At 38.7% G+C, this 60,948-nt stretch overlaps 3 protein-coding genes across 3 annotated transcripts; 1 reads left to right on the top strand and 2 right to left on the bottom strand.

Moving 5' to 3' along the window:
• Positions 1 to 15,735: 15,735 nt before the first annotated feature.
• Positions 15,736 to 34,399, bottom strand: iftap (intraflagellar transport associated protein). Its single transcript, XM_056451905.1, has 7 exons — positions 34,297 to 34,399; positions 31,104 to 31,258; positions 30,841 to 31,016; positions 25,210 to 25,284; positions 23,756 to 23,810; positions 20,024 to 20,163; positions 15,736 to 16,627 (listed from the first exon to the last, which is right to left on the bottom strand). The coding sequence occupies exons 2-7, from the start codon at positions 31,234 to 31,236 to the stop codon at positions 16,517 to 16,519; spliced, it is 690 nt and encodes a 229-aa protein (XP_056307880.1). The 5' UTR covers positions 31,237 to 31,258; positions 34,297 to 34,399; the 3' UTR covers positions 15,736 to 16,516.
• An 8,333-nt stretch (positions 34,400 to 42,732) lies between these two features.
• rag2 (recombination activating gene 2) lies at positions 42,733 to 44,478 on the top strand. Its single transcript, XM_056452013.1, is given in 2 exon segments — positions 42,733 to 43,218; positions 43,220 to 44,478. Coding segments are annotated over 2 exon segments (1,593 nt in total). The 3' UTR covers positions 44,327 to 44,478.
• Positions 44,479 to 45,750: 1,272 nt separating this feature from the next.
• Positions 45,751 to 50,923, bottom strand: rag1 (recombination activating 1). Its single transcript, XM_056451968.1, has 3 exons — positions 50,605 to 50,923; positions 49,399 to 50,516; positions 45,751 to 48,556 (listed from the first exon to the last, which is right to left on the bottom strand). Exons 1-3 carry the CDS (start codon positions 50,910 to 50,912, stop codon positions 46,809 to 46,811), a joined length of 3,174 nt encoding a protein of 1,057 aa, XP_056307943.1. The 5' UTR covers positions 50,913 to 50,923; the 3' UTR covers positions 45,751 to 46,808.
• Positions 50,924 to 60,948: the final 10,025 nt, after the last annotated feature.

The raw sequence follows: 60,948 nt of genomic DNA on the forward strand, positions 1-60,948 counted from the left end.
ATTTTTAAAATATAATTAATAAATCACAATAATCTTCACAACTTGGTCCAAAATGGGTATAAAAAAACAATTAAAAACTTTATATTTTCTTCAGGATAGAGATGTGAGACGGTCCGCGTAAATGCCACAGAGATTCTATCTTTTAAGGGTTTCTTTTTGGGTGTGCTCTTGCATGGTTCTTTAAAGATTACATTGTTTGTTTTTAAAGCCAAAATCTAAGGTTTTCAAACTGTACAGTCATCCCTGAACCACAGGATTGTGGGGGAAATGGTGAAAAAAAAAGAAATAAATAAAATAAAATAAATAAATAAAAAAAGAGCAAACACAAAGAAAAGAGTTTCACAAGTTCACCACATTTTTGGTTTACGCTTTCAGCCAAGTGCATCCAGAATTTTTGGTTTCGACCTAGAGTATTTTTTAAATGCATCCCTAAAACAAAGTCTTTTTTTAAATATAATTAATAAATCACAATAATCTTCACAACTTGGTCCAAAATGGGTAAATAAAACCAATGAAAAACAACTTCATATTTTCTTCAGGCATGAGATGCGAGACTGTCCGCGTAAATGCCACAGAGATTCTATCTTTTAAAGGATTTATTTTTTTGATGTGCTCTTGATGGTTTCTTAAGATTACATTGTCTGTTTTTAAAACCAAAATCAAAGGTTTTCAAACTTTACAGTCATCCCTGAACCATGGGATTGTGGGGGAAATGATGAAAAAAGCGAGAACACAAAGAAAGGAGTTTTGCAAGTTTGCCGCATTTACGGTTTATGCTTTCAGCCAAGTGCACGCAGAACTTTTGGTTTCAACCTAGAATATTTTTTTAAGTGCATCCCTAAAACAAAGTCTATTGTTTTTAGATAATTAACAATCACAATAATCTTCACAATTTTGTCCAAAATGGGTCAATAAAAACCAATATAAAAACAACTTTATATTTTCCTCAGGATAGAGATGTGAGACTGTCTGCGTAAATGCCACAGAGATTCTATCTTTTAAAGGATTTTTTTTTATGTGCTCTTGATGGTTTTTTAGGATTAAATTGTCTGTTTTTAAAACCAAAATTAAAGGTTTTTCAAACTTTACAGTCATCCCTGAACCACAGGATTGTATGGAAAATTGTGAAAAAAGCGAGAACACATAGAAAAGAGTTTCGCAAGTTCGCCACATACTGCGTGACGCATTCCCTAGGCTCAAACAGACTGATCCGGCACCAAATCCCAGCTCACGAAGATGCTGAGCACTCCTCTCTCCAACTGTGGAGGGCAGCCGCATGAAGGTGGCCAGGCCAACGTCGCCTATATCTGGGCCTTGGCAAGGTGACTGCCAACCCTGAGGGGGATGAGTGAGAATTTACATAAACTGCTTTGGAGATCATCAGCCCTTCCCCTCCTCTCTCTCTCTCTCTCTCTCTCTCTCTCGATCTCCCCTGCGGCATGATGCTTTATTATCAAAGGCTTTTATTGCGCCGTGATTTCGCCTGTTGTAAATCAATGCAACCTGAGCGCCGGACACAGACGCAGAGAGACTCGCACGGCGGAATACAATCGAATAACACACAGACAGTGTTAACTCCTGTTTTCCTCCACTGTAAAACCTGATGAAAGGAAGCTGGCATAAATCTCAGCACTGCCGTTTCCATTAATCCGAGCTCTCCCACAGGAATCCATCAAGGGCTTTGGCACCAACAGCCATTACTGCAATAATGCAGTGAGGAGAAGATGGAAAAAAAATAGGAATACTCAGAGGCCGCGCTGTTAATTTAGTCATTGTTCTTCCAAGACCCTCAATATCGGCGTTCAGAAGTGCACTCAACCTTGAGCCTGGCGAGTTTTGTCTTTCCCCGACGTTTCCTGGCAGATTATTTATTCATGGTGGCATATTGGCGTGAAAGTCACGACAGTACACAATCCTTGCATGCTGATACTTTTCTTACTTTTTAAAATACTCAAGTCATATTGAAGGCACATTGGTACTACAGTGTTGCATGCTTTGATGCATGAATGAGGCATTTCAATGTCCTCAATCCAACAGAATTTGGGGATTTTAGCAGCAAATTAATTGGTAACCCTTTAGAATGATGGTTTATTAGTTGACGCCAGTTAATATATTTCTATTTAATATTATATATACTAAGTTCAACATTTACTATTGCATTATTAAAATCCAAAGTCATGCTCGTTACATTAGTTAATGCACTGTAAGTTAACGTTAACGTTATTTACCTTAAATAACGTTAACTAACATTAACAAAGACGTATTTAATGTATTACTAATTGTTTGTTCATTATAGTAAACACATTAACATTAAATAATCGACCATTACTTTGAAGGTCCCGTGAACTTAAAATCAGTTTTAAGGATATCTATTCGCTAATGTGCTCAAAACTCGCGTTTGGAAAATATCAAACCAATATAAACATCCAAAACCTTGCAGTTTGTAAATTTTTTTTCACATCTTCTGACCAATCAAATACCCTCTTGCACCTGACATGCCCCGCCCTTTCAAGACGCTTCACATTTATTTTTCATTTGATGCTTGATCTCAACCACTTTCACTGGCTTATCTGTGATAAAAACGAAACGCTATTGGTTGTTATTTTTTAAAAGAGGATGGGCTAATCTATGTCCCACCCTCTCTTAATTTTTCAGTTGAATTTACGTCAAAAATTAAATAAAAAACTGCACATCAAAGCAGGACCTTTAAAGTGTTACCAATTAATGAACTGACCAAGAAATGTAGGCATGCACCAAATGTTCGGCCACTGAAAATTATCGAACAAAAAGGACATTTTCAGCTTTCGACTGAAAATATGAGCCAAAAATGCTTTGCTGGGCAGTGTTCAGCATGCTGGTTTCACTCTCCCTACAGCTGTAGTCACTACGCAGTCTAAAGTGACTTTCACACTGGATGCGAAAAGCACTGCGCTATTGAAGCTCATTCATTTCGGTGGATTGCAATGTCAAGTAGCTTGCAAGGAAAATTCAGAATTGCTCATATACCACTCATAAGTGGATATTCAGCTCATGTAACCATATACATATCTATGCATAAACTACACATGCCCAGCGGAAAAGTAAAGTTCACTCAAATAACACGCAGACTGGACATTTGTAAGTTTTATACTTGCTTTCAATAGCACTACTGTGCTGCCATGGTTACACTACTGGTTAAATGACACTTCTTGACTTGTTCAATGTCAAAATTTGACTGTGAATAAAATTTGTTGAGGTTGTTTTTAATCAGTGTAATTTAAGTAATAGGGTTTATACTGTTTAATAAAACAATAAATAATCATTACAAAGCATTTTCAGTTTACGCTTTTAGGCAACTACCTCCAGAATTTTCAGTTTCAGCTCAGAATATTCATTTCAGTGCTTCCCTAAAACAAAGTTTATTATTTTTTAGATAATACAATCCCAATAATCTTCACAACTTTCATGCATTGATGAGGCCTATGAATACAATAAAAATACTAATGTTATGATATAAACAAACTACAAGGTCATGATGACTTATCAGCCACAATATCAGCTTTACTTTGAAATAGGGTGTCATGATAATGGGTGTCAGGTGACGAGAACTGTTCTATCTTGTTTTATCTTGATTAGTGGATGACAACCGTCACCGTGTCTGGGAAACTTCTCAAGAAGCTAAGCATGTTTATATATTTTTTCAGCCCTCATGACAGTTCTGTCACATCTGTGATGACACCCAGTCAGTACAAAACATGCCACTTCGGTAGCCATTGTTTGTTTGCTTATGCTCTAGTTTCCAGAAGTCAGTCATAAGTTTTGCCTACTCAATGACATCATGCACACCATTAGGTAGTTTTGGCCAGAAACCAACATGTGGTCCAGGACACAACAGGAATTTAGGTCAAAATTGCATAATCTTATACACTGACACGACAGACAAAAATAATACATCTGATAGTAGATCGTGAAATTTTTTCATTTTTTTCAAGTTTTTGTTAATTGATAAAGCACAAATATATTGGCTGCTATATCGTATCATTCAATAAATGCTTATTTCAAGAGTTCACACTTAGCTAATGCTTGATACTAATTTCAGATTTGGTATGCTGTCCCGGGAGAGAACCCTGAGCTTGGAGATACTTGAGCCCTGGGCTCCCGCCTAGTCATATAGCACAGAAGGGGGTCAGAGATCAGATAGGTGTCGAGAGCTCCCCCTGGTAAAGGAGGAAAAGAGAGAGATAGGGTGGATGGGGGATTCTTCAAAAACGAAGATATGGGATATAAGACAAAATGGGCTATTTCAATCAATGATTGTTAAAGTAAGACCAGCCGTGTTCAATCATAGCCTGTGATCCTCTTGAAATTAGTTTATAAACTTCACTTAATGTTTTTGTTATCAGCCCTGTAATTGTCATTCACAAATGACTTATCATTCCCTTATAGCAAATTAACAAACAAAAGTGTGTGGTTAAGAATATTCTGGCTGAAGCCTTCAAACTTATGTCAACAGAGAAGGGCCACCACACCAAATGGAGAAGCAAATGGTCAGACTTTGATTGAAGATTGCCAAAACTTTTTTCAGTGGATTAACTAACACAGATTAATTGTTTACCTAAAGAATAAAAATGTGTGCCAGCAAAATAAACATACTTGCTTCACAACAGACTTTAATAAAGTGAGTAAACCTGTTGCCTTTAAAGCAAGTAATTGATCTTGAAAAATCACTTTTAAAGCAATGGGTTTACTCATTTTTTTTTTTAAGTTGAGTAACTAATTGCTTATTTTATAGTGTTGTTAAGTTGTAGTCCTTCTATCCCAGCCCATTAATTACTCAAACTATAGCTAACATCTTGCAATTTCAGAATTCTCAGAGCTAGCAGCATGAAATTGTCATTTGCAGCATACATGATGGGACCATGCTATGTTTAAAGCCGAAAATACCAGACAAGAACATCCTTTTGAACATTCAATATGAACTAAACTATCCCTTTAAGTTAGTAGCTCTGATCCTTTTAGTCTGTAACTCCCCAACACTGGCATACACATGTACAGACAACCAGCACCCTTTGCTATGCAAGTAATTAGCATCTAAATGCGATTTCATCCAGCACATGGATGCAAATGGCGTCCGTTCCATAGCCAGCAGGCTCTACCTCCTTCAGCTCAGTGGAAGAATAAGGCATAAAATGGAGGGGAATTGAACTTTTGGTGGCCGCATCTGTCTGAATTAATGTTCCAGCAGTGCTACCGGGCTGCCCACTTGCCAACCGCGGTATAGGAGTGAATTTTCAGACGAATAAGCTCCTGCCAGCAGATTTTCCTGAGGTGTACTCCGTATGTTCGGCAACAGTACGATTCATCAAGGGCAACGAACGCTATAGTCATGGCCCCGGAGGAAGCATTTATACTTTATATGGATTTGTTGGGCGGCAAAAATTTTAAAGCCCTCTGTAGTGACCTGATTAGCCCTGGATGGTTGATTTTCAACAGCTTGGCAAAACTAAGACCAGAAACGCTGCATTTTACTGTAGTTTCCTGTGTTTACCATTGAGGCTGTTTTACATCTGGACATTGTCAATCATGTGCATTTTGAATTGACATACACTCAAAAAAAGATGTTTGTTGTTTATTCAACTACTTATATTATGTAAACTTAAACAACCCAATTCTTGAGATTTTTTTTTTTTTTGGAACAACTTAATAATTTTATCTTCAATCTACTTAAATTTGTAAAAAACTAGTAAGGTAACTTAATTTCTTCATGTTGTCCCAATGCAAATCAACTGTGTGGAACCCAACATTTTTTAAAGCGTTTGCCTATCTGCAGCATACCATTCACAAGTAATTAAATGGAGTTTAGGATTTTGTGGTCAAAGAACAACACAAAAACGTTTAATTTTGCTTTAGTATAAAAATAAATACTCCCACCCTACTAATCACATTTTAATTTATTTTCCCTGCAGAAAAAAAACGGCTTAATCCAGCCTAATCGGGTTGGCTGGTTTTAGCCGTTTGACCAGCCATGGTTTTAAAGGGGTTTTGGCCATTTCTAAGCTGGTTTTAGACATTTTCAACCTGGTATTAGCTGCTCAGGCTGGAAAATGACCATCTTGAGCATCCTGGTTTAAGATGGATAGGCTCCATGTAGCAAAGAATTCTGTCCCAGATACTGGCCCATTCATCTGGCACTGGCATACAGCATGTGGGCCAAACATGGCCCTAGTTTGACAGAGGTGGCACCATCTTTAAGGTGGCACACAATACTTGGGTCAGATGTAAAAAGTAGCATTTGGCTCAGATGTTAATAATTGATAAGTGGGCCATGTAAGTTTGGTCTATCTTGACCCACAATTAAAATGCATTTTTATTATTTTCAAATAAAGAAAAAAATTCAACCAATCAGGTCGCTTCAAGAAAAAGCAAGCCCATAGCACGCCTAAACCGCAATCATTTATTGGTTTATCAACTTCATTGCAGTCGTGACACCAACATATCTGGCCCAATTCAGGCTCAGTTCTGGGTTAATAACTTGGCTGTACTTTGCTCAGATATGGTCCAAGTTTGGCCCGTGTCTGGAAGCCAGACTTGGTCCAGTCATGTACCGTCACTGCGTCGTGTGGGCCAAGCAAAAGCTGATTGAGTGGGCCAGAGATATTTTGCTATGTGGGGCAGGTCAAGTATGGTTTTAGCTGGTCATCTCCCAGCTTGACCAGCTAATACTAGGCTGGAAATGTCTGAAACCAGCCTGGAAATGACCCAAACCCTTCTAAAACCAGGCTAGTTGACCCTTTTTTTTTCAACCAGGGATTTTATATAAAAACCATTTTTTCACCAATCTTTGCTAGTCTTACTAACTGTCACAGAAATCCAGCATGTTTTTGCTAGCTTAAGCAGCAGTTATTGTTAGCTAGCAAAATCAGTAGGAGTTTTTTGCCTTTTTGTGTGTCTTAAAAAGGTCAAGGAGTACATTAAGTACAAGTATTTTCACAAAAAAGAATTTTTGCTAGAAATAGCAGCAGGGGTTGCTAGCAGCTAGCTAGTGTAATAATAGGGTTTGTTGCCATTTAAAAAAAAAAGAGGTCAATGGCACCAATTTGGTGTCAAGAAGTCAAAGCAGCCAAATGTCATATTTACATCAAGCATATTGCTAGTTAGCATATAGTTAAGGCTTTAGCTGGAATTTGTTAACTTGTTAGCTTCTATAGCCCCAAGCAGTATTAATAAGTTAGGGCAAGATTTTTACTATTATTATTTTTGCTAGTAAGCATCTACCTGAAGCATCAGCAGCCATTGTTAGCTAGTTAACCAGAGCAGTTTGACCTCCTGAAACCCGGTCAAGGGGCCAAAGTTGCTGAATGTCAGATCACAAATTTCCAGGTAGAAGTGTCTTATTGCTAGCTAGCATGTAGCTAAAGCAGTATTTTGCATTGTTAGACAAAAGTAGCAGTTGGAATTTATTTCATCTTTCTTTTCGAAGCGCATTGAAAACAAGATATCAAAGCTGCCAAATATCATATTTACATCAAGCCTTTTACTGCTAGTTAGCAAATAGCTAAGGCTTTACCTGGGATTGTTAACTTTATAGCCCCAAGCAGTATTAAAGATGTTGCTTCTCATGTGTACTGAAAAAGTGAGGGGTTAAAGGTAGTAAATATCAGATTTTTTTAGGTATTTATCGTAAATACTTTAGGGCAAGAATGTTTTTTTTTTTTGTTTTGTTTTTTTTGCAAGTTAGCATATAGCTGAAGCTATAAAAGGTGTTGCTTACTAGTTCGAATCTAACAAAAGCCATTGTGGGGACAGTTGACTCCCCAAAGGTAAGATTAAGGGGTCAAAGTTAGTACATATCCAGGTCAGTATTTATTGTAATAAATTAGGGCAAAATTCTTGTTATTATTTGACAGTTTGACCTCTTGAAACCCCGGTCAAGGGGCCAAAGTTGCTGAATGTCAGATCATATATTTCCAGGTAAAAGAGTCTTACTGCTAGCTAGCATGTAGCTAAAGCAGTACTTGGCATCGTTAGACAAAACTTTTCGGAGCGCATTGAAAACAAGATGTCAAGGAGTCAAAGCTGCCAAATGTCAAATTTAGCGTCAAGCATTTTATTGCTAGTTAGCATATAGCTAAGGCATTAGCTGGGATTGTTAACTTGTTAGTCCTAACCGGTACTAAATATGTTGCCTCTTGTGTACTGAAAAAGTGAGGGGCAAAGGTAGTAAACGTCAGATTTATTTAGGTCAGTATTTAAGTACTTTAGGGAAAGAACATTTTTTTGCAAGTTAGCGTATAGCTGAAGCTGATGTTTACTAGTTCGAATCTAACAAAATCCATTGTAGGGATTGTTGTCTCTGTGTATTGAAAATGTAATATTAAGGTGTCAAAGATAGCTCAGTATTTATTCTATTTTACACATAATACCAGGTAAAAATCTCTTATTGCTAGCAAGGATATAGCTAAAGCAGTACTTGGCATTGTTAGGCAAAAGTAGCAGTTGATTTATTCCCTCTTCCTTCCGGTGTGTTTCGAAAACTCAAGGTCAAGAGTCAAATCTGCCAAATGTCAGACATTCAGCATATAGCTAAAACATTAGCTCAGATTGTTAAATTTTTAGCTTCTAACCCAAGCAGTGCTGAAGTTTAATGCCTCTCATGTGTATTGAAAAAGTGAATGGTAAAAGTTAGACAGAATTATTTAGGTCAGGATTTATTTGAAATTATTTTAGGTAAAATATTTGTTTGGATACCTTTTTTTTAGGGGGGGGGGGGGTGTTTTGGCTATAGCATCTAGCTGAAGCTGCAATGTGCATTACTATGAAATCCATAGTGGGGTTTGTTACCTCTGTGTGTTGAAAAGGTGAGATTAAGGGGTCAATGTTGCTAACTATCAAGTATTTTTGGGTCAAGTGTTTTATTCTAGTTAGCATCTACCTCAAGCATCAGCAGCCATTGTTAGCTAGTTATCCAGAGCAGTAAAGCCAATAGCTTGACCTCTCATGTGTATTGAAATCTAAAGAAAACTCCACTAAAAATTATAGTGGATTAGTTTCTTTTTCCATTAAATTGAATTTGAAATGGCATAATTCTAATTCACTGGTCATTTGTGCATATGTACTCAATGTTGGATGCTCTCTTAATGTAGATTTATGTAAATACGCAATGTGTGTTTGTGGTAGTGGCTCAGCGCTGCAGATGATGCTCTGGAAGACATACAAGACCGGCTCAAGACCAACCAGCAACACAACAGTGACACCCTCAGGAGGAAAATGCTGAAAAACAGCCCACGTCTCACTCAGAAACACACACACCGCTGCCAAGAACACTCAAGAGGAAGCTGAACGACAGCTTTAATCAGGAGGAGAACACAGGCGCGCAGGAATAAAAGTTAAAAGAAAGAAAACGCAGAGCGCAGAAAGGCTCGCTTCAGCCGATGTGCTCCAGCAATTTACAGATGATTGACATGTTCAATTAAGGCAGCAGTTACTGGACGCCATTTGCGATACTGACCGGACAAGCCAGTAAATTAGCATATGCTCAATGATTCGGGGAAAATCAATCACCGAGGGGTCACACTTGGTTCTTCTCAACTATGGTAAAAAAAATTGCTTTAAAGACAATGTGGAAATAAAATGGGTCTGTTTACTGTCGTAAGACATATCCCTCATTCTGATCTTGCTCAAAATATATATATATATATAATAATAATAATAATCCTCATAACATTAATTTTATTCTGAACTATTTTTTCCTCTGGTAGAGATTAGCCAATAATATTTATTTATGTATATATTTTTTTATAATAATAATAATAATAATAATAATAATAATAATAATAATAATAATAATAATAATAATTAATTTGCTCCAAATTAGTAGGCCAAAATAAAGCTTAATACCCATAAGGATATTTTTTACAGACTGCCTTTAAAAAAAGCCTATGACACATACATCAAAGCAAAAAAGAAAACTATTAAATAAATATTACATAATTAGTAAATTAGTAAAATTACTTAAATTACTTAAATCAACTTAACTTATAATACATTATAATACTTTTTTTAATATTCAAATTTTTCTCATTCACAAAGATAGATCGATACATAGATACACAGATAGACAGATAGACAGATAGATAGATAGACTTACAGATGGATGGACGGATGGATGGACGGATGGATGGATGGAGGAAAATACGGACGGATGGATGGAGGGAAGGATGGACAGACGGACATAAGGATTGATGGATGGATGGATGGATACAAGTTGGGTACACACCTTGAAATGTGGTTAGAAAGAGAAATAAAAGGATGGATGAATAAAACAACAGATATACATTAATAGATTTGTAAATTGGATAGACTGAAAGATGGATTCATAGATGAATAGATGATGAAATAGACAGATAGAGAGACAGACAGATATATTAACATCACTAGTTCATTAAATATGCACTTTTAGAACAAAACGAATGAACACAAGATATATATATATATATATTTTTTTTTTATATATATATATATATATATATATATATATATATATATATATATATATATATATATATATATATATATATATATATATATATATATATATATAAATATATATATATATATATATATATATATATATATTATGTTAAACATACTGTTATATATTATTTTATATATTAATTTTTGTATTATCTGCAAAAGATACCAGCAATACTATCAAATTTGTACAAAATTATAAAAATTTTCCTGTATACAATATCTCTTCCTAATCTAAAACTATATTACCAAAATATTTGAGGATAGATTATGTTGCCAGGGTGTTCATAATGGTTGCTAGTGTATTCATAAATAAGCTACCGCATTTTTCCTCAAATGTTTTGGACCTAAGACAGATCCCTGTGGTACACTGCGGACAGACAGACAAATGGATGGATAGATAGAACGGTCGGTCGGTCGGTCGGTCGGTCGGTCGGTCGGTCGGTCGGTCGGTCGGTCGGTCGGTCGGTCGATAGATAGATAGATAGATAGATAGATAGATAGATAGATAGATAGATAGATAGATAGATAGATAGATAGATAGATAGATAGATAGATAGATAGATCGTTTTATAATCTTCAAATATTATTATCCAAATGATGTATCATTTCATTAAATATGCACTTTTAGCACAAAATATATGAACAAAGCATAAAAGTTTTTCAAAATTGTTGATATATATTTTTTTCAAAGTCAAAGGGTTTTAGAGATATAATTTTTGAAAATCTCTTTATCTCTTCATTACAGCCAGAAGAAGGTTTCACAATTTCTTTGTAGAGTATAATGTTGTATGTAATCAGGCAAATTATATATGAACATTTCTCTCAGCAAAAACCTTCAGAACACAAAAATGAATAAAGTTTGGTGTCTAAGAGCTGCTGGAGTGAAAATGTACGCCTTTAAAATATATGTATTGTATTTGTTGACACAAATTGATGAAGTACAATAAAATATATGCTTGGGTATATTGGATAAGTGTTTTCTTGACATTAGACTGAAAGAACCCCTTTAGGAAAATCTCAATTGACAGGTGCATGAAAAAAAACTGTGTTTCTGCCTGCAGTGTCTCCTCTTCTCGAGCACTAGTTGAACTCTTTCACCTGTTAGAGACTGTTGATGCCCCACAAACCCCTGCTCCTGGTTCTCACACAGCTGTGGCATGTTGCGGAGGAGGGAACGGGGTTGCCCTCTTTATCTGGCCAGCGATCACTCAGCTTTCTCTAACTGAAAGAGTTGAGGTTGTGTCAGTGGGAAGCCCACCTGGCAAACAGGAGCATCCACCTGCTAGGCCAATCCAACCCTGCCTGAAAAACACACATGCATACGCACTGACACACACACAAACGTGCTTAAGAGACGTGTTTTTGGACAACTGAAATTAATGTTGAGCAGATGCAGAGCTGCAGGCTGGTTTGAGTCCAAATAATGTGGCATCGTCGTTGAGCTCCGCTTGTTTTCTGTGCTCGCCTATTGCTTAGCAACAAGGAGAACAAGTCACAGAAACTGCGTTAAGCTGATTTTGCAAATCAAAGAATGTGGAATAAGACAAAATGCGCAATCAAAACATTTATTCGATTAGATATTGCATATATTAAGATCTGATAAACTGAGTTTATACACTGTAATGGAAAGATTGATTTAGAACTGTGTGTGTGCGTGTATACACACACATATGCATATTATATAATACATTACATATATATGTGTATATGTGTATGTAAATAGTTATATATATATATATATATATATATATATATATATATATATATATATATATATATATATATATATATATATATATATATATATATATATACTTCATATGTGTATATATATATATATAAAACTTCAGCTGAGCAAATCATTATAAAACAGTTAAGTGACTGTCTAAGTCGATCTCTCTCTTTTGTATGTTGTAGTGCTGTATTTGTACCATAGTAGTCTGGTATCGTTTGCTTTGCTTTGGCTCTCTCCGGGTTAATTATTGTGATATCCCAATTGCAAAAGAAATATCTCTGTAGACTGATGGCATTTCATGCCGTTCAGCCTTATAATCTTAAAATGTGAGCAAAATCACCAGTTTTGTCATCACTTTAGACATTATGCTAGAGATTCATTCAAATACTAGCTGTAAAGTGACATTGGTGAGGTAGCAATGGTTTCTGCTGTTCTGATCATCAGCTTGCAGATGTAAATGAATGGCGAAAAAAGTAGTTCCTCATACAAATGGATTTTTTGACTCTCAGTGTTTGATTTTTGTCGATATATACACAATTATGCTGTCAAACTGTTGTATAAATGCAATATCACACTCGTAGCAGTGCGATATGGCTGTTTATCATCACCAGTTGGACACTAAGGCACTAACACACACCTCCCACCAGTGTCAATATACAATCACACTGCTACTCGTGTGATATTGCTCATATATTTACAGTACTCAAACTATTTGGTTTCATAAGTTAAACGGTCTGCCGCAATCGGTTTCCTCAAATAGTTTAAATTATCTTGACTTATCTTTAAGGAATCTTTAACTTTAGTGTAAATAATATAAATAATTATCATTATAATTGCTGTTTTTGCATTTCTGTGTGGGCTAGGTTTGGGGTGTGGGTTGATGTTTCAAAAACTACAATTAATGAGTAATTTAATTAATAAAATAAATAATTATCATTAACTTCCGACTGCAGCTGAATCCCTTCTAGCAACAACCCCCAAGATAACCCCCAAGCTAGCTTGCTAAAAAATTAACCCTAAACCTAATTATTTCCGTAACCCAAAGTATGCAAACACATGGATGGCGTCAGCTGTATATTTGGACAATCATGTTAACTTTTAAAATCAGTTAAGCTCTTCGCAGTGAGCCGAGAAGGTCTCCTGTGGCTCGATTCAAGCCCTCTGTCCACCAATTACTTACTGTGACAGAAGAAGACATTAAAAATGCATGAGCGCGGAGACGGAGGACACTTTAAATATGCACACTTTAGCTCTGTGTTAAAGCCCAGCGAACTGCCTTGCTGTCGGTGAACTACATAAACAGCTGCTTTTAAAGAGACATCACAGAAGCTCATAAATGCACGATCTAAACGCTCTACAGGGCCAGCAACTCACAAACAGTGCTTTGGATAAATGACACCATTGCCTTCTGTAGAGTTTGTTGTTAGCGTGCTGCCAAAGTAATGCTAATTAGACACAGCCAATGAGTATAAAGGTACAAATGTCATGGTAAAATAGTTGCATTGTATCTTTTAGTTAAACCCATTGGATATCTGCATGGCAAAAACAGAGTAAGAATACAAATATATTAAATACAATAAAAAAACATTCAAACAGGCAAACAAACAAGTTGTATTGCATCAAGCTTTCTACATTTATATATAATAACAATTATAAAACCTAATTCTGGCCAAAAATTTACAAAACAAATAGGCTTATATTAAAAAATACATATGTGTACCTAAAAAGTCCACAGTGGTAGCTCAAAGGTACATATTAGAACCCAAATTTACCTTTGAGGCACCATTATGTAGCCTACAAATATGGTGACATACAGTATGCCCGGTGAAAGCTCATGTAACTTTTTTTTTTTGAGAGTTTATAGGAGACGTTAAGATTAAAATTGAAAAATCTGTAATAATATATTTCACTCACTGTAAAATGACACTAGCAATATCCAATTTAATAATCAACCTTTCTAACCAACAAAAAAAAATAAAAAAAACACCCTAAGAATTGAAAAACCACCTCAAAATTTAGTAAAAATAGATACACTCACCGGCCAATTTATTAGGTACACCTTACTTGTACCAGGTTGGACCCCATTTTGCCTTCAGAACTGCCTAATCCTTCATGGCATAGATTGAACAAAGTACAGGAAATATTCCTCAGAGATTTGGATCTATATTGACATGATAGCACCACACAGTTGCTGCAGATTTGCTAGCTGCACATCCATGAAGCGAATCTCCCATTCCACCACATCCCAAAGGTGCTCTATTGGATTGAGTTCTGGTGACTGAGGAGGCCATTTGAGTACAGTGAACTCATTGTCGTGTTTAAGAAACCAGTCTGAGATGATTCGCGCTTAATGTGGCATTGACACAATGTTTAATTGGTACAAATGGCCCAAAGTGTGCCAAGAAAATATCCCCCACACCATTACACCACCATCACCAGCCTGAACTGTTGATACAAGGCAGGATGGATACATGCTTTTATGTTGTTGACGCCAAATTCTGACCCCACCATCTGAATGTCCCAGCGGAAATTGAGACTCAAGCTTGGTGAACCTGCGAAATCGCATCACTTGACTGCGTGAGACCAATCGAGGATCAAAACACGACCTCTCTGGACAGAAATTGAAAACATGGAGCAATCGCTAGCTTTTTTTAATGTCTAATTATCTTGTTTAATCCCGCCCCGTACGACAGAATTCCGCATACACAAACTCTAGTGTGACCGCAGCTTAAATGCACTGAGTTGCTGCCATGTGATTGGCTGATTAGAAATTTGCATTAACGAGCAGTTGGTGTCCAAAGTCATCAGAAAGTAGTTTAAATTGATGAGTGTATGTTTGTGTGTGTGTGTGTGTGTGTGTTTAAAACCAAAATGTTCAAATTGTACACATAAAAACCAACATTACATTTATTTATTATTATTATTAAATATTATTGCTATTATGACTTAAAATAATAATAAAAATTGTAAAAATATTTTGTTAAAATTAATTATTTTATAAAAAATTTATATATATATGAATCATAAATGACTGCATTTTTTTCTTACATTCTGATATAAAAGTACTATTAAGATGATGATATTTATTATTGTTATTATTGTTGCTGTTGTCATTGTAATTATTAAGCATGTTTTGTAAACATCCAACTATTTAGTTTATTTTTCCATCATGTCAGATCTCAGCACTTCTTAATGTAGGACACACCAACGCTGCCTTTAAATGGGCTTAATGTTGAGAGGCGACACTATGTCTGCAAAAGAGCAGTTTTACCTTCATGTCTCTGTGCAGGTAAACTAACAGTAAACTGTTCTATTTTTGTTGCTTTAGAAGCTCCGGGTCACAGGTTACAAATAAAAAAAATGTTAAAACTAAGAAAAGCTAGAAATAAAGGTGGTGAAAAATCGAGGGAACATGCTGGGAAGTTTCTTTTTACGGTCCACGAGTACATTCTTGGAAATGTCAAAATAAACGATCAGGTCAAGAAAAAGAAAGATTCTTTTCGAAGAGCAGTGCATTTTGGGCTTTTATTCAGGGTATGAGGCTTGTACGGAGAACAAAAAGAGTCCCTGAGCATTTTGATCTGGTGGATAAAATGCAGTAAGACACAATGAGCAATTAATTACTTTTTTCCCCAAGTACATTTAGTAACCTAGCTGAGCTGCGAAATCAAAAATGAAAAGGTTTGAACTGAGCGATTTGTAAAATAATAATCATAATGACATTTGATTGAGACCAAATATGAATCAGTGGATGTGTGAAAATGCTTTGAAAGCCAATATAAAAATAGATTATTTTTACTATGAAGGATTCATTAAATCAATTGTTTTCTTTGCTCACAAGTAAATAATAAACAGTGATGGGAACAACGGCACTATAAATAAACAACGTTACTAATGGCGATACTGTTTTCAGTAACAAGTAATCAAATGAATTACAACGCCATTACCGCCAGAGGTGGGTAGTACCGAATTACATTTACTTTGTTACATTTACTTGAGTTAAATTGTTGGGTAATGTGCACTTTTTGAGTATATTTAAAGATGTGTACTTTTAATTAAGTAAATGTTTTGAGAAAAATTCATGTTTTTCAAAAATTTAATTACACTAATACAATTTCGTTTTAAAACGCATATGCTTTGCCACGATTGTGCCTTCCGTCCACACTACCCCGGAGTTTTCGAGTGCTGAAAACGAAGCGTTTTTGGATTGTATTAAGGCTGTAAAACCAGCTGTTAGAAGCTTGTGCCACACTGACATTCATTCACAGGTCAAGACGGTCTGCTGTTCTGTTCCTGGATCACGTATTTGTGAGAAAGCACAACATTATCGTAATCGAAGTCCTCATCCAAGCGGAAAGGAACAACCTCGTCATTTTCATCCTAAAACGACAAAAAAAAAGACAAAATTTTACAGGTTATTTTAGGCGCTTTTGTAGATATTACATTAGTAATGTAGCTGTTTGTAAGTCTAAATTGTCTGGAAAGTTTTAAAGATAAGCAACATTATTGTCTCCCAAAAAGAAAGAAGCAATTTCAGCCTAAAGTGAATCATCAGTGAATCCAATTTTATTTCCTGCTCAAATTTCCTGTGCAGGTTTGTAACAAATGTCCATAATGCCAGGCTACGGTCTTCACCAACTATGTTTCTATTTGCTGATTTGTACGCATTGTCGCATATTTTTATCTATTTATTTTTATGGAATGTCGCATAAAAAAGGTGCTTAATGGAAATACCAAGATGCATCTAATTGTACCTGACAATAATCTTGTGTCCTATCCAAGTTTTAGGAACAACAAATAATAACTTGACTTCAAGTTGATCATTTGCTATCAGAATTTGCTTATATGAAAGGCAAAGGTCTCTAAATTATGCTTATTTTATCAAAATAAAATATGATCAGGCCTTGATTATTTAACTAGGACAGTAAGTATTATTTATTAGGATTGACTTTGCTTAGACAAGTCTTGTCACTTAACAGAAATAATGTACAGTGTAGAATATAAAGTTATGGTGCAGTGGAAAAAGAATTAATACAGTGTATGACTCCCATGAGCTTGGAGGACTGGATCCAAACATCTCTGCAATGACTCAAATCACTTATTAATAAAGTCATCTGATATGGCCTAGAAAGCGTTCTTGCAGGATTCCCAGAGTTCATCAAGATTCTTTAGATTCATCTTCAATGCCTCCTCCATCTCACCCCAGACATGCTCAATATTGTTCATGTCTGGTGACTGGGCTGGCCAATCCTGGAGCACCTTGACCTTCTTTACTTTCAGGAACTTTGATGTGGAGGCTGAATAATGAGAAGCAGCGCTATCCTGCTGAAGAATTTGCCCTCTCCTGTGGTTTGTAATGTAATGGGTAGCACAAATGTCTTGAAACCACAGGCTCTTGATGTTGCCATCCACTGCAGATCTCTCGCATACTGAATGTAAACCCAAACCATGATATTTCCTTCACGAAACTTGACTGATTTCAGTGAGAATCTTTGGTCCATGCAGGTTCCAATAGGTCTTCTGCAGTATTTGTGATGACTGGGATGCAGTTCAACAGATGATTCATCTGACAAATCTACCTTCTACCTTACTAAACACACATGAGTCTTCAGTGCATCCGTCTTCAGCGCTACACTTTTTCCACAATTTTTAATGTTACAGTCTTATTCCAAAATGGATTAAATTTATTAATTTCCTCAACATTCTACACACAATCCCCCATAATGACAATGTGGAAAAAATTTTTTTGAAATTGTTGCAAATTTACTACAAATAAAAATCCTGAAAAATCACATGTACAGAAGTATTCACAGCCTCTGCTTAAAACTTTGTTGATGCACTTTTGCAGCAATTACAGCCTCAAGCCTTTTTGAATATGCTGCCACAAGCTTGGCACACCTGTCTTTGGGAATTTTTGCCCATTCCTCTTTGCAGTACCTCTCAAGCTTTATCAGGTTGGATGGGAAGCGACGATGTACAGCCATTTTCAGATCTATCCAGAGAGGTTCAATAGGATTTCGGTCTGGGCTCTGGCTGGGCCACTCAAGGACATTCACCGAGTTGTTGCGAGGCTACTCCATTGATATTTTGGTGGTGCGCTTTGGTTCATTTTCCTGCTGGAAGATAAACCGTCGCCCCAGTCTGATGTCAAGAGCACTCTGAAGTAGGTTTTCATTCAGGATGTCTCTGTACATTGCTGCATTCATCTTTCCCTGTATCCTGACTAGTCTTCCAGTTCCTGCTGCTGAAAAACATCCCCACTGCATGATGCTGCCACCACCACGCTTCACTGTAGGAATGGTTTTAGCCTGATGATGAGCGGTGACTGGTTTTCTCCAAGTGTAACGCCTGGCATTTACTCCAAAGAGTTCAATTTTAGTCTCATCAGATCAGAGAATTTTTGTTTCTTATGGTCTGAGAGTCCTCCAGAAGCCTTTTGGCAAATTCCAGGTGGGGAGTGGCTTCCGTCTGGCCACTCTACCATACAGGCCTGATTGGTGGATTGCTGCACAGATGGTTGTCCTTCTGAAAGGTTCTCCTCTCTCCACAGAAGAACGCTGGAGCTCAGACAGAGTGACCATTGGGTTATTGATCAACATCCTGACTAAGGCCCTTCTCCCCCGATCACTCAGCTTAGATGGCCGGCCAGCTCTAGCAAGAGTCCTGGTGGTTCCAAACATCTTCCACTTACGGATGATGGAGGCCACTGTGCTCATTGGAACTTTCAGAGCAGCAGAAATTTTTCTATAGCCTTCCCCAGACAATCCTGTCTCTGAGGTCTACAGACAATTCCTTTGTCTTCATGCTTGGTTTGTGCTTTGAAATGCACTGTCAACCCTTGGACCTTATATAGACAGGTGTATGCCTTTTCAAATCATGTCCAATCAACTGAATTTACCACAGGTGAACTTTAATTAAGCTGCTGAAACATCTCAAGAATGATCAGTGGAAACAGAATGTACCTGAGCTCAATTTAGAGCTTCACGACAAACGCTGTGAATACTTATATACATGTGATTTTTCAGGTTTTTTTTATCTTTAATAAATTTGCAACAATTTCAAGAAATCTTTTTCACATTGTCATTATGGGGTATTGTGTGTAGAATGTTGAGGAAATAAATGAATTTAATCCATTTTGGAATAAGGCTGTAACATCAAACAATGTGGGAAAAAAGTGAAGCGCTATACAAACTTTCTGGATGCACTGTATATTAATGCAATAAAGATTATAAGTGCCACTTTATTTTAAGTGACCTTAATTACATTTAAATTAATTATTTAGTACAATGTAAATTATGTACATCCATGATTTTATATTGTACTCATTTTGAAGAATTGTACAAATATTTTGAAGAAAGCCGGAAAACTGTAACTATTGACTTCCATAGAGTTCAGTATTTCTTAAGCTAATGGTTACAGGTTTTCATCTTTCTTCAAAATATCTCATTATTTATATCTTATTATTATTTACATTTTAGGTGAACTATCCCTTTAACTTCATAGCAAGCTTCTAATGAAGTGCATACCAAGTGTATTTTGGGATTTCAAAGTGTTTTTGACCTCCAAAATAAAATCAGGAACTTTTAATCTAGCATAATAAGAGCACTGTGTGAAATGCATCTCAGTCCCTGAGTTACATCTTAGTCCCCGAGTCAGTTGCCCAAGCTTGACTGCTCTGAGAGAGAGAGAGAGAGAGAGAGAGAGAGAGAGAGAGAGAGAGAGAGAGAGAGAGAGAGAGAGAGAGAGAGAGAGAGAGAGAGCATCTTGTGTGTGTACCTGATTCTCTGTGGCACTGGGAGTGTGTGTCCTGTGGTCTGTGAAAGTAGAGGAGATCTCCAGCAGTGTGTGGTGACAGAGTGATGGAGAGGAGACAGCTATCAGCTCTTCTTCAATCTCACCTGGTAGTGCACATGTACCTGACAACACACAACAACACGCGCATGAATAATCAGCATCTCTTTTTTTTACGCAAAGCTGTCTGTCAGCATTCATTTACAAACATCTCCTTCTTTTACAGAGAAATGTCTTTATTTACTCTGTTTTGTACAAAAATACATTGTTTCTTACAATGTAAATACAACATTCAGGTTGGGTAGCTCTCTATGTGTGTGTGAAAAAGACATCAGGCCTGGCAGGAGCTCGACTGATGCTGATCTTAATTAAACAGCTAATTACCAACGCAGTGAAAGCCATAGTTTCAGCAGCTGGGTGAAGACCAGGCATCTGAGGGTGCATCTGCATTTCTACACTGGTTTGTGTGTATAAAGAAAGCCCACTCACGGCTCTCAGAACAAGGTGGTCTCAAAAACAAGGTCATTAAGTGGCTCACTAAGGAAACACAGGAAGAAGCTTCACAGCGCTAATGAATCTGAAGGCTGATGCTGTTCTACCATGCCGTGAACCTGCTTGACTGCATTTCATTAAATCCATAGATATTATGTAGCTCTTTTTGAGCCTTGGTCCACTTTGAGCAGAATCACCTTCTTATCAACCTGACGACACTGAACCCTGAGGTAAAGCCTATTATTATTCCTAGCATCTCTCAGAGTGCGCTGTGGGGCGTTCATGTGAAGGTTATAGTAGTTAATTTCGTAAAAAACTCAAAGCATGATTACATGGACACCAATACTCAGATTTTAATACGAATAAGACAATACTCTGATTAAGAGTCTACCATGTAAACAGCAATTTTGTTAACCTTAATTAGACTACAGTCATAATCATACTAAACAGAATTGCAATTAAGATGCAGAGTAAAATATGATAATGCCTTGATCTTTAATTATTTAATTAGGACAGTAAGCAGTGGGAGATTTAGGCATTGGCAATATGGGCGGTTGCCCAGGGTGGCATCTTGCTGGGGGTGGCAAAGAGAGACAGAAAAAACAAAAACGTGCCCTGGTAAAAAGCATATGTGCCTCAGTATGCTTTGAGATACAATTTATTTTATGCAAGTGTGTTAATCCCAAGAGTGGTAGGCTAATCCAAGAATAAAAGACATTAGGGGGCATTCATATTTGGCGTCTGTTGTAAGCGCAAGTTTGTTTTTCTCTATGTACAACAAAAGCAACGCTGTTGCAAGCGAACTGACGCATGCGTACAGAGAACCATTCCCGCATGCCTCACACACGCTGCTCCTGATCCAACTGTGAATCCCAGTTGTTACATGCATGCCGATAAAACACGCGCCGCTCATGTTCATACTTTATGACACGAGGTGTCGGCAGGCAGCGAGTTTTGCTAGTTGACAAAACTGAAATTTATATAGTATAATGATGATCTTATTTTGACTAAGCATGGCTATTAAGCAGGAAGCAGGGATAAAGAGTCAGGGAAGTAAGACTACATTAATTCTCGGCCTTGAGTCGAGTCTCAGATGAACAGATAATTCTATAAAACATTTTTTGTATTTTATAGAATTGTCAAAATTGATATTCATGCAAGAGATTTCTCAAGTGATCTTAGCACATCACTCCAGTTGTGTCTTTCTTTACATTGTTTTCCAGTTACATTTAGGATTGATTTCTGTTATTTATTTGGAATAATAATTGTACAACAACAACAACAACAATAATAATTTTATTTATAATAAATATTAATATTTTAAATACTTCCAGTTCTGGTTTTGTCCATATTTTACCCAAAGTTGGGGTAAAACAACAAACTTTTTTTAGAATGTACATGTTTAATGGTCAATTAATTTATATTAACTAGATGTACTTACATGGGGGAGCATTTATGGGGTGGTTCACCCAGGGTGCTATTCAAGCTAGATCCGCCACTGACAGTAAGGTCTGACTTTGCTTAGACAAAAGTCTTGTCACTTAACACAAATAATGTACAGTATAGAATACAAAGTCATGGTGCAGTAGAAAAAAGATTAATATTGTGTCTGACTGCCATGAGCTTGGAGGACTGCATCCATACATCTCTGCAATGACTCAAATAACTTATTAATAAAGTCATCTGGAATGGCAAAGAAAGTGTTCTTGCAGGACTCCCAGAGTTCATCAAGATTTTTGGATTCATCTTCAATGCCTCCATCTTACCCCAGACTTACTCAATAATGTTCATGTCTGGTGACTGGGCTGGCCAATTCTGGAGCACCTTGACCTTCTTTGTTTTCAGGAACTTTGATGTGGAGGCTGAAGCATGAGAATGAGCACTATCCTGGATCTGTGTCATAAACACCTTGGTGTCTTTGCGTAAGTGGAGAAAGAAGCCGCAAACTTTCTGAAATGTCCACTGCGTTTTGCATTATTCTGTGTTAATATCCGTTATTATTTATTTCATATACAAATTATTGTACAAGTTCATTTAATTATTGTAAAATATGCAGATGATACTGCTTTGGTGAGCCTTTTAAATGAAGAGGAGGAAGAACACGGGCCTGTTCTTGACTTGTTTTTTTCATCTCTAATTTTGGTAGATTGACTTTAATATAAACTGCACTAACAACAATGTTCGAGTTCTGAAACTTAAGATGATTTTATAGCACAATGATCTTCATATATGTCAAACGATTGAGCCAAATTAGATTTCTCAGTTCATGACCTCTTTAATATATACAAAATAATCTGATTTTGCCATCTGATTTTTATGTAGCATACCAAACGCCCACTACAATCTAAGGTAGAGCGACCTGCCGACTTTCAGAGAAGGATAATTTTTACAAAACCCCAGCAACCGGCAGCATGATTATTAATGCTAATTGAGGTGAAGTTCAGCATACATCTTTTTGTTATTCAGTGAACATGACTGCCATTATAAACACGCCACCTAATGACTTTTACATTCACCCTTTCCTCTCAAATGACACACTGATCACAGGCAAACACACTACAAAAAAAAAAAAAAACCATGGGAGGCCTGCTCTCGAATGTAAGCCTCTCCAATCAAAGGAGGCTTTCTTTGCTGCACCTACTTTATTTATTTTTGCATTAAACTGGTCATTGGAGTTTAAATGAGCCTCTCTGGCACTACAGAAAAGAGCGACTCATTACAAGCTTGCACAGCGAGCATTAAGCCTCGCCAAGCAAGCGTTCGCCCCTGGCTCTAATGATGAGGGAGCGGTTTGGAATTTGCATGCGTTGAATATACGTGTAATAAATGGTAATATATTTAAACCAAGCTGTATGACGGCTCTAATTACAAAAAAAATAGCATGCGCATGATATCCACTAAACCCTATTAAAGGTAACGCGAGCCCATGCAATCCTTACACACGCACATAAAAAAGAATATTTATGCAAGCCTAGCTTTCTAAAACATCCATACAGGTGATGCCAACTTGTCAATGTGTATTTCATGTGGATTTGTGATGGATCCAATGCTGTTGTGAATAGGGAAATTATGAAAAGAATCCTCAAGGTTGTGCTTTACATGAAAATAGATGTACATGTGAAGACCGCAAATGTATACAGTATTTAGGCCATCTAGCGTAATCTAGCTAATACAAGCTAAGTCTGTGTTAAGTGTTAGGTATAGACATTTTAGAGAAATGAACACCTGTAGTGACAGCGGATTCCTCTTCATCTTCCGAATCTCCCAAATAATTATCAAACTGCCAAAGAAAAAGACAAAGGCAACTTAGAATGAGTTTAAAATGCATTATGCACACAAAGCTTACAGTTTTTAGATGCAGTTTAAGACCTCCTTTCTTAAACATTGCAATGTTAAAAGGCCACGAACCCCCCCACCCCCCCAGGAGTTCAAGTATCTTGGGGTTTTGTTCATGTGTGAGGGAAGGATGAAACATGAGATTGACAGGTGGATTGGTGCAGCGGCAGTAGTAATGCGGTAGATGTATTAGTCCGTTGTGGTAAAGGAGCTGAGCCGAAAGGCAAAGCTCTCGATTTACCAGTCAATCTACGTTTCTACTCTCACCTATGGTCATGAGCTTTGAGTCATGACCGAAAAGACAAGATCTCGAATACTAGTGGCCGAAATGAGTTTTCTAAGCAAGGTGGCAGGACGCAGCCTTATAGATAAGATGAGGAGCTCTGTCACCCGGGAGGAGCTCAGAGTAGAGCCGTTGCTCTTCCACATTGAGAGAAGTAAGCTGAGGTGGCTCGGGCATCTGTTTCGGATGCCTTCTGGACGCCAACCTAGGGAGGTGTTCCAGGCATGTCCCACCGGGAGGAGGCCTGGGGGAAGACCAGGGATTCGCTGGAGGGACTATGTCTCTTGGCTGGCTTGGGAACCCCCCGGAATCCTCTCAGAGGAGCCGGAGGAAGTTTCTGGGGAGAGGGGCTGAATATATTGACTGAATAACATTTTTGCTGCTTGTTCAAACTACTTATTTAAAATGAACATATTTTTTAAAAAGCAACACAATTCTTGAGTTTTTTGGATAACTTAATTTTTTTATGTTCAATCCACTTAAATGTGTTAAAACAACTTAATTTGACTTGTGTTAGGACAATGTGAAGGAATTGTGTGGAAGTCAGCATTTTTACAGCACAGTACATTCTAAAACTGTTCTTTCTATTGAAGTGTGTATGAAACTGCCTTTAAAAACAGTTTAAAAATCATAGTTTTTCTAGACTGTTTTCAATTGTTTCTAACAGTTCAATGTTAAGATTAGCTTAGCATAGTCTAATGAGCTTACACACACACACACATATTAAGTACAATAGTCATTTTCTGTTCTAAATTGATTACAAGTAGTGCTCATTGCAATATGATAAGCCTTTATATTTGGAAGTGGATAACCAATATATACGCTGACAAGAACAAATCAGATCAACTAGCGGAAATCATTTTTCTTCTTATCAGGCCGATGACAATAACATTAAAAATAAGTTGACATACAGTATTAAGCATAACTGATAAACATTTTTATGGACGGTTCAGTATGTGTGACATTGCCTTAAAAAATTCAACTTATTCATAACGTATTTGCTTTGAGATTTTTTAAATCAAATTTTAATCATTTGGTTTTGAATATCCTAGCTATTTACCTTTACGGGTCTTATTGGAGCAGAGCCTGATTGGCCGCCCAGCCTTCCTCCAACACAACCGCCATCCAACAGCATCTACAGCAACACACAAACCCACTATATCATTTCACTTAATGATGCCCCGAAATGACAGCAGCCATGTGAATCGGGGTGATTACAATCAAAACATCATTAGAATCAATGTAGCTTTTTTTTGTCCTTGTGGCGAGTATAGCCAAATAGGAGGCTTTTCTTTTTTTTTTTAGCATTGACTAGCCTGGGATGTTGGCTGATGTGCTTTGCGTTATTGACAGTAACTGGTGCTGTGGCTTGCCAGTGTCCCACTGAGATCAATACGCAAGCCAGGCAGGAGTCTTAAGCACCGTTCACACACACACACATACAGACAGATAAGCTAAACACACATTGCAATGAAGCCATTCAATAAGCTGAGAGGAGAATTCCAAAAGTCTCGAAGAAGAAATGCATGAAAAAGAGAGGAAATGAAGGACTTTTTAGTATTTTGAGAGTGCTTACCCATACTAAAAACGCAGCAACAATGCTGGTTGGTTATGAATGGTTTTGAAGCCATTTTCAGTGCATTGCACTGGGATTGTGGGTCACCACAACAAAGACGGTTTGTGATGCATTCTTGTAGCTCAAATAGCACAGCATGACACTTGCGACACCAAGGTTGTGGGGTTTGATTCCCAGGGAAAGCAAGAACTGATCAAATGCGTACTGTAAATGTAGTTTAAGCTGCTTTGCTTTGGATAAAAGTATCTGCCAAATATATAAAACAGTATTTTAGTGGCCTAATGCAGTTCACACCAGATGCAGCACACACTTACTGTAAATAGACGCGTGTACCGTTTATTTTGATGGTCCGTTTGTTGAATTTAAGTTTCATTGCATCCAAATGCCAACTAATGCTCATTAGATTATAAGTAGACTGTTGGGGTTAGGCTTTGTGTTAGGGTTAGTTGACATGTACTTGCAAAGTTTCTTATCCGCTTGTTAAATGTGACGTCACGCAAAGCGGCTTCCAGGTCCAAGTGCCCTATCAAACTGTATGGGGAGACGAATGAAATGGTAATAATAAATGTTTACAAACGCTGTATTACGCTGTAATACTTTCAAAAGTCATGATCGCAATATATATGTCCATGCCTAATATCCGATGGGCAAAAAGTGATTCATTTTTTATTAATTGTTAAAATTTTGGTATTTGTGATGCAGCAAACCCAGAGATTGTTGTGTACACTATGACTAGGCCCACACAGAATCTGCGCGCGCAGAATTCCGCAAATTACTAGTCCATCATTAATTCTTTTTATTTACTTGTGTAAATGTGTGTAAATCTATATTTATTCACTTTTTAAATTAATTACAGTAATATTATTGACTAATATAAAAAAATATTCATCTTATTTATGTCCAATGCAGTTTGTAACGTAATATTTTCTGTCTTTTAGTAGAGATATTATATGAGACTTGCTTTGTTTACCAAATAAAATGAATCTAATTCGATTTGCATTTTAAACATTAAATAAAAATTTAAAATATATTATTTTTTTATTTCACATAATAAGGTTTTAGTTATGATACTCCCAAAATAATTCCGCAGAAAGCCGCAGATTTTTACAAAAATTCTTCGCAGAAATAGCAAAAAACGTCCGCAGATTCCGTCTGGCCCTAATTATGACTTCATATAAAATTCACTTTAATGTGTGATATGACTAAACAGTGATCATAAACAAATATTTTGTTAATTCAAATGAGTGGCGGCTTGGACCCGGAAACAGTATTACATATGTCACCAACACATCACCACTTAACAAGTGGATAGTCAGTTAAACGTCTGTTGAAGGAGCAGTACCAGCAGAAATTAAGCAGACAGTTTACTAGTACTCAAATGGACCATCAAAATAAAGTGTTACTTTTTGAGTTTACTCGCTTTATTCGCATGTCAAATTCACTTCACAATAGATGCGGATTCACATGGGCAGGGTTTCTGTCTGCGCAGTGACTCCAGCTTTGTTCCTAAATAGCGAACATGAATTTTATTGAGAGTAGCTGTGTGCTTTAGGAAGGCTGAAAAACAGGGTATATTTGTTCGGCGCCATGTCTGAGTCCACTAGATGCTTTCAGAGGTGCACCCAGCTCTGTGAGACTATCAACTCCTCCAGAAACTATACCTGGAGGCTTTCAGCGGTGCTTCCAACTAAGCCAAGCCCAGTTTGATGAGCTGTTGTTTGTTGTCGGCAAAAGGATTTCCCCACAGGACACCAACAACAGGCACTACATTATAATTACTCCCTTAGAAGAGCATGCTCATGATTGGTTAATGCAGCACAAATGTCTGCAAAAGTTCAGATTTTCCAACTTGAGCGATTCACTTGTCATTCGCGCCGCCTCATGTCTATTTGTGTCTTTGCATTGACTTAACATGTAAATCACTCGTGCTTGATGCTTCATCCATGTCTGGTGTGAATGCAGCATAAAAAAAGCAAATGTTTTTAAAGAGTGAGGTTTTAAACAATGATACAGACATATTAGGTGATAGGTAAACCAACATCTCTTTATATTTGGAAGGAAATAACTGTTATATGGGCCAATTACACAAATCTTGCTATGATTTTTCTGAATTAGACTACAAAACAATTATAGTGGCTACAATGGATTTTAAAACCTAACTACAGAAAACAAAGAAACCGCAAGAAAGCCACACTGCTGATATTTAATTTATACTTTACATTTTTTTACAGTATACAGTCCGCAAAAAATATCTGCATGCAGAAGGTGTGTAACTTTATGATAATGACAAAAAGTCAAGGCAACAAATATTTTTAGGTTGCTTTAACTTAAGTTAATGAGGTTTCAACTAAATTGTTTAAGTTATACAAAATTTAACCTAATATTTTAGTCAGTTTAATGGATGTAAGTTGAGTTGACTAGAAAAGTCAATTTGATTCAACTGAAAAAATTAGAGCAGCAAGAATTTTTTTTTCAGTGAATGTGTGCAGCCGCATTGTATTTCTGTACGGAATTTGTCTGGCATTCATAATACAGCGTTTTGAGTTATTTTTGTAGATCTGTGTACACTTAAAAAATAAGGTTTTTGCTTCTTGACAAAACTACTTAGTTAAAATGAGCTGAATCAACACAATTCTTGAGCTTTTTTCAGGACAACTTAATTGTTTCATGTTCAATCTACTTAAATTTGTAAAAAGAATTACGTTGAAGGAATGACATGAAGGAATTGTGTGGAACCCAGTATTTTTTACAGTGTAAACGGGCATAATCTTGACAACGATGCTGTCTATTTTTGAACGTCATGATTTTGCCAAGTATGATGCAATCCTGGATTAACATCTATGTACAGGTCCTAGAACATCATTTTTGCTCAAAAATGTAATCCATACCTATTTCCTACCTCTAAACCCAACCATAACTGTAAATTATTTTCAAATCAGAGGGGAATAATAGTAGTGCATAAACCTAACTGTAAGTCTAAACTTAACATAAAAGGTAAACATAACCATTGATTCTGATTGGCTGATTGGAATGATGTCAATCCAGCAACATGTCCTACTTGGTGAAATCAGGTTAGGGGTCCATTTCTAGTGCATCATTCTACACATGTACTCTTGGGTTGTGTATCCTGTTATATACAGTGACATGACTGTAACAGTTTCCCGCCTGTTATAGCAGAAATAGTGCTAACCTTTCATTTTAGTGACACTGATGTTATCCTTAGCAAGCGCCACTATAAAGTGAGAAATGGAGGGAAAAAAGGGAAAGGTATAGATAAGAATCAAGTGTGTTAGGGCTGCACAATATTTTGTTTCAGCATCGATATCGCAGTGTGCTCATCTGCAATGTCGAGTCGGGATTATAGTTGACAACATTAATGATTTGTGGAGTCGTTGCAAAGTTTAATCATAAATCTACCAGATAAGTTTATCACTTGAATATGTTTTTAAAAGCTATGAGCACACAGAAACAGGAAATTGTGCTGTTTGTAACTTTAAGAAAGATTTGTTGTATTTAAGCATGTAAATGATGAGCAGTGGTGTAAAGTAACAAATTACAAATACTCAAATTACTATAATTGGGTAGTTTTTCCTCAGGAATTGTAATTTACTAAGTAAAAATTTGTACTTTACCTTTCCTTTAAGTCCATTTTTAGTGCTGTATTGATACTTTTACTCCACTATTTTCCTTCAACCTGCAGTCACTGCTTTATTTTTTCCTGTCTATGGGGGTTAGAAAAATCAGTCCTGTGACTCTTATCCAATCAAATCGACACAGAAGGTAAATCGCATCATAATGAACTACCTCAAGACATGGGCGATTTATAATTGCAGAAAACTGTTTGGAAGCATTAAAAGTGTCCAAGAAGATGTCCAAAATCTTTATACGCATCGACCCAGAGACTGTTTAGATACATTTCACTGATGAGAAGATGACAGGTGTTTACTGTATGTTGACCAAAATGGCCTTAAACACCCAGCAGACACAAGACGTCAACAAGTTGTCAGGTTGATGTTGTACCCCAAAGTCGTGGGGACGTTGCATTTTGTTTGAAATTGAAAATTGGGTTGACGTCAGAACCCAACGTCAGGCTGACATGAATGTCCAACCTAAAATCAACCAAACATCAACATTTAATGATGTTACAGCTTGACGCTGTGTGGAAGTTATCACTAGGACGTCTATCAGATGTTGGATTTTGGTTGCCGTACCTGACGAATAAATGGCAGTATTTGATGTCAATATGACGTGGGTTTAAGATGTTGGCTCGACGTTGGATTTTGGTCACTTTCTAACACAACCTAAAATCGACCAATTATCAATGTCATTTGAGGTCGTTATTGAACGGCAAAATAATGTTGTCCTGGCTAGTCATTGAATTTAGGTCTCCTGGCATCACAACCTAAATCTAACCTATTATTAGCATCTTATGATGTTGTGTGCCTGCTGGGCAATAACTAAATGCACTACAGAATGTTACGTTTACACACATCCACAAATTACATGTAAATACATCAGCTTTTTACAGCATAATACTCTACTCTTGAGTACTTTTAAAAGGTCTACTTTTTACTGACACTGAGTAATATTTACAACAGATACTTTTACTCTACTTACACTACATTTTTAGGCACGTAATGACACTTTTATTTGAGTATGATTTTTCAGTACTCTTTCCACCACTGACAATGAGGACTATACACTGTAATTTTACTTTGATTATTTAATTTGTACCTGAATAGTTCCAGAAAACGATAAATTTATTCTATCTTTGCTCTAATGTATTTATCAAAGCTTGTGATTGGTTTATTATATTTTATGCAGATGGACTCCCCTACGAAATCCTCCCAAAAATCAAAATCATTATAAATCATTATAACCCAATCAAAAATGATTATTTCTTTCTAAATAGAGGCAGAATGTATTGCAGTAAACAAATATCACAATTTTTCCAATATTGTGCATCCCTAACGTGTGTGTGTGTATGTGAAAGATAAGCAGAACTTAGGCTAATGCTAAACACTTTAACATTGATGGAAGTGAAGGAGAAGTCTGGCTAAACCTCTCTCGGTAAAGACTGTCGGACAGAGCGGGTCAAATCTATAAGGTGGTGACCTCTTCCTGATCAGCAGTCGGTGAGCAGCGGTTGGCCTGTCCCATCCGTCGGTGCACGATATCCTCCATCATTGTCACCTCTTCCACTCGTTGTCGCTCTCGGCTGCTGTCTATCTCTCTGTGGGACAAGTCTCCATGTCCTCCAGGAGCAGTCAAACGCGGATCCCTCACATTCTCTGCAATGGGATACGACAATACGACCACAGGCAAAGTATTAATGGACGTTTCAGAAGAAAGATGTATGTGGTATTCAATATGATCACCTGGAGTCAGGTATGTGAAAGTGGACAGGAACTGCTCGTATGTTTGCTCCGGGGCGTTGCAGAACTGCTCCAGGGCTTCAGCCACGGCTTGGTCATGATTGTTCATAGTTGAACCATTAACTAAACCTGGCATCCCATCCAGCCTCTCTTTAACACTAAGAAAAGAAGAGATGCAGAAAGATTAATATTTGCCTGGCACAATGAATGCTAAAGGGTTAGTTCAACCCAAAGAAAGGAAATCCTGTCATGCTGGGTTTCCAGTTGTATGGCAAAGGAGTAAGACGTGTCTGGCTTGAGCTTCCGATGATCTCCTGCTATACAATTTAAAAGCAGTGCCATATATCAAAACACTGTGTGATCTCTGCTTCGAATGCGTTTCTAAAATACAAGCTAATGGTGGAAAAACTACGCAAGTACAAATACGACGCCTCTTTTGGTTCTACAGTAGGCCTAACGCCACCTCGTCTTTGAGTTCCACAGTCACCCAATCGCAGGAGACCTCATCCCCTTCAGAGAGCCCAGATAAAATGAACTCTGTGGACTTGAAATCGGAGATTCTTCACTTGTTAAAGACGGACATCTCAGAGGTGTTTAAGTAGGAGCTGAAAAGTGCACTTGCTAATGATTTCAGCTCCCTTAAAAATTAAATACAAGAGGTCAAAACTGAAATAATAAATGACAGGGCAGCGATGCACTCTGAGATAGACCAAATGAAGAATACGACGGAAGTGGAAGGCGGGCTATCAGCACGATCAGATGAAGAGACAACTTTGCAAACGGTGGTAACAGATTTGAAAGCGGAGATGATCGTGCCGAGAGAAAAATGTGAAGACATGGAGGGAAGTATGAGAAGATGCAACATTAGGATACTGGGTGTAGCTGAGACAGATGGATCAAGAAAATCCTGTCATCTTTTGTTCGTCCTCATGTTATTCCAAAGCCATAAGAAATGTGTTCATCTTTTGAACACAAATAAAGCCATTATAAATCTGAGAGAGTCCTTTAAAAGTCACACTTCAAAACATTCATAAGGACATCATTAAAGGAACATTCTGCATCAGGATTTTGGATAAACAGTCTTTTAACGGAAGGACAGAAATCTCAGATATGTGATTAAATATATATGTTGTGAAAAGGAACAATAGTCTTACACCATTTCCTTACTACACACGCCGTGGTGACACAACATGTGATAAAAGGTACCTTTTTCAGGTCAAAACATGTTTTTTTTTTCTCAAGCATCTGCGACAAGTGCAATTTCTATTTCAGAAAAGGCTTCTATCCGCTTGTTAAATGTGACGTCACACTAAGCGGCTTCCGGGTCCAAGCTCCATAATCAAACTGTATTGGGAGGCTCATCAAATTCTATATCAATATATATCACTGTAGATTTTTTCAGTAATGGTGATATGATTTTTAAACCCATTTCCGGTTTTCGATATAAATTTGCATTTATATATATATATATATATATATATATATATATATATATATATATATATATATATATATATATATATATATATACTGTATATATCCATGCCTAGTATCAGACGGACAAAAACTGATTCATCTTTTAGAAATTGTTAAAATATTGGTGTCAGCAGCAAGTCCAGTGACTGTTGTGTACACCATGATTTTATATAAAATTCACTTTAATGTGTGACATGACTAAAATGTGTACATAAACAAATATTTTCTCAATCGAAATGAAGAGCAGCTTAGACCCGGAAACAGTTTTTCATAGTTCACCGATACATGTCACGACTTATCAAGCGGATCTCCGCAGCATCGCAACATTACAACAGCATAAACTAGGACTGGGTGATTTGGCATAAAATCTAAATTTAATTTAACATTTCAACTCAATTGCGATTAATGAACGATTCTTCTATTTATTTATTTTTTGCCCTCTCCGCTCCAACCACACTCGTCGATGCTACCAAGCCGACCAATCACAAAACAAAGCTTGCAATATGCGTCATCGCAACGTGTAGTTATATTTTTTGAGAGGTCAGTGTCGGCATCAATCACGCCGAGGGTTATGCGACCGCGTGAAGGCTGTGCCAGACCATACACTGTGCTCGACGCAGAAGTGTAAACAAAGCGTGGTCACATGACTCCACACGCGGTAGGGACAGTAATTTTGAAAAATTGGCCTGATAAAATTAGATTGATTATAGGTTCTGAAAGCTTAAACTTAATTGTCAGTTCTGCTTGGCACAGAAATGAAATTTGACTTTAACACTGGATTTAAGATAACAATTGCATAAATTGCATACAACAATCACACAATAACAACACTCATCAAGACAACAACATAAGTTAAAAATTTAAAAACCAAATTAGCCCCATGCATTTTACTGCACAACATTCTTGACAACCACCCCATTCACTTCAAACAGTGATCCGATTAAAGACAACAACTGCAATTGGGATAAATTACTTTTTATGAGCATTTCTTCGGGCTTTATGAATTCTAAACCTGCGACCTGATGGTAACACTTCAAAAGCTAAGTGAGGGGGATGTGTATGGCCTTTAAAAAAAACGAAATTGCTATTTTTTCCATAAAGGAGTTAAATAGAATCTGCAGCGAATGTTGTTTGTGACCAGTTATCTTATTTGCCTGATTGATAATTTGCGATTATTTCTTCTTCTGTGTAAGTGTTGTGTTACCAAACCATGAAACAATATTATATGTGAGAACACTCTCTATCAATGATCTGTATGCCATGTTTAAAGTCTGTGTACTAACATTAAAACTTCTTAACTGTGGAGGCAGACTGAGGCGATGACTTGCCTTCTTATAAACAGCCTCTACATTACTATTAAAGTTCAGTTTATTGTCGATAATTGTGCCTAAATGCTTAAAATTTGAGACCTGCTCTACTATTTTTCCATTTATGATGACTGGTTCATAAAGTCGATTTCGATTAATCGCCCAGCCCTAGCATAAACTTCAAAGACAATTATAACCTCAGGTACAGATTATGGGCTATATTCAGTGTTAAATGCTACCAATGTGAGATTGGACACCATTTAAGTGATATTTTTTGCCTTACTATTGAAAGCAGCTGCAGATAGTTCATTTAAGAAACTCAGTGATAAACCAGCAACATCAGTCACTCAGCTCATGAACTTTTAATAATATTAAATTGGTTTAATATGTATTAATTAGATAATAACCCTTACCATTTGTTGGGAGTGCTGTGGCTGACATTCAAATGTATCTGTTGTTCGCATCGATTTTGGTGCAGGCAGCCAAATTGCTTGTCGCTGGAATCATTGCATGTAGTTAGGACACAGTGCTATGGGTTAGGAACTACATTATGGCATGCATATAATTGACAAAAATGTTCATTTTGATATAAACTAATTGTTTACAGTAGGAAAAAAACACCAAAAACCAAACAAAATAAAAGTACAATCTTGAAAAAAAAAAACTGATAACGTTCAAGACGTTCAAGGGATCCTGCTAAGCTCTACTACTTTACAGGTCACTTATCACAGCCGATATGCATTATAGCTGCATTACCCCTGATTGAAATGAAATTATCATTTTGAAGTTCAACTTAATTACAATCAATGACGAAGGGGGAAAGGGGGGGGTGGGCAGTGATTGCAGTGACATTAAGATATAATGAAGAATGGCGTGATGATCGTCAGAAACTCTGAGCTGTCGCTGTGTCATTCATCACAAACATGCCCCAGGGAGAGCCGTCTTCAGGTGGCACAACATTAGTCGGGACAGAAACAGGTGCTACACTAGAGTCTAATTACTCTCCTCTATCAATAATACAGCGCAAATCCTTGCATGGCTTCGGGCATCAGCTGTTCTGCTGGCCCACCTCCTCCTCATCCCTATGGACTGCTACTATTTCTGCAGGAGGAAGACTGTGTACAACTGCGTAGCTCACACAGTACAACATGGTGCTAGCAGCATCAAGATTATGGGCTTGGTTCCCAGGGATTGCATGAACCGCTGATATGAACAATTTCAATGCAATGTAGGCTCTTTTGGATAAAAGGGTCTGCAAATGTGGAAATGTACAATTTCCACATTTGCAGAACACCCAGATTTGTAGTATTCAGCATGTGGAAAAATCAAACATAACACAATGCAGTGCCTTTGAACTTACCTTCCATTTACGGTTGGATAAAAACACATTGTTTTGGAAATTAAGCTTTAAACATACCATCATTCTACAATTTATATTGAGTGGTGCGATTAGTAATGTCTGATTTGTGAACAATTGTTCTTCGAAGATTGTATAAAAATAATACTAATAAATATCACCAAATGATGCTAAATGCTGCTAAACCAAGAGGCTATGGTATTTAGCTGTAAATTGACATTAGTCAATAGCATGCACAGACTATGTAACGCCACCAGAAATTGTCACTTCAGTGTTTTTCAGGAATGTGTAATGCATTACTACTGTACAGCTCACTTTTCAGACGTTTCCTGACCAGTGTTGGGCAAGCTACTTGAAAAAAGTAGTGAGCTAAGCTATTAGCTACGCTACTTAAAATGTAGCTTAATAACACTAAAAGCTACCCTCTGGGAAATGTAGCAAGCTAAGGTAAAAGCTACTTGGCAAAAGTAGCTTAACTATATCTAAGCTATTTTTGCAATTTTCATTTTTAAATCGAAGCAACTTAAATCCAAGTCAATCATATGTTAGTGATCGATAAAACTATCAATGAAACATATGAGGCAGAATTGTTCAGCATTATTTACTGCAAATAATATGCTGTACTAAACAGAAACAACTCTTCAATAATGAATTACACTACATAATGTAGTATCCTGAATAACCATCATGAACTAATAGTAATTACCATAGTATAATTTAGCCTTTACTACAGTAAACATGTACATATATTTAATCACAAGGACTCCTGCTTTACCTCAGTCATCTTTCTATCAAGCTAATTTCTTGTGTTGAGAGGTGGCAGTAACGCACCAAAAAGTTTGTATTTGACCACCGAAAAACAAGAAGAAATCTTCATTCCCGCCATCATATGGATTTATTTTATACACACTGGCCTCACAGCTCTCTAAATGTCGGTGCCGTCACTTATTGATCTGCGATCGGTAAATGTACAGTAGCTTGTGTGGACGCTACTTCACTAATAAAATAGCTTCGCTACAGAAAAGCTATTTGATTTTTAAAGTAGCAACACTACCGACACGCTACGGAGAAATGTAGTAAAGTATCTGTAGCTACTGTATACTGTACTGTAACTGTAAAGTATAAGTAGCTACTGCCCAACACTGTCTCTGACCAACACATAATCAAACACTCAGCGGGAAATTAACACTAACAAACATTGTATATGTCCATAACATCTGTTGCTAGTCTGCTTCTTGAAACTAGGACAGAAAGGCTAACCTCCCACAGCTCTTACCAGCTAGCCTACATTACACTTACCATCTCAAAACTTCAGTCCCATCCAAGTCAAGACACCACTGTAAAACCTCTAGTTCTCCTTGACCCGCTCCAAGCAAGATTCAAATCAGCAATTTTGGTGCAAGATTATATTTCTAGATGTTCGCAGACACACGTAACTTGGAATGGGGAAAATGTATCACGATGACAAAACCTGAATATTTGCAAACCATACTTCTGCTTTAGTGTGTAGGGCTGCCCAATACACTGAACAATTATTGTTACTGTGATAAAAGTATATGTGATATCGTGATAAATTACATTATACTTTGTGCAGACATAGGTTGTTTATTTAAATTTGTCCAATCAGGTGGATCTGGTTATGCGATTGGCTAGACCTACCCGAAGGTAAACCCAGTGCCTCAGAGCATATTAGGAAAACAACGACAACAATAATGTGAATTTCTGCTCAGGTTTTCAGGCATTCACAGTGTTTAAAAGTCTAAGGCCCTGTCCACCTGAACACAGGTATTTTCAAACCTGTAGTTTTTCTACATGGTTTGGCTGTTTGTCCTCATGGAAACGCAGTATCAGGTGACAGAGGCCCTGTCCACGCAAACACAGGTATTTTTTTAAAACCACAAACTTTTTCTACTTTGTTTCGCTGTTTGTCTACACGAAAACAGAGTATCGGGTGAATGAAACTGAAACTTCCTGAAATCTTTGGCCAGGGTGAAGATTTTCCAAAATTGTGTGCACAGTGTGGTCATGTTTTTGCCTCCTGATGTCAGCATGCGCAGTTTTCTCCTTTCTGATTGGCCAATATGGGTGGGTTCACACCAAACACGGAAGACGTAAATTTTGCACATTCACAACAAATGTATCGCATATTCAGCATTGTTCAACTGTTGGACAGTATTCCACCTCTGTTCTCATGTTTGCATTGACTTGTATGCAATTTACTTGTGAAAATACTTAATTCCACTTGGTGTGTACCCATCATTAACGTGTCATTATCGCCGCCTGTTGGTTTGGGGTGCCCTTATCATGCATCACAGTGCGTTTTGGCATTTTCATGTGGATAGAGATTTTTTTTTCCTGAACGAAAGAAGGAAAAACTCCAGAGACCGTGTGGACATGGCCTGAAACCGAAACTTTCTGAAAACTCCTGCCAGGGTGAATATTTTCTGAAACTCCAAGTAAAGTGTGGCCATGTGGACACTACATCCGGTTTTTGCATTATGACGTCATGCAATGTGCATGCAGTTTGCTCCTTTCTAATTGGCCAACACTGCTGTGTTCACACCAGACACGATTATGGCAAATTCTGCATGTTTACAAAAAATGTGTTGCATATTACACATTAGATTAGATTCAATTTATTGTCATCACACATGTACAAGTACAAGGCAACAAAATGCAGGACAGTAATCTGCCTGCACTCACATTTGCGTTGACTTGCATGCAATGTAATAGGGGTGTCAAAATTAATTGTTTCTTCGGTGCACTGCGATGCAGACGCAGACAAATCAGTATCGGTTCAGTAATAATCACAACCGGTTATTATGTACTGACGTCATTTATCTCATATGCGCTATGTCGCCGTAGCTTACTGTGGCGAGGGAGGTGAGCGCAAGTATGTACAACACTTTAACTCCTTAAAACCACAGCGGTAGGGCCAATCAAAGCCCTTTCTGTTGATATTTAATTCATCTTGCCTCTATCTAAAGACTCTTCAGTCTTTTGAATCTATCAGGTAACGAGTCACAGCATCAGTACACTCCTTCAATCTTTCACTTTCACGCTTGTATTTAAGAATTTTAACGAAAACCTCAGATACTGTTGGTTGATTGTGCACCTTTTTTACCAACCAAGTTTGTCGACGCTATTATAATGACACAGATCCCTCTGCCTATTCATGTCCCGCGGGAATAGTGATCGACATGTGGTAATTTGTGTGTATTTTATCTTTATTTATTTATGATTTGGTTTTGGGTAAAACAATGACCATGCGGGTCAGGTAGTTGAAACTGTAAGCTACAAATAATTAATTCGTAATGAATTAATTAATTATTCATTAATAATTAATTCACTGCTGTCTATGACGATGATGCCATAGTCCATTCCGATGTTTCACATTAGACATCGTACGATGCCCAACCCTAATATAGTGAGAAATATCATTATCGCAATACTCAACAACAATATAGCGTACTTTTCCCAGTATCGCACAGCCCTATTGTCTGTTGCATAAATAATACTTGTACAAACTAAATCCTAAGGTAAAACAGCATATCTTTATCATTACAATGCAAACATTGTAGATCTGTTGTGTTGTGCCTTGCATTTCACTCTCAGTTTCCTATCGTCTGTCTCTTTTAATGACAGAGCTGGAAAACGGCAACGTTCGTTTGCCAACGCCGTATGCAAATCCACTCCAGAACTCAACAGGTTTGTTCTGCGGCGAGTGTAAGTGTGAACACCGGCATGTAAGTGCGCTTGAGCAGGAGAATAAAGCGCTCTGAGACACCGGAGGAATCCTTTATTTTGCGTTGCGCCTCAGGGGATTCGCTGAGCCTCCTCTTCATGGCCCTGCTCTTCAGACACAGGTGCTCCGCTGTTTGTGTTTTTCACTGTTCTTCAGGCACTCGTGGTTACGGGTCTTTGTTTTGTGCTCTCTCGCACACACACACACACACACACACACACACACACACACACACACACACACACACACACACACATCTCTCGGCCTTCAAAACAAACACACAACTGCACGAGCCCCCCGAATCACAAAAACATTATGCTAATGAGGCAGGCACAGCTGTTCCCTTCTTCTCTCTCTCTTTCTCTCGTTCTTTCAACAACAGTCGCCTAATTTCTCTCGTTCCTTTAAAGAGCCGCCAAGCAGAAACAGTTAATGCAAATATAAGCCTGCGGGAAATAAGGAGTATTTTTACAAATCCGAGCTTCCCCTCCTGCCAAAATGTGATGTGTGACTCACGCATTCGATATTTGGTGTAATGAGAGTGAATCATTCTGCTCCTCACCGAACCCGATGCCACAGACCACTCAGATGCACACAGAGGAGACTATTTTAACAGCACATTACATCCAGACTGTCACAGATGCATTACCAAGAGTGTGATTTTGGTGTTGAATGCAGGTCGTAAAGGAAAAGAGCTGAAAAATCTGTTGCGATTGCATCTGTGCTAAATACAAACGACAAACAAATGGGAACAATCTGTGAAATGTGATACAATCACAGCTAATTAAAAGATAATTACAGTTAAATTTTGTTTTAACTAATATGCTTTGTAAAACTAATCTGTCTTAAATGTATATTTATGATTATAGTTTTAGCTAGCCTCTTAGCCGGCAGCTAGCTCTCTTCAAATCCCACTGAAGGTAAGCAGAGTTGCACCCGTCAGAACCTGAATGGGAGACCACATGGGAAAGCTAAGTTGCTGCCAGATGTGGTGTAAGTGAAAGGGGCGCTTAACCTGTGGTCAGTGTGTAGTGATGGGGACTGTATACCGCTCAGTGAGCATCGTCTTTCACATGAGATGTTAAACTGAGGTCCCGACTCTCTGTTGATGTTAAAAATCTGCCTATGGCCAATTTAGCTTATTCAATTCACCAATAGCGCATGTCTTTGGAATGTGGGGGAATGCGAAGCACCCGGAGGAAACCCACGTGAACATGTGGAGAACATGCCAACTCCACACAGAAATGTCAACTGGCCCAGCCGGGGCTCGAACCAGCAGTCTTCTTGCTCTGAGGCAATCGTGCTACCCACTGCGCCACCCTGACATGCTCTCTATATTGTTTATTACGCTACTTTGAATATTTGGTCTCAAATCGCAAGTAAATATGACTTCAAAACAGCATTAGCTCTACTTAATCGCCTGTAAACAGTGTTGTACTTTGATAGTCATTGGCTGCTAATATGATTTCACAATTTAGAATTTGCAAAGAATACTTTTCTGAAAATACACTCACCGGCCACTTTATTAGGTATGCCTGTCCAACTGCTCATTAATGTAAATTTCTTATCAGCCAATTACATGAAAGCAACTCAATGCATTTAGGCATGTAGACATGGTCAAGACGATCTGAGTCTCAGCCTACCTGAGTATTGTTGCTGACCATGTCCATCCCTTTATGACCACAGTATACCCATCTTCTGATGGCTACTTCCAGCAGGATAACGCGCCATGTCATAAAGCACGAATCATCTCAGAGTGGTTTCTTGAACATGACAATGAGTTCACTGCATACAAATGACCTCCACAGTCACCAAACCTCAATCCAATAGAGTGCCTTTGGGATGTGGTGGAACAGGAGATTTGCATCATGGATGTGCAGCCGACAAATCTGCAGCAACTGTGTGATGCTATCATGTCAATATGGACCAAAATCTCTGAGGAATATTTCCAGTAACTTGTTGAATCTATGCAAAAGGAAGGGAATCTATGCTAAGGCAAAAGAAGGTCCAACCCAGTACTAGTAAGGTGTACATAATACAGTGGCCGGCGAGTGAATATTATCAAGGATATCTAGATTCAAATTAAAAAAATTCAAATAAAAAAAAAAACATATTTACACCAATATTTTTAAAAAAGCCCTTTATGTCATCAAGAATGCATTTTTAAAATTTTAATTACAGTCGAAACAGCAATATCGGGATATATTATTTCCATTTTAAATAGCTATATTATATTTTCAATTTATTTTACAATGTTATTTCTTTAATGGCAAAGCTGAATTGTATTCAGTCTGGATTTTAATGTCACATGATGCTTCAGAAAATATTAACACACTGTTAAAGATGTTTAGATTATTATGAATTTGGATAATTTTTTGTATATAATCCTATAGGCTACTACACAAAAGTATTACTTTGGAAATATATACGTATACACACAAATACATATGCATACATGTGTGATTTTCTTATAAGTTTTAGACAGTGTTGGCCATTTGGAAGAATCTGGAAACATTCATAATGACTAAAACTGCATAGCAGATCTAATATCTATGAGTATTGCTGATCAGTAGCACAAAACAAAAACTCCATATTAATAAACAGCCAATGATGCAGTGAGTTTGTGCTTGTTTTCATTCAAACTCGTGTGATTGTGCTCAAACACCTGTTGTGAGCAGCAGTTACAGACAGTAAACCTCAAGATGAGCCAGTCAGCCTTCACAAACACTCAGCCTCTGGCTCTGTCACTAAACCATTCGCTTTAATATCTCAAATAAAAATTACCAGCACCAAAGCAGCTTTCAGATTTCGGAGTACACTGACCAAGAGGTAAGAAGTACATTACTAGGAAGACTATTGTAAGACTAGATATGTCATATTTGGAAACGTACGTTATTTTTTTCTGACATATAGAGTAAGAGGAACTTATCATGAAATACGATTTGCATAATGTAAAATTATATATGTTAAAATATACGCTACAATACGTAACGTAGCCTACATATACTGTGTTAATATAGTGCTGAGTTACTCGTGTTGACAGTTAGTTCTTGCTTATTTGTTTAATAATGCGTCTCTTGCATATTTGATTACCTTCAGGCGAATTTAAAACATAAAAATGTAGAAACGCTAGTAAAATATAGAAGAAAATAAGAGAATACAAGCGTTCGGAGCACGAAGAAAAGTACCTCAGACATAGCCTACCGTTTAAACGCAGACGCCGCTCTCGCACTGAATGCTGGGTATTGTAGTCCTTATATTGTATGCTTAATGCACGTTTCAATAGGAAACTAGAGTTGGGAAAACTACAATTTCCTGTGGGAATGTTTCTATGTTTTCGGGGAAACAGCAAAAGGGAGATATGGTTCCGCGATTTTGTTTTCTTACCTTGAGTAAAAAATAAACCAAAACTGCACACTTCACTTACTGTTATGCTAATTTGAAGCACTAGTACCTTTATTTGTATAGCGCTTATATTCTTATATTCACTATATTCACTAGTATTCTTTTGTAGAATGATTACCATTTGTACACCACAGATATACTTCAAATACTTTGGTTAAACTATGGTTAGTGTAGCAAGTTATCTTTAAGTTTAAGTTTTATTTGTGGTAAAGCCATGGTTGATTTTTATACGAGGATTTTTTTTTTGACAAAATAAAATTGACATTGTACTACTAAATGACTATAAACTAATGTTTTGTTTTTTTATTTTTATATTTTACACAGCTACCTGCAAAAAAAAACATGTCCTTACAGCCTTTAACTGCGGTGAATTGTGGCAGCCTTGTGCAACCAGGTTTCTCCTTACTAGACTTGGAGGGTGATGTTTACCTCTTTGGACAAAAAGGCTGGCCAAAACGCTCATGTCCAACTGGGATATTTGGTATACGTATTAAAAAAGGAGAACTTAAACTGCGTGCCATTTCATTTTCCAACAACTCCAGTTATCTTCCTCCCCTCCGATGTCCTGCTATAGCTCACTTCGAGTCTCAAGACAGCAAACCTGAATGTTACCTCATTCATGGCGGCCGAACACCCAACAACGAGCTGTCCTCCAGTCTCTACATGTTGAGCGTAGACAGCAGAGGCTGCAATCGTAAAGTCACATTGCGCTGTGAAGAAAAAGAGCTAGTTGGAGATGTCCCTAGCGCTCGATATGGCCATACCCTCAGCGTGATAAATAGCCGAGGGAAAACCGCCTGCGTTCTGTTTGGTGGCAGGTCTTATATGCCCCCCCACCGAAAGGACGACGCAGAACTGGAACAGTGTAGTAGACTGTCCGCCTCAAGTCTATCTTATTGACCTAGAGTTTGGCTGCTGTACGGCTCACACCCTCCCCGAGCTAACAGATGGCCAGTCATTTCATGTAGCCCTAGCTAGACAGGATTGTGTCTACTTCCTAGGTGGTCACATCCTCAGCTCCGATTGCCGACCATCTCGTTTGATCCGTCTCCATGTGGAGCTTCTTCTTGGAAGCCCGGTCCTTACCTGCACTATTCTTCACGAAGGTCTCACCATTACCAGTGCCATAGCCTCTCCCATTGGCTATCACGAGTACATAATTTTCGGCGGATACCAATCTGAGACTCAAAAGCGCATGGAGTGCACCTACGTTGGCCTGGATGACGTAGGAGTCCATATAGAGCCCCGCGAACCTCCACAGTGGACCAGCGAGATCAGCCACAGCCGTACTTGGTTTGGTGGCAGCTTGGGAAAAGCAACTGCTTTAGTTGCAATTCCTTCAGAAGGAAACCCAACCCCGCCAGAAGCCTACCATTTCTACCAAGTGAGCTTCCAGAAGGAACAAGATGGAGAAGCTACGGCACAGGGATGCAGCCAGGAGTCGACTGATTTCGAGGACTCTGCACCTTTGGAAGACTCTGAGGAGTTGTACTTTGGCCGAGAGCCTCACGAGCTGGAGTATAGCAGCGATGTAGAGGGTGATACCTATAATGAGGAGGATGAGGAGGATGAATCTCAGACAGGCTACTGGATCAAGTGCTGCCTATCCTGCCAGGTGGACCCCAATATCTGGGAGCCCTACTATTCTACTGAGCTCACCCGACCTGCCATGATCTTCTGCTCCAGGGGGGAAGGTGGACATTGGGTCCATGCCCAATGCATGGAGCTCCCTGAAGGCCTTCTGCTCCAACTCTCCCAAGATAACAGCAAGTACTTCTGCTTGGATCATGGTGGCCTGCCCAAACAGGAGATGACTCCTCCGAAGCAGATGTTACCAGTGAAGAGAGTCCCAATGAAGATGACCCATCGCAAGGCTCCGGTCTCACTGAAGATGACCCCAGCTAAGAAGACCTTTCTGCGAAGACTTTTTGACTGATTTGTTTTTCTGTTCTGTTCACAGGGTTCTACTTGAAAATACTTGAAGGTGTTAGAATTTCAGACATATGGATTCAAGGCCTGAAAAGTACAGCCGATTCGAATGTTATCACTCGACTTCATGGGCATTATCAGTGGTTATCAGCTGATAGATATGGGTCAGTAGGGGCCTTCTGCGCCTACTGGTAGGCTCAGAAGGCTGTTATCATCCATCCACATAGTTAATCAACTATAGATCACATACGGCTGTGGCCAGAAGTTAACTAATAAGAAGTTATTACATTTCCTATTAATTGTGCTCAATTACCGTTTACCCTGACTTGACCCCAACGCTAAACCCAACCATAACAGTAATGTAAAAACAGATCTGGATCTGGAGTCTTCTCTATAAGTATAACTGATTAACCATGTGGATAGATGATAACAGCCTTCATAGCCTACTAGTAGGCGCAGAAGGCCTCTACTGGCCCATATCTATCAGCTGATAAGCACTGATAATGCCCGAGTGTTTAGATTCGAGGAGGGTGCTTAAAAGCAAACAAAGGTCCTTGACTACATATGCTGGGGTATGAATAACAAAGGTGCTTAATTTGAAAATTAATGGTGCTTTAAAAAGTCATTGAATGTGCTTGAATCTGGTTTCCATGAAATAGTGGGAACCCTGTGTTCATCATGACATCAGCTTTGTTTATAATGTTGTTAATTTTTTACATTTTAATGGTGATTCATACTAACAGAAAATTGGATGTTTATTTTTCATATAGAAACATTAGACATGTGTTGTTAATTATTGCTGTAGTAATAGGCTATGCATTTTTAATGCTTTTTCAATGCTTGTGTATTATTTCTGAGAAGATGATTTGTTGTCCCTGTGTGTGTGTGTGGAGGGGGGGCATGTATTTTCTGCTTGAATAAAGAGAAATCATTAAAATATACTGTCATTAAACCTTCTGTTTCATGCTTATGATGAATATATAGACCACTTTGAGGGATGTAAGCAAAAACAATGGTCTCAACATATTTCCTGTTGTACATTTTTAATTTCCATTAAATCCAAAAGAGCCACATATTCATAAATAATGTTATGATAGCTGTTTTAACATTAAGTTATGTTTGAATTGCCTCTTGTTACAGTTATTAAAGTTTGATAACAAGCAGGATATTTTCATGGGCCAATGACATCACAACATTGAAATGGTCTATATTACAGTTAATTTATGGCCATTTTCAGTGTGGCTCTATTTCATTTTGTTATTGTTATTATTATTTACCAAATGGAGCAATACTACATTAAAACTGATTACAAAGCAATTAAATTAAATAATTAAGACAACAAAGTATGAATCCACAAGTTTATTAATTGCAACAATCACTTACACTGTAATGTTCTTGCACAATGAAAGAAAGTCATAACAATGGGTCAGGAACTTTATCAGTGCTTTTGTGCAAGTCTATAAAACAATTATGTTTATAATTAAGAGCAGTGTTTATTTGGAATTAAAAAGTACATCAAGCAATTAAAACAGGTTTTAACCACACTAATGAATTTATTTTAAACAAAAATCCCAACCAAGTAATGTAATGTTACTTGGAACAAAGGAATACATAAGGAAAACATTAAAATCAAGATAAAGAAATCAGCAAAACCAATTCACAAAGAAATACATTTGTTTAATAGAGCACAATTAACAATGTATTAAATAATAAATTGAGGTACAAGTTTGATGTGAATAGAGCACATATCTCTTCACTTTAACACCACAAGAAAGAAATTCTGACAATAGTCAGCAGGTGTTATTGTGTAAAAGACAAGGCCATTTCTTAAAACATATTTAAATCTTTGTTTGTGTGAACAGCACATATGTGCAGATGTCCTATGGGACCTGTAAGACTGAGGTAGATTATGGGGTGATGTACATAAATGTGCAAATGCTGTTGCATAGTGTCTATTTGCGTTCAGTCATTTGTTGACCATTTGAGCACCATCAAAATAATGCATTGCTAAAATAACCCCCTTTCCTCTAAACCTCCTGCAAATTTAGCGTTTCCTAATTTCACTTTGTCTCTGTCCTGTGTGAAATATTAATATAGCCATCATAAACGTGGGGCTCCTTTAATATAATTTCAGTGACTTACAACTCCCTTGTACGTTTTCATAAATAACCCTTCTGCGCGAATTCGTGAAGGTGTCACAACCTGGCAATACAATAAAATCCCTCATATTTCACAAGCAGCAAGTGATAAAATCAAGTCAATTTGCCTGTAAAAGCTGGGGGGAAAAAAAACTCTGCCCATACAATTTTATCTCCGCCATAAAACAATTTAGCTCACGTTTATGCACTAGCGTCAAAAAATAATGAGGTGAATAATAAAGTCATTAGATGTGATATTACATCTCATCTCAAGAAATGAAATCAATTACTTAACAATATTTTCATTAGCAAGAAAAAGGGTCCATTAAAGAAAGTCAATCAAAGATAAACTCAAAAATCTGGAACATCAAGACTGTTATCAGGTTCTTCTGGAGTCTCTTCAGGGTTGAATGTGGCTTGCATTGCTTTTACCGAATTCTTGTGAGCCTCCATGAACTTCTGAAGATACTTGGAAGTGTACAGCCAGTGGTGTTTCAATATATCTTCAAGCTCAAATGTTTTGGACTGCCTTGCATTCATCTTTCGAAAACGCCTGAAGAGCTTGTTCCCAGATTCATTCCCTTCACTAGCCCATGCTCCGATAGATCCGTCTCTTTCAACGATCTCAGGAACATGGGCCAAAGTCTTGTGGAGGTAGTTGGTGATTTTTCCATCATATCGATACTTAAACATGGAGGATAGAAGGTCAGCAAATTGCTGAGAGTTGTAGCTGTATTGACAGAGTTGGTCGGGGCAGTCTCTGGAGGGACAAGTTGACCGCCATACAGGCTTCATCTGCAAGTAGAGGTCCATCAGTTTCAACAGAGCCTCACGCCGTTCCTCAGAAGGAACCAGCTCACAGACAGCCTCCACAGCTTCACGTGTCATCAGCCGACGAGCGTAGTTTCCATTCATCCTCATCACAGGCTTGAGTTTCATTTTGTTTCTTAGCTGCTTGTCCAGGGTTGACCGCCAACGACGGCGTTCCTCTCGACTCGGATTGGCCTTCTGGTAGACTTCTCCAATCTCATCCTGAAAGATTTTGTAGAATTCAGTCGCATTGCCGATGTCACAGTGCAGGGCATCCAGAGTAGGCTGGGTCTCCATGAAAGGCTTAGCAGAAACACCTTTGACTCGGTCGCGCAGTTCGTCGGCGGACTCAGAGAAGGGATTTTTCCTCCAGATCTCATAGCGCTCGAGATTTTCATCATGGCTGCGTGTGATGGAATGCAGCACCATGTTTTGAGAGGCTTCAGCACGTGTTGAGTCACAAAGTGTGCATATATAAGTAGAGCCCGATGCTTCCAGGCCTTCCATTTCACGGACCATCTTCTCATCATAGCCTGTGCCCCGGAAGAAGAACCTAAAAGAGCGTAGCAGACCACCAATAGAAATGATGAGCCGACTTTCCATCATAGCTTTCCGTTCTGCTACCACAGGTCCCAAGATGGCTGTCAGGGTCTCGTGGTCAGACTCGTCCACAAACATGAGACACAGAGGTCTACAGGAGAGTTCAGAGTTGGGCTTTTGTTCCTGGAAGATGGTGATGCCATCATCCTCACCTTCAAGTCGAATAGAGATGGACATAATTGTGAAGGAAAACCTTACTGCCTTCTCAGGAACTGCGGGACCAGATCCATGCTTCTCGCTGACGTCTCCCATACCATCACATGATTCTTTGATCACCACGGTAAAGCCAGAAGTGCACATGCTGTCATCCAGCGCCCTCTCTCTCAGTCCTTCCATTATGTCCTCCTCTAGGTCTTTTAATGCAGAAACCAATGCCACATCATAACGGAATCGTCTGGAGATGGTGTCTGCTGGGACATCATCAACAGAGACTGTCCAACCAGAGAGGCCATCAATAATGCCCACATCCCAGGAGGTGGAAACGTTCTTCAAAGCAGGCTGCCACTCAAATTGGTGGAACCCAGGGAGAAGCTCTTTCTCTGCATTACGCAGAGTGTGCAGGGGCTGGAATATCTGGCGGCCACTAGTGGCTTTCACAGTGCGGTACATCTTGTGATACTGACTGCAACTGAGGAAGGTGTTGACCCTTATAGCCAAACACACTGCAGGATGCAGACCAAATCCTCTGCCTGGAAGAGAACACAGAGAGAGAGAGAGAAAAGAACTGTGTGAGATGGAATCAGATGTGTTTTGTACAGAATAAAGTCAATATAACTAATACTGTTATCATGTGTGATCTTGTATCTAATAACCTTACTTCAGAACACAAGCAAATAAGCACTAGCATATCTGAAATTCTGGTTGTAATTTCAGCATGGATATGTCATAATTGTTATAGATTAGCTAGATTATAAATGCTTAAGTTAGGGAGAGGTGACTCAGCTGGGCTGGAAATACTGATCTATTGGCTGATGATGAAAACAGGCACCAGCTGGGCCCTGTTCCCCTGGGGCGCAAAGACAGTATCTATGTCATTTGCAGATACAAGGGCTACTGATGTTGTTTTCATCCTAACAGGCTCTTTACAAGAATTGTTATTGTGTTTTGCGTCTCACACGTGTACACACACACATACACATTCGGTAAGTGGTTATTGTTCTATTTAAACTGACGCATAAGAAAAAAGTCATTAATTTTTGTTGTGTAGATAACCTTGTGGATGTGTTCAATTCATTCTGCAGGTAGTAGATGTGAAGATAATTATGTAAAATTGCATGTAAAGCTGTTGTCCTTTGAAAAATGAATACAATTATCTGCAGTCAGGCATGGACAATTAGGCTAGTTCATTCCAGAAAACAAATAGCAATGCCAAGTATAAGGTTATAAAAATGTTCTATATTCTTATTATTGGTGGCTCCCCATCTTACGTAAGAAAGTCAATAATGCATTATCTGTTCATTCTAGTTGTATTTGTCTGACAACAACTGCATTGACAGTCACATATTGTGGGTGACATGTTTCTTGGCAGTACCTTGCATCATTGCTTCCAGTTCATCTGCTTGTTTGTGTTCATTCCCAGCTCTCAATGCCAGAAGGAAGAGCGTCAAACACACAGACTTCACATCCCCTCCTTCTTCCTTTTCGGCAAATGTCTTCACCTGGTTCTTTAAGTCTCGTAGTCTGTGTTTTTGAGCCCGACGGGTCAGTGACAACAGGTGCTGTCGAGGACGCCCACCTTTGTTGACTGGTAAGTAACCATCAAGGTTCTGCTCTAAAGGGGTTTGTTCTTCCTGGGACTCTTTTTCACGGTAATGGGTGAGGCAGTGTTCCCTGAAGGCGTCCAATCGGACCCAGTCACTACATTCTTCACTGGGGCAGAGCAGGGGAAGAGAGCTGAGGGTTGCAAGAAAGAACTTGGCTGGCTTGGTCAGGTGGGATGGGTTCAGGTGTTGGTTACAGGTGGGACAGTTCGGGCCCAAAGCATGACTGTACCTTATAATGCATAGCCGACAGAACAGGTGTCGACATGGTGACTGGACGGGGTCAGAAAGCAGGTGATCACACACTTGGCAAGTAACTGCACGTATCATGTCTGCTGGGACTTCAGTGGGAATGAGCTTAGTGCTCAGATGGTCTCTCTGGCACTGTGTGATACTCTTTACCCACTGTCCTCTCTGAACTGATAGTTTTAACCATTCTTTGCCATCTGGATTCTCTGTGGTCTGTCTCCACACTCTTGAGGATTCTGATGAGTCCCGCCTGAATCGCTTAGGAAGGATGTGTGCATTTTTAAGTGGTTTAGTCCGCTTCCTTCCTACTCGCTGAAAAGAACTCTTTTTAGGGAAGCAAAGGTTGCATTGAGAGGTGTGGGGCTTCCAGTCTGGGATTCGGGTATTGGTGAAGGAACAGAAACCCCCTCCCCTTATGGTAGCAGTCCAGCACCTGTGACAAAACAAAGACGGATGAACCGTCTCCATGTCGGTTGTCACATCCACCTTGAAGACCTTCAAGATCACCTCCGGCCAGGTCACCAGCTTGCAGCCCATCCTGCGTAAGGCACATCTGCTTGACTCCTCCAAAACTCCCTGAACTTCATGTGATGGACCTTTAGCCTTCTGTATTGCAATGCCACAAAGGCGGCACATGTTTCTACATAGGACACAAGCAAAATGCTTGATAAACATTAAGAATGATTTAACATTATACATGTATACAACAAATTTTTTATTTTACTCACTTGAGAAGATTCATGTGTGTATCTATCTCCTGTAGCTTAAGGTCCACTCTCCCTCGAGCACTCTCCACATTTTCTTTGCTCTTCCCTCCAAAACAGAGCTTCATAACACTGCCTTGAGAGCTTGTCTTCTCCATTGCCAGCTCAGGCTGGTTTTCCTTCTCCACCGGTGTTTCATTTTGCACAGGGGCCTTCTCCATGGACCTGACCCGAAAGAGCTTAAACTTCCATTCCGAAAACTTAGGATGAGACAGTTCGTCAGGCATGGAGGCTCTGGGAGCATCTTCAGAACTCCACCTCCCTTTCTCCATGGCGTCAGCTTATTCTCTGCTGCTTTCAAAAGAGAAAAAAGAAGAGAGAATGAGTAAGATTTATTTTTTATGAATTGAGAGTTTATGAGACTATGAGATTAGTTTGGCTGCCAAGAAATATTCTTAGGTGTAATAGAAAAGGAGGGTTTCAGGCTTACAAATCCACAAAAGATGAGCAAAACAATGTTGTTTCCAAGGCTGTGACACAATCAGATAGATTTACTTAAGTCTACAGGCGTAGTTTGTTAAAAACGGCCCTGAAATCCCAGCCCAAGCGGGAGAGCTTTGCTCTGACCCAGCGTACAGCATTATACCATAAGTGGCATTTAGCGCCTCTGTAAAATGCATGAGACAAGCATTCAAAAATCGATCCACTGCTGAAAACTTCATTTCTCTCCTCCCTAACACTCCCGCTCAGGGACCCACCATGTCCTTTTTTCTATCCCTCATCTTTCGTTTCATTTTTCTGCCCCCTCATCTTTCTCAGGTACCAAGAGTTTGCTAAATGGACACCTCTAGGGCTGTCAATCACTTATAATGGTCATTTGCTGTGGTGTAACAGGAGTTTAAGTCCATAGAGGAGCTTGCTGGCATTTAACAGATTGCTAGAAAGAAAGAGAGAGAGGCAGGTCTTATGATGCACAGCCACTGACTGAAGTCAGAAAAAGGGAAATTGTAATGCCAACCATTCCCTGTGAATCCTGCATTTCCACTATGTCATTCCCTGAGTACAGAGATCTGCATAAAAACGTAAATAAAAACAAAGTCTATCTCAGAAGTCACATCACTCAGGCTAGCTGTCACACCCTTGAACACCCTCAAAACATCTGTATCACAATGTGACGCTCTGCGTTCGTCCCATCCACTGGTACATAAAATGGTCCTCTTTCCTGATCAATAAATCAACAAGCGCTTACCATAACACTCCCATGGTGAGTACATGCTGGCATTTTCTCTCCGTCTCTCTCTCTCCCTTTTTCTTTTTATCACTCTCAGCTAGTGTTTTCACCCTGGGTCTCTCCAGCTATCAGCTCTGAAGTGAACTTCTGAGACACGCACACACACACAAACAGCTGAGAGCATTCAGTCTGTCAGTCAGCTGGGTTGTCCTACCTTGTTTTTGAGGCTCAGCTGGCGAATTCTCCCCTGGGGCCGTTCCGCATGAGGGCACAAGGGAGGCCTAGTGCGTTTTTGAGTGCGGATGTCTTTCAGGCTCTCTATCCAAGAGTGCCTGGCTGGATCTCAGTTGCTTGGTACTCCAATAAAAGACTGCGCCTCTCCATAGGAAGAGAGACCTATTTATACCTCTCTGTGGGGTCCCTAACTGCCACATTTTAGCACCTGAGAAACACAGGAGGTCTCGGGAAGGGGGTGGGGGTTGATGCTAACCACATTGGCACACAAACACTCACAAAAACACACTACCTAATGAGGACATCCCATGCCTTCTATTGTTTTTATATTATGCTAAATAAAGACAGTTCTAAAGGAACATTTAATCAGACGTCTGGGATATTGTGTCTAGAAAATATTTCAAAGGAAACTCTAACGTGCACCACCTTGGACCCAACTTTTGCACAACACACAACATAAGCCATGTATTTTTAATGCCCAGAAACACACATGCACATTCGATATCGTAAAAACTTGTCAGCACAAGGCACATGGATACAAACTAACGCATCCCCCATGCTGTTTTCCCCGGCGCTCTCTGAAACTCATCTCCAGCAGGTGGTCCAAGCGAACATGCTGCAGCTCTGCTATTTGATCCCCCTCTATATAGAAAAACAGACGCCGCTAAAATGCATCAGATCAGAGGAATCCATTAAAAAGAGTGCTGACAACCATCTACACAAGGCTGTCTGACTAAAATGTCCCTTATGGTGTATTCAAAAGTTGGAAAAGCTCAGCAAATATAGGCTACAGGCCAACTGCGTTTCACAATTCCTGCTGAGATGAGTTTATTTTTCGTTGACTTTCCGGACAAATTACATATACTAGGGGAAACTGGGATGTCACTATAATGAGCATTAGCTCTACAAGTGGGCCCTGTTGTAGTCTCACTGTGAACGGTGTTGGCATCATAAGCAAATATGAATTAAAGGAATTTATTTCTTGATATATAAATCAAGGGTGAGTTACAGTGCTGTAATTGGTCCTGTGCATTTCAGCGGTGGTGTTCTGTCTGGGTTTCTTGGTGCGAGATCTGACAGACTAGTCATTAAACAGTCACTGAGTGCCCGGCAGCATTATGTGGCTTGTCTCATCTGAGAGCCACAACTTCTGCAAACCAAACAAAGAGAAAACAACATAAATAATAGGCCGTTCCACAACATGGCTGTCATTTGTGCTCTGTATAAAATGGCACTGATGAGCTGAGGCAAGTTTTGACTTCCTATAGACGACAACAATCATCAACCCAGACTCATTCTGATTATGTACCCCTATATACATTTCTGGAGAGTGCCAAATACATCCCAGGAGGTACGTTTTTTAGCAGTTTTTGTTTTCACGAATCCACCAGAGGTCGCTGTGTTTGCTTTTTTAGATCTCAAATTTGGCTGTTATGGGCCCTATTTCAACATTTCGTAGGTGTCTTGAATGAAAGTGAAGAGCGGAGGGTGGATGGTGGTGGTGGAAGAGAGAGATGGGCCCACTAATAGTATCTCTGGGGGAACCAAAATGGCGTAGGCCCTTAGAATCGTCCTAACTCCCCACTGCTCTTGCCCCCTCAGATTTTACCACATTCTCACCCTGTTATTTACTTGTTTATTTTATTTTTTGGTTTCTGTTTTTGTCTTATCTGCTTTCTGGAACCGTTCTTCACCAGACTGAAACCCCATTGTCACGATCAACTCCAATCTGTGTTTCAAGTACTGGACAAACTGGTAATAGCTGGAAAGGCATCCATAAGGAGGTAAGCGGTCAGCTGGTAAGCACGAAAAGGAATGGCGTTATACCGCCCCGTAGCATTCGTTTTAAAGACTAAATGCAGCCATACGTAGCTCTGGAGACATAATTCGCGATCTCCAGAAATGTATACAGGGCTACGTTTTCAGAATGAGCCTATGTTGACAATCATGTTGAAGACTGTACAGACACATAAACATAAAGTATTTAAATCTAATATCTCAATGGGTGAAAGAATCAGAAAGAGCCTCATTATTTTGAGTAATAAAGGGACGGAATGGAAAGTGATTTTTATGCAAAACGTACTTTGCTTTCGGCCATATTATAATAGCCAAGTCTATAAACTGAGCAAAATTAGAAAGGTCATTCAAAATACCAGTTTTTACAAGTGCTCCTTCATCTTTCAAAAAGAGTCCTTAAGGGCCTGGAAAACAAAGGTGACATCTTGCATTTGATTTATTGTAATGGAGGTTATTTGAGCTCATGTTTATTGACTAGTTTGTTTTGAACTGCAGCATGTAAAGCAACAGATCATCAAGAATGAAAATTAAAGTGACAGTTTATCATTTACTCGTGCTCCACTTGTTCATAACCTATTTGAGTTTCTTTTTTTACAAAAGAAGATATTTTGAAAAATGTTGGTAGCTGACACCCATTGGCTTTCATACTCTGCAAAAAAATATATAAAAATTCTGGTCTTGTTTAAAGAAATAATATGCCAAAATTAAGTGAGTTTTTCCTAATCTGCCAATGGGGTAAGCAAAATAATTTTGTGTCAAAAGGAAAAAGAAGATTATTTTTGCTGACCACATTGGCAGATTATGTTGCTTGTTTTAAGGAAAAAAATAATAATTTTGGCATATTATTTCTTAAAACAAGATATGTTTGCTTGTCTAGAAAATGCTTCTCGATTTAAGAATTTTTATATATTTGGACTAGAAACCTGACCAAAAAATAAATAAAAAATAAGAAAGAAAAGCATTTTTTGAAAAATGCTTGATATTTTGAAAAATGTTCAAGCTGCTCTTTTCTAAATAGCGGTAAAACAGCATGCTTTGTGTTTCAGTTCTAACAAAAAAGTTGAATAAGCATGCAACATTACAGCTTGTAAGTAAAATTAATACTAACGCAGTAGAGTCTTTCAGAGTCTTCATAAACCTCAAGAAAGAGAGAGAAAAACAGAGAAAAAATGTATATCCGTTGCCAAAAGCGAAGCAAACAGAGCTGCAGATGTCCATCTAACAAACAAGCAATGACCCCTAGAGATGCGTGCCTCTCTCCGTCTGCTAATTGACTTGTTATTGATAAGCCCAATGGCAGTTTGATTTATGTGAAAAATGTCTTCCGCCGACAGCCACCTGGCATTATGCAGGGTGTTATTCTCCATGAGTTTTGGGGGAAGAGTTTTTGAGGTGTTGTTATCGCCATCTGATGGGACACCTGGCATGTGGGGTCAGAGACGTTGGCATTGGCGCAGAGGGCGATATCGACCTGCACACCAGTCAAAACACATTATTTGAGCGAGAAGGCAGATCATTGACATGCCATGTCTTTTAAAGGTCACTAATCCGTGTTTAAGGAACTTATCATCCTCTGACATTTATATGACGTTTTTATGATGTCAAGCAGTCACTTTTGTCTTGATCGGATGACTCATTGCATTCAGAGAGTGAACGGCTGTCCCATAATGCCATGCAGAGCTAGGGAGTGAGTAGCATCACTGCTAGCAAAATGTAATGTTGGTGCGAAATGGTATGAAAAGAAAAAACAAGCTTGTTTGTCTAGTTAGCCTAGCCTAGTTAGCCCTTGATGGAAGATTCTTGGGGCAGAAATGGACAGATTTATGTATCGTAGTTTTAATGTTGCTAATGAAGTGCTAGGATGTATACTGTTAGCCAATTAGCACTTATTCAGCTAATCAAATATATGTTCTAAGAACAACTTCCCAACATTCCTGTTAAGTTATGAAAAGTGGTTGTTTTTTATGTTTATTTTTGTAAAAGATAAAAAAAAACATTCAATATTAGCATTCTGCAGACAATATCCCTACAGAAAAAACAGCTTAAACCAGCCTAAGCTGGTTGGCTGGTTTTAGCTGGTTGACCAGCCTGGTTTTAGAGGGGTTTTGGCCAATTGGTCTGGTCTGGTCTGGTCTCAGCTGGTCAGGCTGGAAAACTACCAGCTTAAACCAGCTAAAACCAGCTTGAGCAGCCTGGTTTAAGCTGGACATAGCTGGTTTTGGCTGGGCTCCAAGCCTGGCTAGGCTGGTAAAGCTGGTTTTAGCTGGTCATCTCACAGCCTGACCCAAGTGGTGCTCACTGCAGAGCCACTTGGGCAGAGCTGAGCTCCAGCAAGGGGGAGCTTGAGCTCCAGCTCCTCCTTCCTTGCACTTCTTCTACAAGTGATGTCACTGGGGGTTGGAGTTAGGGGTGGGGTGGGTATACGCATTAAAACAGCTTACAGGAGGAGGAGCTCAAGCTCAAGCTCCCCCTCACTGGAGCTCAAATGGCTCTGCAGCGAGCAGTGTCTCGCCTGACCAGCTAAGACCAGGCTGGAAACCAGTCTGGAAATGGCAAAAACCCCTATAAAACCAGCCTGGTTGACCAGCTAAAACCAGCCAACCAGCCTAGGCTGGTTTAAGCTGTTTTTTCAGTAGGGATGGGAATTGTGAGTTATTTTAGCCACTCGTTGTCCTTCTGGAGCCTCAAACGTGTAGCATCAAGTTGTTCAAGCCGCTAACTTATCTCTGTAGTGCCGGTGTCCTGACATTTTATCCTACCTACCCGTCAAAATATGTTACCAACACTCTATTTAAATGGTTCTGAGGTTGGGATTAGGTAGGTTAGGGCGATATTACAGCTTCATATCACACTAATCCACATTAAGATGTATACTGGTAGAAAAATCTGATGGGTAAATTATTGCACAATCAAAATGTGCTACCTACTTTTTGAATGGGAGGTAGGACAATCTGACGAGGTTATCAATGCGAAGATTATGAGCAGCCACCATGGATTGAATGTTATCTAGTTTGGCTGCCAAACTTTCGAAAGATGTTTTGAAGTCGTTGTCATGTAACGCACTTATTGGCTAATGTAACGCTAGCACACCTTTTGACTTTTGACATTTGAAAGCAAATGAAGTCACAGAACATAGATAAACAAATACTGTCAGATTCCAGTTTTTTGGGAGCGAACATAACCAGATACTCGAATTGTGAATTACAAATAATATATAGTATAATATAGTACATTGCATGGGCGGCACGGTGGCGCAGTGGGTAACACTGTTGCCTCACAGCAAGAAGGTTGCTGGTTCGAGCCCCGGCTGGGTCAGTTGGCATTTTGTGTGGAGTTTGCATGTTCTCCCGTGTTCATGTGGGTTTTCTCCGGGTGCTCCGGTTACCCCCACAAGTCCAAAGACATGCAGTACAGGTGAATTGGGTAAGCTAAATTGTCCATAGTGTACGTGTGTATGTTTTGGTCCTCCAGGTTGGGGGTTGAGCATTGGGCTAACAACCCACCTTGTAAAAATTAGATGTTACGAAACACCAACATGGTGCGGCTAAATATTAACTATGATATAAGCAGCCGTGGGAGTAAGTATATAGCATTGTTGATTTTGATAAAAACGTTGAAATGGATTTTAAAAAATTCCTTTTTCATTAAAATTTGACTTTCTATTACTAACACTTTAAATCAGCCTCAGAGATATAGCCTCAGATGCACTTTGACATGCTGCTAGCACATTTGTCAATGCCATAAATGACAAGTGTTTCACTGATGAATATGAGTTCCTTTTAGTCAGCATGGTCTGACAATAGGTCAAATTTGGTGAAATTTGAAGTAGCGGTCGAAGTGGTGTTCACAAAATCAATATGGCGGACAAGAAGTTTGCAGCATGACCCATGAAATGATATAAATTTTACCACAATAAACCTGCAATTAACATTTATTAGCCATTTTGTAAGATTCTTCATTGATGGTTAGTTAAGGGTTTATAACGCGTGACCACTAGGTGGTGCTGTTACCAAATCTATGTGTGGTGGTGAATCTACTTTAAAAAAAACAAATTTTGCTTCCCAGTTGACACACTATACACTATGCAATTATTCACTATGCACTTATACACTCAACTACGTAATGTATGAGTTTAGTGTCATCACCAAATGGAACATTAACTTTTTTTCCTAAATAGAATTCCCAGTCAATACGGTAGCCAAATTGGTGAAATAAATGACCAAAATGTGCCTTTTATGAGTACAACCGAATTCCCCATCAAGATGTGACATAATCACTTACGGAGGAGAATTTTGCTTGCACAATCCAAAATAAATAAAATAATCCAACCTACTTCTCCAATAGCTCCTCCCCTTTCCTCTGCGTAAGCAAAGCTGCAACCCTTGAGTGCATAAAGTGTCCAACATTCCTCACTTCTATATATCAGTTGAAGAAGTGCATTGTCCGGGTATTTAAAGTGCACTTATTCTCTAAGAATGTTTAGAGTGAATGCACTACTTACACTATTTATACTACAAAAAGGCGTAGAATAGTGAATGTTAATTGGAACACACTTTAATTCTGAAATTATGAAAATTCCCTGTTAGCTTGGGGGTAAAAGGTTTTTTGCTGATCATGTTTTTGGGGAAATGTACATCCAAAATGGAGTATCCAAGATGGCAGATTTCAAAGTATACTTTCTGTGCCAACAGAGCAACTGCAACCATTCATCAGGTATTGATATCAGACTTCATTCATTCATTCATTTTCTTTCGGCTTAGTCCCTTATTTATCAGGGGTCACCACAGCAGAATGAACCACCAACTATAACGCCAACTATAACCCAGTACTGGCAAAAACACCCATATACTCTCGCATTCACCCACACAGTCACACACTATACAGCCAAATTTGTTCACCCAATTCACTTATAGCGCATGTCTTTGGACTGTGGGGGAAACCGGACCACCCGGAGGAAACCCACGCTTACACGGAAAGAATAATCAAACTCCACTCCACCCAGTAGGGACTTGAACCAACGACCATGCTGTGAGGCGACAGTACTATCCACTGAGTCACTGTGCCACCGATATCAGACTTCTATATTTTAAAACAGCAATTACATTTACAAGACAGTTTGCTTTGTTGATGCTAGTGTTTCCAGAAATTAAGTCATCATTATTAAAAATTCAACTTTGAATAAGACGCTCGTAGCCTGGAAAGCTATCAAGTACCCTCCCAAATGACGGCATTACGTAAACACATTAACAATTAAAATATGCAAAACACGGAAAACTCATTTGTGATGTTTTTCCAAGTGGACGGAGGCCTGTTCCAGAGGGTTAAACTAATTATTCATCTTCGCAGGCCTTTCTTTTCCCCTCTTTCCTTCCTTAAAGTTTATTTTGTAAATTAATATTCCAAGCAGTGGACCCCCTAGTGCACAACCATTTGTCAAAGTTAGCTGACAGAAACTCTCTCTTTCTCCCTCTCTCATCACCTTCCCCTGAGCTCTGCCTAATAATCATTAATGCAATTATCAGGACACAAACTATTCATTACTGTCCTTCCATCCCTCCTTTTTTTCTGCTCGCCGTCCGTCTGTGTCTGGTGTGAAGGGTCCTCGTTCTCACCCCACTGGCAGAAATCCATGTGCCGATGTTGCTTTTGCTGCCTTCAGGTTCTGTCGGGTCCTTTTCTGCCACTCTACTGGAATTTAATTAACTAATATTGTGCCAGTCTGTGAGTGTCATACTGGCTTTTCTCACTAGACAGACAGACAGACAGACAGACAGCTAGATCCAAAAATATAGTAAGATGGACTGAGAAAGGCCGACAAACAAACAGATATGGATGGATGGATGGATGGATGGATGGATGGATAGATAGATAGATAGATAGATAGATAGATAGATAGATAGATAGATAGATAGATAGATAGATAGATAGATAGATAGATAGATAGAAAGATGGATGGATGGATGGATGGATGGATGGATGGATGGATGGATGGATGGATGGATGGATGGACAGTTGGATAGACAGACAAATGTGGATGGATGGACAGACGGACAGACGGACAGACGGACGGACAGACAGACATGGATGGATGGATGGATGGATGGATGGATGGATAGATAGATAGATAGATGTGGATGGATGGACAGACGGACAGACGGACAGACGGACGGACAGACAGACATGGATGGATGGATGGATGGATGGATGGATGGATGGATGGATGGATGGACAGTTGGATAGACAGACAAATGTGGATGGATGGACAGACGGACAGACGGACAGACAGACATGGATGGATGGATGTGCGGTCAGACAGACAGTTGGATAGACAGACATGGAAGGACGTATGAATGAATAGGGTGGATGGAGCGAGAGAAGATATATTTGGCAATTGCAGATGGATGGCTGGATAGACAGACAGACAAACATGGATGGATGGACGGACAGACAGACAGATGTGGATGGATAGATAGATAGACAGTTGGATAAACACTTGAATAGTCAGAAATTTGTGGATGAATGGATGGATAAATTTAGACTGTATATAGACAGAGAGACAGACAGATAGATAGATAGATAGATAGATAGATAGATAGATAGATAGATAGATAGATAGATAGATAGATAGATAGATAGATAGATAGATAGATAGATAGATAGATAGATAGATAGATAGATAGATAGATAGATAGATCCATCTTTTTTGTTATCAGCGTCCGGCCCCTCATTCTCCCCCCACTGTTTGAAATTGACATGGCGTCGTTTCCATCTGGCCGATGTTGCTTTCGGTGCCTTCAGGTTCTGTCGGGTCCTTTTCTGCCACTCTACCAGAATTTAATTAACTTCTAATATTGTGCCAGTCTGTGTGTGTCGCACCGGCTTTTCTCATTATCCAGTAATGCAGAGTTAGACTCAGTGTACAGCGAAGATGACTGCGTTTGTATTCTTCAAACACACAGTAAGACCTGCATGTGTTTGTTTGTGTGAGATCACCAGATGCACTCTATGTACTCAAGTAAACCCCCGTCAGCTTAAACTTGGGACGGCCGGGTGAGATGGGGGGGAGCCGGATGTCTTCAATCAAAATAACAATGCTTTTTTAATTC

The sequence above is a fragment of the Danio aesculapii genome, chromosome 25 (assembly GCF_903798145.1).
Source record: "Danio aesculapii chromosome 25, fDanAes4.1, whole genome shotgun sequence".
In the NCBI taxonomy this organism is placed as follows: Eukaryota; Metazoa; Chordata; class Actinopteri; order Cypriniformes; family Danionidae; genus Danio; species Danio aesculapii.

Excerpts from the sequence above, each read along its gene's own strand:
- iftap (XM_056451905.1), bottom strand. The coding sequence starts at position 31,236 with ATGCCAGGTTTAGTTAATGGTTCAACTATGAACAATCATGACCAAGCC. Across the intron at positions 31,017-31,103 it reads TTTCACATACCTGACTCCAG|AGAATGTGAGGGATCCGCGT; the intron begins GTGATCATATTG and ends ATCCCATTGCAG. Across the intron at positions 25,285-30,840 it reads CGACTGCTGATCAGGAAGAG|ATGCTGTTGGATGGCGGTTG; the intron begins GTCACCACCTTA and ends GTGTTGCTGTAG.
- rag1 (XM_056451968.1), bottom strand. The coding sequence starts at position 50,912 with ATGGAGAAAGGGAGGTGGAGTTCTGAAGATGCTCCCAGAGCCTCCATG. Across the intron at positions 50,517-50,604 it reads ACACACATGAATCTTCTCAA|AAACATGTGCCGCCTTTGTG; the intron begins GTGAGTAAAATA and ends TGTCCTATGTAG. Across the intron at positions 48,557-49,398 it reads ACTGGAAGCAATGATGCAAG|GCAGAGGATTTGGTCTGCAT; the intron begins GTACTGCCAAGA and ends GTTCTCTTCCAG.